This window comes from Lactuca serriola, chromosome 8 (assembly GCF_051521515.1).
Source record: "Lactuca serriola cultivar US96UC23 chromosome 8, Lser_US96UC23_V15, whole genome shotgun sequence".
NCBI classification, from domain to species: domain Eukaryota; kingdom Viridiplantae; phylum Streptophyta; class Magnoliopsida; order Asterales; family Asteraceae; genus Lactuca; species Lactuca serriola.
The window spans coordinates 10,854,625-10,926,713 of record NC_136415.1 but is presented as its reverse complement, the minus strand read 5'-3'; the positions used below and the strand labels follow the sequence as shown (position 1 = coordinate 10,926,713).

General features: G+C 34.4%; 3 protein-coding genes and 1 non-coding gene across 9 annotated transcripts; 2 read left to right on the top strand and 2 right to left on the bottom strand.

The window, feature by feature from the left end:
• Window positions 1–12,219: 12,219 nt before the first annotated feature.
• LOC145071518 (small nucleolar RNA R71) lies at window positions 12,220–12,326 on the bottom strand. Its single transcript, XR_013690529.1, has one exon. It is a non-coding gene; the product is annotated as a small nucleolar RNA R71 (small nucleolar RNA).
• A 29,901-nt stretch (window positions 12,327–42,227) lies between these two features.
• On the top strand, window positions 42,228–51,569 carry TPP2 (tripeptidyl peptidase ii). Of its 4 annotated transcripts, none has more exons than XM_079013544.1 (25): window positions 42,228–42,740; window positions 44,119–44,197; window positions 44,291–44,364; window positions 44,455–44,564; window positions 44,680–44,760; window positions 44,833–44,919; window positions 45,015–45,157; window positions 45,229–45,379; window positions 45,448–46,017; window positions 46,124–46,245; window positions 46,323–46,402; window positions 46,516–46,574; window positions 47,100–47,260; window positions 48,153–48,963; window positions 49,050–49,199; window positions 49,300–49,385; window positions 49,601–49,652; window positions 49,737–49,871; window positions 49,937–50,014; window positions 50,123–50,215; window positions 50,310–50,402; window positions 50,495–50,593; window positions 50,724–50,816; window positions 50,991–51,194; window positions 51,276–51,569. In XM_079013544.1, the coding sequence occupies exons 1-25, from the start codon at window positions 42,407–42,409 to the stop codon at window positions 51,432–51,434; spliced, it is 4,104 nt and encodes a 1,367-aa protein (XP_078869670.1). In that variant the 5' UTR covers window positions 42,228–42,406; the 3' UTR covers window positions 51,435–51,569. The 4 variants fall into 4 exon arrangements, with proteins under 4 accessions (XP_078869670.1, XP_078869668.1, XP_078869669.1 ...); XM_079013542.1 differs by having other exon boundaries at window positions 46,513–46,574; window positions 50,994–51,194; XM_079013543.1 differs by having other exon boundaries at window positions 42,229–42,740; window positions 44,836–44,919; window positions 46,513–46,574.
• A 470-nt stretch (window positions 51,570–52,039) lies between these two features.
• Window positions 52,040–55,445, bottom strand: LOC145066320 (uncharacterized). Of its 3 annotated transcripts, none has more exons than XM_079013545.1 (12): window positions 55,292–55,445; window positions 55,051–55,198; window positions 54,763–54,881; window positions 54,426–54,674; window positions 54,089–54,244; window positions 53,839–53,925; window positions 53,425–53,536; window positions 53,197–53,340; window positions 52,989–53,119; window positions 52,572–52,655; window positions 52,344–52,490; window positions 52,040–52,273 (listed from the first exon to the last, which is right to left on the bottom strand). In XM_079013545.1, the coding sequence occupies exons 1-12, from the start codon at window positions 55,358–55,360 to the stop codon at window positions 52,142–52,144; spliced, it is 1,578 nt and encodes a 525-aa protein (XP_078869671.1). In that variant the 5' UTR covers window positions 55,361–55,445; the 3' UTR covers window positions 52,040–52,141. The 3 variants fall into 3 exon arrangements, with proteins under 3 accessions (XP_078869671.1, XP_078869672.1, XP_078869673.1); XM_079013546.1 differs by having other exon boundaries at window positions 53,860–53,925; XM_079013547.1 differs by lacking the exon at window positions 53,839–53,925.
• Window positions 55,446–57,431: 1,986 nt separating this feature from the next.
• ADF7 (actin depolymerizing factor 7) lies at window positions 57,432–58,703 on the top strand. Its single transcript, XM_079013599.1, has 3 exons — window positions 57,432–57,623; window positions 57,943–58,202; window positions 58,310–58,703. Exons 1-3 carry the CDS (start codon window positions 57,621–57,623, stop codon window positions 58,458–58,460), a joined length of 414 nt encoding a protein of 137 aa, XP_078869725.1. The 5' UTR covers window positions 57,432–57,620; the 3' UTR covers window positions 58,461–58,703.
• Window positions 58,704–72,089: the final 13,386 nt, after the last annotated feature.

Here is a 72,089-nt window from a genome sequence, read left to right as displayed (position 1 = left end):
CGCTAAGTCGAAACTTCGATAAATCATAACTTCCTCATACGAAGTCAGATTTGGGCGTTCTATATATATTTGGAAACCTCGTTTCAACTACTACAACATTATCCAAAGATATCAAGTTTATTTTACACTTAAATTTTGACGCTTATTTTTATTCTTAATTACTCAAATGACATAATTAAGCAATTAAGCACAAAACACACAATACTTAAATAATACAATCTTATTATTTCAAAACGGGTTACAAAGGTTAACCTAGATGATTACATTGCTAAAAATGGCAAGCCCGGAAACACAGGCGTTACAAAAAGACATGCTTGGGAGTGAAAGGGAACAAGGGAAAGCAATTAGAGACCAAAGAATGAAGATTGAGGGACGAAAACTTATCTACTCGGCGAGTACACGAGCCTACTCGGCGAGTCCATCAGAATATTCCAGAAGATAGTCACGACTCCTGATTTAAGACGGATAACTATGAGTCTACTCGGCGAGTTGGGTCTGCTACTCGCCGAGTACACCCTGTTTTGAGATATCTATAAAAACCGAGCCTTTATCCGATGGGACTACTTTTTTCTGGCGGTTTTTGAAGATACAGCTGCGATTAAGAACCCTTGATGGCGCTGAGGAATTCTAATCTTCAACCTTTTGAAGAATTGAAGCAACTAGGTTAATCATTCCACTTAGCTTTAGGAATTGAGTATGTTTAATCTAGCTAAACTTGTTTTTGTGTTTGTTTTTACTGCAACTATGAGTTAAATACGTTTTTGTTTCTGTTTGGGGAATACCAAGGAACTCCTATGGTTTAATTCTTAGCTTTTGATTGATTGTTTATTGGTGATCTATTAAATTAAGTTTGTTAAAGAACCTTATGCATTAATCACAAGTATTTTCTGTTAATTGGAAGACAATTAAGCTGCATGAACATCTCTTAATTGTCAACCTCATATGTCTATGTGAACACTTAACCATATGCTTAGGAATAATGATTATGAAACTAAGATTAATAAGACAATAGGTAGATTAATGTGTGAGCTTGTGTGATACACCATCAACAAGAGGTTAATTGAATCACCAATTTGATTAGCTAATTACAAGTCTTTCTAAACCCGAATCAACAAACTAGGAAATTCATTAATTTAGACAATTGGGCATTGATTTAATTAATATGTTTTCTAAGGATTAACTATAGTGAATGTGAATCTAATCACTTTAGTCGGTAACCAATGAAGAATTAATCCGATATATTTACCATAAAATCATTCATGGGAACAAATGATTCGAACCTAAACAGAAGGCCTTTTTAATCATTGAAATTAGTTGATCTTTGTTTTCTTAGCTATTAGTTGCTTAGTTTGCGTGTTAGGAAAGTATTTAAGTTTCTAGTCTTGCAAAACTAGAGAAAACTCATTTTTTTACTTGTTTTATTTAGATAATATTAGCATTTATTTTAATTGTTTACCGTTCCCTGTGTTCGATACCCTACTTGCTTGAACTATATTACTAATCGATAGGTACACTGCCTTTCGTGTGTTTATTTTGTGTCTAAGTTAGTAGGATTAAAACTAGTTTGTTTCACACACATCAAGTTTTTGGCGCCGTTGCCGGGGAAGATAGTCACAACAAGAAAATTACAAGAAGGTATTAATCCGATAAAAATTAGTAAACTATCAGCAACTATATAAACTCTTTTGTTTTACATGTACCTCTCTTTTTTCACTCAAATCCCTACATGTTTAAGCAGGGGCGCTCAACCTCAACCTTTATTGGCTAACGATAATAATTTTCCTGGATACATTTCAGGTTTAGGCTGCTAAACATATTGCATCCTTGGGTCTAAGCGGGGTCGTGTTTTTGTCCCATGATTTCACTGGAATTAGGAAGCCACAAATGCACTAGAACGTGTTTAGGCTCAACTAAACATTTGGGTTTTCATGCAATCATCAACACAATTCTAACATGGAATCCTAATTTGCTTTTACCAAAATTTTCTAAATTAAGTCCCTAAGTAATATTTTTGGTATGCAACAATTTTTAAAATTAGCCTAAATTAAGATTCTAAGTTTTCTAATATGTGACCAACCCCCTACCCCACACTTATTTTATGCAATGCCCTCATTGCATATTATGCAAATAATAAAAATGCAAATATAAAGAGAGAATTGGAACAAACTCCCATGGGGTAGCAGTCGATAGGTTAATACTCTCTTCTTCTCTTGACTTTAGCCATGAGAACAGCTCATCCATGGCTTGGGTGTCATGCGTCTCGTGTGGTTGACAGCTCGAAAAGTTCACGGAACAAGCTTCTTAGAAAATCTCCAGTGACAATTCCTCACAAAAAGTGGATAAATGTTGCAGTGAAAGTGCTCAAAGCAGTTATGGAAATCGAAAATTGGCAGTCTACTCGGCGAGTAGTGGCGTGGACTCGCCGAGTATCTCTTGACTTGGAACGATATTGTGTAATATCTCAGGTACTCGCCGAGTAGAGTTTGTGCACTCGGCGAGTAGGCGTTGTATTGCCAAAACTGATCCAGCTGATGTTCCTTTCGACTCAGGTTTCGAACTTGGTAATTTCACTGACCCTCACTCTAATTCCTTCAGCAGCAACACTCTCCATTACTCTCGACTCTCACGGACGCAATCCTAAGGACAAGACTCCATACGTTTCTTGAAAACCTCTCATTCCTTACTTGACCCTCACAATTTAGTATGCTTCCTAATCTTCTATCCCTGAAAAATAAACAACTAAAAGTGAAAGTAAAAACCATCCAAACAAAAATAAAAATCATCCAAGTGTTTAACAATTGTTCAAAACATAACAAAACATCATAAACACACAAAACATAAAAGAAAATTCTTCATCCTTAGTCTTCCATGTCAGCTCCTCCCGCGCCACTTCCTCCTTCTCCATCTCTTCTCCTCATTCGCTCGTCCCAACTCATAATGTATGGATATCCGGGCCCGGAACTTGGGGCAATATTCATCTGTTGGAAGAGGTATTCAAAAGATTGGTTATTATAATTCACCCCTCGTCCAATGTCATCCAAGTAGCGTCGGTACTCCAATTGGTTCCATCCATCATTGTCCTCCTCCACCGGAATAACCGGTGGGTCTTCCCGCACCCGCTCACTACGTTGTCGGACCCGCCTTCCCGGCTCCTCAGGAATTGCCGGCTCGTCTTCATGTGGAATGGAGAATGAGTCGCCAAACTTCTCGACTATCCGTGCCCTCCAATATAGTGCAATGTTGAATGGTGGAGGGTGGATAACCGTGAGTGCCCGAGCTTGTGGCAATTCTAGAACCCCAAACGACTTGGCCAGCCGAGTAATAAACATGCCTCCATTGATTTTTGAGTTCACTTTTTCCTTAACCACCCCTTCAGCAAGGAATTTGGCAATGCAGTAGGGGAGATTGCAGAAACCGTCGGGAGTAATGATACTCCATAGATAGAAGATATCAAGGGTTGGGACCTTGTCCCAATCCTTTCGCATGTTGATGGTGCTAGCCACGAAACGGTGGATGAAGCGATGGATTGGCGAGCGAATGTGGCCCTCCTGAGCGGTGGAAGGGATATACACCCGGTTAGCGATCGTGTTCCACCATGTAGAGGCCACCACTGCCTCGGGAAGTTCCTTATGACAGTTCTCCAAAAAGGCTTCAAAGTCTTCAGTCATCATCGTGTGCTGGTCATAAATTCCTATCCTCCAAGAAAACTCAGCAATGCTGCATTGTCGCAGCCCCCCACCCAAAGAAAAAGAAATTGTGTTGGGGTTGTAATACTCACTACCACCTCGAAATGAGATGGTATCGAAAAATTCCCAACACAACTCGGCATATGCAGGCTCTTGTATCTTGAATATTTGTAACCAACCATCACATGTGATGGTGGTATACCCCAAACTGCATTCCTTCACCAAGTAAGGTGTAAGATCCTCCTCCAATCCCACATTTCCCAACCACCCCCAGTCAACTGCGTTTGGTAAATGGATTTCCTTTTGTTTGAGCGCCTCTAATCTGTTTTTGGCCCTTGTTTGTGATGACTTGGAAGTGATTTGTTGAAAAGAAAGCTATGGGATATCACTTTGGCTCCCCCCACGAGAAGGCTGCCCCCTTCTGGCCATGATACCTGCATAAAAACATCAAAAAACACACAAACAAACAATACCCAGTAATTAAAAACGAAGAAATCGAGTCTGAATAGGCATCTACTCGCCGAGTACACGACCTACTCGGCGAGTAGGATGAACATCGGGACTGTTCGGTGCCGGACCTGTATAGAATGTCCAAAAATCCAAATTATTCACAGGGTTTTGTTGTAATGACTTATCTAACCATAAATCCTAAAGAAATTCCTCCTAACATTACCTAATTTATGGCTAAATTGAAACCCTAGAATTTGAGGAAACCCCCAAATCCGAAATCAAGCAAAATCGGGGCAAATCTATGATAAAGATCGAACCTTTGATGAGTTTATAGTGTAAAAATGTTACCTTTTTCTTCGAATGATGAAGATTGAGTGGAAAATCGAAGAGAATCGGACGAAATCGCTCGAAATCGATGGCTGCTTGAGAAATCGCTGTGCACGGCGAGTATGGGGGGTAAATGGGTGAAAACCCTATTTTTTACAGATTTATATTTCATCCGTGTACAGTGGCTACTCGCCGAGTATAAATGTCGTTACGCGTTTTATCGGGCTACTCGGGCAGGTACTCGCCGAGTATACGTGCCTACTCGGCGAGTAAACCATGCGATTGAAAAAAATTGTGATAATTTTGAAAAATTAATGTATTTTCTCATGTTTTTAAGCCATCCACCCCACACTCTAGGCATTGCTTGTCCTCAAGCAGTTATGTTCTTAAAAGTAGATGAAGAAAAGGAAAAAATAATGAAAATAAAGAAAAGGAAAGAAAACGCAAACTTGAAACTCGGGTTGCCTCCCGAGAAGCGCTTCTTTTTAGGGAGTCATTAGCTGGACTCCTCCCCTTCTACGTGGTTACAATCCCTTCCAGCAGCAGCAACTCTTCCATTCCTTCATTCTGGGGGACTCCTTCTTCATACTTTTTGACCCTATGACCATTGACCTTGAAAGGGGTGCCATCTCTTGATAATAGCTCTATAGCACCATGTGGAAACACCGTCTTCACTAGAAAAGGACCATCCCATCTTGACTTGAGTTTTCCCGAGAAAAGCTATAGTCGTGAATTGAAGAGCAACACTTTTTGGCCTTCATGAATTTCTTTATCTTTAATCCTTTTGTCATGCCACATCTTGGTCTTCTCTTTATAAAGCCATGAACTAGAGTATGCATCATACCTCAGCTCCTCAAGAGCATTCATTTGCATTAACCGGTTGCTCTTTAGTTCCTCCATGTTGAAGTTACACCTCTTTAAAGCCCAAAACGCCTTATGCTCTAGCTCCACCGGTAAATGGCATTGCTTTCCATAAACTAACCTATATGTTGTAGTACCAATAGGTGTTTTGAAAACTGTAAGAAAAGCCCATAGTGCATCATCTAGCTTATCCGACCATTCCTTGCGGTTGCTCCCCACCGATTTCTCCAAAATTCGCTTTAAGCTCGATTTGTCACTCCGGTGGAGCTAGAGCATAAGGCGTTTTGGGCTTTAAAGAGGTGTAACTTCAACATGGAGGAACTAAAGAGCAACCGGTTAATGCAAATGAATGCTCTTGAGGAGCTGAGGAATGATGCATACTCTAGTTCATGGCTTTATAAAGAGAAGACCAAGATGTGGCATGACAAAAGGATTAAAGATAAAGAAATTCATGAAGGACAAAAAGTGTTGCTCTTCAATTCGCGACTAAAGCTTTTCTCAGGAAAACTCAAGTCAAGATGGGATGGTCCTTTTCTATTGAAGACGGTTTTTCCACATGGTGCTATAGAGCTATTATCAAGAGATGGCACGCCTTTCAAGGTCAATGGTCATAGGGTCAAAAAGTATGAAGAAGGAGTCCCCCGGAATGAAGGAATGGAAGAGTTGCTGCTGCTGGAAGGGATTGCAACCACGTAGAAGGGGAGGAGTCCAACTAATGACTCCCTAAAAAGAAGCGCTTCTCGGGAGGCAACCCGAGTTTCAAGTTTGCATTTTCTTTCCTTTTCTTTATTTTCATTATTTTTTCCTTTTCTTCATCTACTTTTAAGAACATAACTGCTTGAGGACAAGCAATGCCTAGAGTGTGGGGTGGATGGCTTAAAAACATGAGAAAATGCATTAATTTTTCAAAATTATCACAATTTTTTCAATCTGCAAAGTTTACTCGCCGAGTAGGAACGTATACTCGGCGAGTACCTGCCCGAGTAGCCCGATAAAACGTGTAACGGCATTTATACTCGGCGAGTAGAACCTTTCTACTCGGCGAGTAGCCACTGTACACGGTTGAAATATAAATCTGTAAAAAAGAGGGTTTTCACCCATTTAACCCCCATACTCGCCGTGCACAACGATTTCTCTAGCACACAGCGATTTCGTGCGATTTCGTCCGATTCTCTTCGATTTTCCACTCAACATTCATCATTCAAAGAAAAAGGTAACATTTTTACACTACAAACTCATCAAAGGTTCGATCTTTATCATAGATTTGCCCTGATTTTACTTGATTTCGGATTTGGGGGTTTCCTCAAATTCTAGGGTTTCAATTTAGCCATAAATTAGGTAATGTTAGGAGGAATTTCTTTAGGATTTATGGTTAGATAAGTCATTACAACAAACCTCTGTGAAGAATTTGGATTTTTGGATAGTCTATACAGGTCCGACACCGAACAGTCCCGATGTTCATCCTACTCGCCGAGTTGTACTCGGCGAGTAGATGACTATTCAGACCCGATTTCTTCGTTTTTAATTATTGGGTATTGTTTGTTTGTGTGTTTTTTGATGTTTTTATGCAGGTATCATGGCCAGAAGGGGGCAGTCTTCTCGTGGGGGGAGCCAAAGTGATATCCCATGGCTTTCTTTTCAACAAATCACTTCTAAGTCATCACAAACAAGGGCCAGAAACAGATTGGAGGCGCTCAAACAAAAGGAAATCCATTTACCAAAGGCAGTTGACTGGGGGTGGTTGGGAAATGTGGGATTGGAGGAGGAACTTACACCTTACTTGGTGAAGGAATGCAGTCTGGGGTATACCACCATCACATGTGATGGGTGGTTACAATTATTCAAGATTCAAGAACCTGTGTATGCCAAGTTGTGTTGGGAATTTTTCGCTACCATCTCATTCCGAGGTGGTAGTGAGTATTACAACCCCAACACAATTTCTTTTTCTTTGGGCGGGGAGCTGCGACAATGCAGCATTGCTGAGTTTTCTTGGAGGAAAGGAATTTATGACCAGAGCACGATGATGACTGAAGACTTTGAAGCCTTTTCGGAGAACTGCCATAAGGAACTTCCCGAGGCAATGGTGGCCTCAACATGGTGGAACACGATCGCTAACCGGGTGTATATCCCTTCCACCGCCCAAGGGGGTCACATTCGCTCGCCAATCCATCGCCTCATCCACCGCTTTGTGGCTAGCACCATCAACATGCGAAAGGATTGGGACAAGGTCCCAACCCTTGATATCTTCTATCTATGGAGTATTATTACTCCCGACGCTTTTTGCAACCTCCCCTATTGCATTGCCAAATTCCTTGCTGAAGGGGCGGTTAAGGAAAAAGTCAACTCAAAAATCAATGGAGGCATGTTTGTAACTAGGCTAGCGAAGTCATTTGGGGTCCTAGATTTACAAAAAGCTAGGGCACTCACAGTTATCCTCCCTCCACCATTCAACACTGCACTATACCGGAGGGCACGGATAGTCGAGAAGTTTGGCGACTCATTCTCCATTCCACATGAAGACGAGCCGGCAATTCCCGAGGAGCCGGGAAGGCGGGTCCGACAACGTAGTGAGCGGGTGCGGGAAGACCCACCGGTTATTCCGGTGGAGGAGGACAATGATGGATGGAACCAATTGGAGTACCAACGCTACTTGGACGACATTGGACGAGGGGTGAATTATAATAATCAATCTTTTGAGTACCTCTTCCAACAGATGAACATTGCCCCAAGACCCGTGCCCGGCTATCCATACATTATGAGTTGGGACGAGCGAATGAGGAGAAGAGATGGAGAAGGAGGAAGTGGCGCGGGAGGAGCTGACATGGAAGACTAAGGATGAAGAATTTTCTTTTATGTTTTGTGTGTTTATGATGTTTTGTTATGTTTATAACTATTGTCAAACACTTGGATGATTTTTATTTTTGTTTGGATGGTTTTTACTTTCACTTTTAGTTGTTTATTTTTCAGGGATAGAAGATTAGGAAACATACTAAATTGTGAGGGTCAAGAAAGGAATGAGAGATTTTCAAGAAAAGTATGGAGTCTTGTCCTTAGGATTGAGTCCGTGAGAGTCGAGAGTACTGGAGAGTGTTGTTGCTGAAGGAATTAGAGTGAGGGTCAGTTTGCATTTCCAATTTCAAAACTGGAGTCGAAAGAAACATCAGTTGGATCAGTTTTGGAAATACAACGCCTACTCGTCGAGTGCACAAACTCTACTCGGCGAGTACCTGAGATATTACACGATATCGTTCCAACTCAAGAGATACTCACCGAGTCCACGCCACTACTCGCCGAGTAGACTGCCAATCTTCGATTTCCAGAACTGCTTTGAGCACTTTCACTGCAGCATGTATCCACTTTTTATGAGGAATTGTCACTGGAGATTTTCTAAGAAGCTTGTTCCGTGAAATTTTCGAGCTGTTAACCACACGAGACGCATGACACCCAAGCCATGGATGAGCTATTCCCATGGATAAAGTCAAGAGAAGAAGGAGCTGAAGAAGAGAGTATCAACCTATCGACTGCTACCCCAGGGGAGTTTGTTCCAATTCTCTCTTTATATTTGCATTTTTATTATTTGCATAATATGCAATGAGGGCATTGCATAAAATAACTGTGGGGTAGGGGTTGGTCACATATTAGAAAACTTAGAATCTTAATTTAGGCTAATTTTAAAAATTGTTGCATACCAAAAATATCACTTAGGGACTTAATTTAGAAAATTTTGGTAAAAGCAAATTAAGATTCCATGTTAGAATTGTGTTGATGATTGCATGAAAACCCAAATGTTTAGTTGAGCCTATACACGTTCTAGTGCATTTGTGGCTTCCTTATTCCAGTGAAATCATGGGACAAAAACACGACCCCGCTCAGCCTGAGGGATGCAATATGTTTAGCAGCCTAAACCTAAAATGTATCCAGGAAAATTATTATCGTTAGCCAATAAAGGTTGAGGTTGAGCGCCCCTGCTTAATCATGTAGGGATTTGAGTGAAAAAAGAGAGGTACATGTAAAAAAAAAAAAAAGAGAGAGAGAGAGAGAGAGAGGGAGAATTGCAAGAAAAGTTGAAGAATTTTGGAGCAAATAAAGTGAAGATCAAAAGAACAAAATTCCAAGAAATTCAAAGAGTTGAAGATACCAAAAATCAAACAACAAGGTGGTGAATTAAAAAAAAAATTAAAGATTAAAGTATCAAGGAAGTGAAGAATTCAAAAGAGCTCCATAGTGGTATCGAAAAGTTGTAATTCTAGATTATGTATGCTTGGGTTGCTCAACTAAAAATACCTTGAGGGTAAGAGGTTTTCTGCGGATGGATTCGGAGGGTTGCATAAAATGAGCATAGTTCGGGGTGAGTGGGCGAATGTTTATGAGGATTGTGAGTATTTGGAGTATGGGAGGTCCTTAAGAAAATTTTAGACACAAATGCATGCGTTGCGGTCTTGGCATAATGGTTGGGTTAGATTGGAGTGTCATATGTGATTCTAATATGTTTAAAATTCAGTTTTGCTTGGGGGCAAGCAAAAGTCAAGTGTGGGGTATTTTGATATGTGCATAATTAGTTAATTATTTAGCATATATTTTTATTCATTTTTAACCTATTATGTGAATAATGTGGACAAAAGGTACTTAATAATGTTTAAATTTTGTTTTCAGTCCAAAAGACATGCTTGGGAGTGAAAGGGAACAAGGGAAAGCAATTAGAGACCAAAGAATGAAGATTGAGGGACAAAAGCTTATCTACTCGGTGAGCACACGAGCCTACTCGGCAAGTCCATCTGAATATTCCAGAAGATAGCCACGACTCCTGATTTAAGACGGATAACTACGAGTCTACTCGGTGAGTTGGGTCTGCTACTCCCCGAGTACACCCTGTTTTGAGATATCTATAAAAACCGAGCCTTTATCCGATGGGACGACTTTTTTGGCAATTTTTGAAGATCCATATGCGATTGAGAACCCTGGGAGACACTGAGGAACTCTAATCTTCAATCTTTTGAAGAATTGAAGCAACTAGGTTAATCATTCCACTTAGCTTTAGGAATTGAGTATGTTTAATCTAGCTAAACTTGTTTTTGTGTTTGTTTTTACTGCAACTATGAGCTAAATACGTTTTTGTTTCTGTTTGGGGAATACCAAGGAACTCCTATGGTTTAATTCTTAGCTTTTGATTGATTGTTTATTGATGATCTATTAAATTAAATTTGTTAAAGAACCTTATGCATTAATCACAACTATTTTCTGTTAATTGGAAGACAATTAAGCTGCATGAACATCTCTTAATTGTCAACCTCATATGTCTATGTAAACACTTAACCATATGCTTAGGAATAATGATTATGAAACTAAGATTAATAAGACAATAGGTAGATTAATGTGTGAGCTTGTTTGAGAAACCATCAAACAAGAGGTTAATTGAACTATTAATTTGATTAACCACTACAAATCTTATTTAATCCAAATTATTAATCTAGGGAATTAATTAGTTTAAACACTTGAGCACTGCTTGAATTAATTGATTGTCTAAGGGTTAGGAGTAATGAACATGAACCTAACCACTATAATTGGTAGCCAATACCAATTAATCTATCATAAATACAAAATAACCATATGAGTGAATTGGTTGAACCTAAATAGAAACATCTTTATCAAATTTGGTGAATTAGTTGTTTGTTTTAGTTACTTAGTCATTAAGTATTTTTATTGCATGTTTAAGTTTCTAGTCTTGCAAAACTAGAGAAAAACCTTTTTACTTTTATTATTTGCTTAGTTAAAATTAGGTATTAGTTTAATTTTCCCGTTCCCTGAGATCGACATCCTATTTACCCAACTATACCACTAAAAGACAGGTTCACTGCCTTTGTGTGCTAAATTTATTAATAAAAAGTAGGAATAAAACAAGTGCATTTTACACACATCAAGTTTTTGGCGCCGTTGTCGGGGAACGGTTCTAAATAATTAATCTAATCCCTAATTTTTTCGATCCTTTGTGTGAGTTTACTGGCACAAAGTTAATTTATTGCAATTTAGTAGTTAGAAATTAGGTTTTAGCATCTGTTTTAGTTTTAAAATTAAGTTTAAAATTTCTTCAAAATTACACTGATACTCGCCGAGTGCAGTCGCACCTACTCAGCGAGTACAAGCGTATTTGGCAGCTTAATTTTCGATTTTTTTAGTACATTTTTTTTGTTCTTTTTATGTTTTTATCTTGTTTATTTCACGACTTTCATGACCAGAGGATCAAACACCCCGCTGGTACCCCCGTTTGAAGATCCCGAATCCGCATTGAAAAGGAACAAAGGAAAGGACGTGGAGAGCTCGAGTACACCAAAGAAGTCACCTTTGTCCAATTTGAAGACTATTTTTGGGAAAAAGAAGAGCAGCAAATCAGGAGCATCCAGTGCCTCTTTGACAATCGAAGACCCAATTCAAGAAGATATCGAGTACGACCGAGGAAGAAGAGGATCCTACATACAAGCACGAAACCGATTCCGAGGAAGAGTTAGCTATCACAATGGCTAACATTGATGAAATCCCCATGGGAGAATGGAAGATGAGGATGCGCAACGACACTGGCCCGGGACTTGTGCAACCCGCAATTCCCGCGACTGCTACTTTCGAGCTAAAGGGTCATATCCTAGCTTTACTTAAAGAAATACCTTTTTATGGAAAAGACCATGAAGATGCCTACAAGCATTTGGACGAAGTCAATGATGTAGCTGATTACTTCAATGTTCCAAATGTGCCCCGCGAGACTCAGCTACTTTGTATGCTTCCGGTGACATTCAAAGGTGCTGCAAAAGACTGGCTCAAGTCACTTCCCCCCGAATCAGTCACCACTTGGGCCAAGATAAAAGAAGAATTCATTGATCACTTTTGCCCACCTTCCAAGATAGCCAAGTTGAAGAAGGCCATTGCTAACTTTGAACAACAAGCTGGAGAGTCGTTATATGAAGCATGGGAGAGGTACAAGAGCTTACTAAGAAACTGCCCACACCATGACCTAAACAGCCAGCAAGAAGTATCCATCTTCTATGATGGATTCAATGTCACAACCAGGCAGTTACTAGACTCGCAAGGCCCGCTCACAAAGAAGCCGCCCCCGGTGATCAAAGAATTGATTGAAGAATTCTCTAAACACTCTAGAGAATACCACAACCCTAGACATGATGTCACTAGGGGAGCCGCTTATGCAGCTACTGAAGACTTATCCGCGGTCATGGCTATGCTAAAAACCATGGATAGGAGGATGGATAAGATGGATCAAACGATCCATGCTATTCGGGTGGGTTGTGAAAACTGCAATGGGCCTCACCTAACTAGAGACTATGATTTAGATGAGAATGGCAACAAGAAGGTGCAAGTGTGTTACTCAAGTGGAGACCGATATGATGAAGACTGAAGCAAACAAAAGAAAGAGTGGCTCCCTTATGAAGAGTACAAGAAAGCCAATGAGGAAAGGTTTAGGCAAAAAGGGAGAGGGTTCTACCAAAAGGAGGAGTCGGTGCAAGAGAGGAAGCCAAGCTTGGAAGAAATGCTCACCAAATTTGTAGCTGCCTCAGAAAAAAGACATAGTGATCATGATGCTGCAATTCAAGAAACAAGGACCATGCTTAGGAACCAGCAAGCATCTATCCACAATATAGAAACGCAGCTTGGGCAACTTGCTCAACAAATCAACCAAAGGTCACCGGGCGAACTTCCTAGCAAAACTGAAAATAACCCTTGCAGGCCAATTGTCGACTAAAGGTGCTGCTGGAGCGTGGGAAGCAAGGGAATCAACCCTACATTCAATTTTAAGGAGAATCAAGTCAAAATCAAGTTTAATCTTACCTAATCTCTTGTTTGAACTATGTTTTTACCAATTGGTTTCATTTTTGTGCGTGTTTCTGCTGTAATCATGAGCTAAAAACTCATAACTTCTATTTAGGTAGATGAATTTGTGAACATGGATTGATTATTTGATTAGGATTAATTTTAATTGGTGATTATGTTTTATTAAGCTTGTTAAAGAACCTTATGTGTTAACAATAACTATTCTTCTGTTAATAAATCAGTAATTAAGTTGTATGAACATCTCTTAGTTGCTAATTTCATATGATTTACGTGACCACATAGTTGTATGTCTAGGAATAACGAATGTGAAACTAGAATTAACTTGAAGATAGGTAAGTTAATGTGTGAGCTTGTGTGATACACCATCAACAAGAGGTTAATTGAATCACCAATTTGATTAACTATTACAAGTCTTATTTAACCCGAATCAATAACTAGGAAATTCGTTGATTTAGACAACTGGCAACTGCTTGAGTTAATTTGTTTCCTAAGGATTAGTAATAGCGAACGTGGAACTAATCATATTAGTCGGTAGCCAATGAAGAATTAATCTGATACATCGAAATCATCCATGGGAACAAATGAGTCGAACCTAAACAGAAGTCCTCTTTATTATTGAATTTAGTTGATTTTTATTTGCTTAGCTCTTAGTTTCTTAGTTTAAGTTCTAGTTAATTGTTTAAGTTTCTAGTCTTGCAAAACTAGAGAAAACCCCCTTTCTATTACTTGTTTTATTTAGATAATATTAGCATCTATTTTAATTGTTACCGTTCCCTGTGTTCGATACCCTACTTACCTGAACTAAACTGCTAATCGATAGGTACACTGTCTTTCGTGTGTTTGTCTTTGTGTTTAAGTTAGTAGGATTAAAACTAGTTGGTTTTACACACATCATGCTCCCTCATCTCATCCTCTGGCTCCCAAGTCCATTTCGAGCCCTTGCGATGCTGTCATTTCACTTTCACCAACTTTACCCTCTTGTTCCTCAGATCCTTCGTCTTCCTGTCGAGGATGGCTACCGGTCGCTCGATGTAGTTCAGGTTGTCATCCACCTGAATATCCTCTAAAGGCACCACTACGGAGTCATCTACGAAGCACTTTCGTAGCTGGGAGACATGAAAGGTGTTGTTGATCTGACTAAGCTCGGCTGGCAGATCCAGTCGATACGCAACCCGGCCCACCCAAACCAATACCCTGAATGGACCAATGTATATAAGGCCCAATTTGCCCCGCTTCCTGAACCGGATGACACCTTTTCAAGGTGACACCTTCAGGAGGACCATATCTCCTACCTGAAACTTCATGTTTGATCATCGTCTGTCGGCGTAGCTCTTCTGCCGACTCTGGGTCGTCTGGAGATTGCTCCGGACCTGCTTGATCTTCTCTGTCGTCTTGAGTACCACTTCGGTACTCCCCATGACCCTTTGTCCAACATCACCCCAACATATTGGGGTCCTGTACTTCCTCCCATAGAGTATCTCGAAGGGAGGTCGGTCGATACTAGCGTGGTAACTATTATTATAGGAAAACTCTATAAAGGGAAGGTAGGTATCCCAATTACCATCGAAGTCTAAGATACACGCCCACGTCATATCTTCCAAACTCTGGATGGTCTGCTCACTCTGACCATCCATCTGCGGGTGAAAAGTCGTGCTAAAGTGCAGACGAGTACCCAACTCGTCATGAAATTTCTTCCAGAATGTGGAAGTGAACCGTACATCACGGTCAGATATCACGGAAATTGGCACCCCGTGTCGAGCCACTACCTCTCTAATGTAGATATCAGCCAACTTCTCGGTCGAAATGCTCTCCTAGATTGTAGTGAAATGGGTACTCTTGGTCAACCGATCCATGGTGACCCAAATCAAATCCACTCTTTGTGCGGTCCTGGGAATCTTTGTGATGAAATCTATAGTAATATTCTCCCATTTCCACATAGGGATATCCAACGGTTGCGTCTTGCCGTGAGGTCTCTGGTGCTCGGCCTTGACCTTCCTGCAAGTCAGGCATCTCTCAGCATACCAGGCTACATCCCGCTTCATGCAGGGCCACCAGTAATCAGGGCGAAAATGTCATTTTAAGGGTAAAGTTTACCCGTTTATAGCCATCCTTAATGGGTTTCGCTCAAACTGTAACTCTTTAGGACCTAGATCTTGGTCTACAAAGCATCAATGCTCCAAAATAATGCTTACAAACTGAGATCTGGGCCTTTGACACTACATGAATACGTAAAGCTTCCACCTTTCTCTCCATGCATGGCCTTTTGGAGCTTAAAAGGCCAAAATGACATCCTATAGCTTGCATGGGGCATCAATGGCCATAAAGTTTGCACCTTTATGCCATGAACTCCCTCCATGGTTCCAGATCTAATGATATACTCACTTGCGACGTCCATTTCATCAAAGGTCATGCTTCTTGGACAAAAAATCCCATAAAATGATAATAAAGAGATCTAAGAATTTACTAAGCAAGTTTGAGACTTGCTTACAAGAAAATGATGAGAATGAAATGGTGTATTTGGATCTACTAGCTTCTTCTTGAATCCCCAAGCTTCTCCTTCCTTCACAAGCTTCAAACACACAAGATTCATTCAAAAATATCTCATAAGCTCATACAAAGCATTAGGGTTTCATGGCTAGGTTTTGGGATGACGGAGGCTGTAAATGAGGCCAACCTTTAGAGGTTAAGGTGTTTAAATAGGGTGCTAAACCCTGAAAATTAGGGTTTCATTCTAGCAGCCCTACTTGTCGAGTTGAGGCTCTCAACTCGTCGAGTAGGCTTTCCAACCCGCGTCCTAATCCGTTCGTACTCAGCGACTTTGGGTCCTCCAACTCGTCGAGTTTCAATATAAAAATGAATAAATTCTTGAATTTAATACATACCAGGAATCGAGCGCTACACATCCAGAACTTAGTTATGAATGTCACCAAACTTTGGTGACCAGATCATGTTCATGAAATAACACGATTCGTCGTCCTTAAGTTCAAACTATTTATCCATTCCTCTCAAAGCTTCGACTATAACATGTTCTTATTTTATTTCTTCTAACTGAGCTTCTCTTATTTGTACATTAATATTGGAATGGATAGTCAGAGTCAATGCTTTCACCCTTCATGGTTTTACATTTTCCTTGTGACTTAATGCGTCTGCTATGACATTTTCCTTGTCGGGATGATAACGTACTTCACATTCATAATCATTTAGCAGTTCCACCTATCTTCGTTGTCTCATGTTCAACTCTTTTTGATTGAAAATATGTTGAAGACTTTTACGGTCGGTAAAAATAGTACATTTGGTACCATACAAATAATGTCTCTAGATTTTCAAGGCCAAGACTACTGCTCCTAACTCAAGGTCGTGAGTCGTATAATTCACATCGTGAACATTAAAGAAATCACCTTTTCTCTTTGCATTAAAACACAACCCAATCCTTGGTGAGATGCATCGTACTATACGACGAAGTCTTTTGTCCCTTCTGGGAGGGATAGGATAGGGTGTTGCACAACATGTTTTTCAATCTCTGGAATGCAACTTCCTGTTTATCTTCCCAATTGAACTTTGCTTCCTTCTGCGTAAATGTAGTGAGAGGCTTAGCTATCTTGGAGAAGTTCTCAATGATAGCCAACAAGGCCTAAAAATTGGCGTACTTCTGTCGGTGTTTTAGGTGTTTCCCAGTTCTTGATTGCTTCGATCTTTGCGGGGTCCACGTGTATTCCCTTATTACTCACCACATGCCATAAGAATTGTACTTCCCTGATCCAAAAATCGCATTTGGAAAATTTTGCGTATAATTTCTCTTTTCTTAGCACTTCCACTATTAGTTGTAGGTGTTGGACGTGCTCTTCTTTAGTTCTTGAGAATATCAGAATATTGTCAATGAATACGATCACAAACTTATCTAGATATGGTTTACACACACAGCTCATGAGATCCTTGAATAATGTTGGGGCATTGGTTAATCCAAAGGGCATAACTAGGAATTCGTAGTGACCGTACCTAGTGCTAAATGCGGTCTTCAGAAAATCTTCCTCCGGTACTTTGAGTTGGTAATACCCCGATCTCAGATCTATCTTTGAGTAGTATTTGGATCCCAGGAGTTCATCAAACATATCATCAATTCTCGGGAGCGGATAACGATTTTTTATTGTTAATTTGTCCAGTTCTCGATAATCAATACACATCCTGAAAGATCCATCATTCTTCTTGACAAATAAGATTGGTATTCCCCATTGTGAGAAGCTTGTTCTAATGAAGCATTTATCAAGAAGTTCATGTAGTTGACATTAAATCTCTTGTATTTCAGAGGGTGCCAATATGTAGGGGGATTTAGCCAACGGTGCTACTCCTGGAATTAGGTCAATTCGAAATTCGACTTGACGAGTTGGTGGTAATCTGGGTTGATCTTCGGGAAATACGTCAGGATAATTACATCCATGAGGTATATATTTGATCTCCTTTGTTTATTTATTCTTATTCACAATGTGTGCTAAGAAAGCATAATACTTTTTGTATAAGTACTCCTGGGCTTTAGTACAACAAAATAAGTTTCAAATTTTGCCCTGGCTTATCACCATAAACAGTCATGGTCTCTCCGTTAGTAGGTTCAGTCATACTGCTTTCTCATAACATAATATTTTCTCATGATGAGGCGACAACCAATCCATACCTATAATAATATCAAAACTTTCTATTGGAATTGGCATGAGATCTATTGGGAATGATCTATCGTTCAGACTTATACGATAATTCTTAAATATTTTAATAGTGCTTTCTATCTCACCGTTCGCTACTTCTACTTCATAAGCTACATCTAACTTATTAGACTCGTGAATTAATAGTCATTTAAAAGATGGAGTTACAAAACTTCTATCAGCACTATAGTCAAAGAGTACTGTAGCATATAAGCTTCTTAAATTTTGGACAATTATTCCTGTAGTGCCCCGTTTCTCTGCATTTGAAACATGCCCTTCCTCCTCTTGAGTTTGTTCCAGTATTCTTTTTCTGAATTGTGTTTACAATTGACGGGTTTTTGCAATAAACTATGATGTAGACTTTCTTGTTGCATTTTGAACAACGGAAACATTCCCCAAAGTAATGTCGATTGCATTTGTTTCACATTGGTTTGTTTCCATAATACACCTTTTGTTGGGCCATGACGGGAGTTGGGGCTATTGCATACGCCTTTTCTGTTTGTTGTCGTCGGTTCCCATTATTAAACCTTCGCTTGTTGTTGTGATTATTGACCTTTGGGGTTTCCACCTTGGCTACCATTTTTCATTGTTCCACTTTGTTCTTTTTCAATTGAAGTGTGGGGTGTTCTGCACTATGGTAAGTAGTAGGTCTTGATGAGAGGACCATTCCTTTTATCTGAGGTGCCAAACCCCAAAAGTAGCATTTTACCTTCTTGCTCTCCGGGCTCATCATGATTGGATATAGAAGTGCAAGGTCTTTGAACCTAGTGGTGTATGATTTGATATCTGAACCTTTCATTTTTAGGCTTCACAACTCATTCTCTAAAATTTGCACTTCGTCCCTTGGACAATATTCTTCTATTAGCACTGCTTTTATGTCTTCCCATGGTATTGATTTTGCAACCGATACACCCAAGGTTTTAACGTGATTGTTCTACCATTTTAAAGCCTCGTCCACAAAGGTACATGCCACAAATCGTACTTTGCTATTTTCAATGCAATAACAAACTTTAAACATAGCTTTGACCTTCTCGATCCATCGGGTTAAACCTACAACCCCTTCGTTTCCATATAGATTTCTTGGCTTGCAGCCCATGAATTCTTTGTAGGTGCAAGGTTTCTGGGGTAATTCGGGGTCTGGATTGGAACCACTACTCTGACCAATGCCATCCATGACACATTTTGCAACCAATTGCTTTAATTCTGCCGAGCTTTTAGGTATGTCCCCCTCAGGTGAGGGTGATCTTGGTTCCTCTAGTTCTGAGGTTTCAACTACTGGAGTTTCCACTGGATGTGTTTTCTTGGATTGGCCGGTATATTTTAGCTTAGAATTTTTGTCCCCTTAGGATTCAATCTGGGACTCTTCCTTGGCGGCATTATTTGATTCCTATTATGGTTAGTAGAAGAAGGTAAGTTTATGTCGTTGTGTTAGTCATTTATAGCACTATTATTTAAACGGTTGTTTTAACAAAAACAACAACAAAAGAATAATGGTTTATAAGTCTATAAAATACTTTTAATTGAATACACCATACTTTTCTTTTTATCAAGTCATAACAAGTTAATACGAGCATCATATTTCATACATAAAATATGATACATCATTCATTACCGTCAAAATTTTAATAAAAACACACCATACATATATCTTACAATGTCCTAAATTTCATAAATAAAGCTAGGTAATCCTAATTCATATTTGATTTTGAAATTCTACCCAAAATTGACTAGACTACATAACTCTTGTCCAAGGTTCTAAATAACGTAAGGCGTGACTTGGCGGCAATGTCAAGCCTCAAGCTTTTCCGAGCCTTGGCGAGTCACTATGTTTGTAAGGCGTGACTTAAGGCGGCAATTTTCTATATAATTAATATTTTTATATGTATTTTCAACTATTATTCATTTTTATACAAATATATGAGTTAAGGCGGCGTTTTGGCAAAGCTTGGCGGCATGTGCAAGCCTTGGAGTTGTGGCGTGCCATGGCGGAGCCATGGCGAGCTTTTTAGAACCTTGCTCTTGTCCGCTTCATCACCCTTTCGTTACCATCATAGTACATCACATTGCTTACTGCGACCCCCAGCCGAGTTCTTGGCTCGAAACATCTACTCAACCTTTTCCTCCAAAAGTCGGTTGCTTTCTTCCACTCTATGGGCCACTGAGAGGGCGATCTGGTTCTGCCTTTCCGCTTCTGTAACCCTCATATCTAGATGCATCACTCGACTGCGATAGTAGTCCATGCGTTGGCGGAGGTTCAATTGGGGAGAAGACCAACTCTACTAAGTAAACCTCCACAAAACAATGGACTACTATCGCAGTCGAGTGATGCATCTAGATGTGAGGGTTACAGAAGCGGAAAGGAAGAACTAGATCACCCTTTTACTGACCCATATAGTGGAAAAGAGCAACCGACTTCTAGAGGAAAAGGTTAAGCAGATGTTTTGAGCCAGGAACTCATATGGGGGGTCGCAGTAAGCAAGGTGATGTACTATGATGGTAACGGAAGGGTGATGAAGCGGACAAGAGTTATGTAGTCTTGTCAATTTTGGGTAGAATTTCAAAATTGGATATGAATTAAGATTATCTAGCTTTATTTATGAACTTTAGGACGTTGTAAGATATATGTATGGTGTATTTTTATTAAAACTTTGACGGTAACGAATGATGTAACATATTTTATATATGAAATATGATGCAAGTATTAACTTATTATGACTTGATAAAAAGAAAAGTATGGTGTATTCAAATAAAAGTATTTTATATTCTTATAAATCATTATTCTTTTGTTGTTGTTTTTGTTAAAACAGTCGTTTAAATAATAGTGCTATAAATGACTAAAACAACGACATAAACTTACCGTCTTCTACTAACCATAACAGGAATCAGAAATTGTCGCCAAAGAAGAGTCTCAGATTAAATTCTAAGGGGACCAAAAATTCTAAGCCAAAAACTACTGGCTAATCCAAGAAAACACGTCCAGCTGAAACTCTAGTAGTTGAAACCTCATAACCAAAGGAACCAAGATCACCCGCACCTGAGGAGGAGCTACCTAAAATCTCGGCAGAATTAGAGCAATTGGTTGTAGAACGCATCATGGATGACATTATTAAACACAACAACTACACCAAAAAAGACTACGAAGAAGGGTAATAGTGGATTCGGTATTGGTCAGAGTAGTTGTTCCAATCCAGACCCTGAAGGACCCCAAAACCTTGCACCTACAAAGAATTCATGGGCTGCAAGCCAAGAAATCTATATGGAAACGGAGGGGTTGTGGGTCTAACCTTGTGGATCAAAAAGGTCGAAGTTGTGTTTGAAATTTGTTATTGCACTAAAAATAACAAAGTATGATTTGTGGCATGTACCTTTGTGGATGGGAATTTAACATGGTGGAATAATCACGTTAAAACCTTAGGTGTATCGGTTGCAAACTCAATATCATGTGAAGACATGAAAGCACTGCTAATAAAAGAATATTATCCAAGGGACGAAGTGCAAATTTTAGAGAATGAGTTGTGGAACATAAAAATGAGAGGTTTATATATCAAATCATACACCACTAGGTTCAAAGACTTTGCGCTTCTTTTTCCAACCATAGTGAGCCCAAAGAGCAGGAAGGTGAAACGCTGCATTTGGGGTTTGGCACCTCAGATAAAATGAATGGTCCTCTCATTAATACCTACTACTTACCATAGTGTAAAACACCTCACGCTTCAATTTACAAAGAACGAAGTGGAACAAGGAACAATAGTAGCCAAGGTGGAAACCCCGAAGGTCAATAATCACAACAACAAGTGAAAGTTTAATAATAGGAACCAATGACAACAAAAGAAACAACAAACAAAAAAGGTGTATGCAATAGCCCCAACTCCCGTCATGCCCCAACAAAAGGTATATTCTGGAAACAAACTGATGTGTAACAAATTCAAACGACATCACTTTGGGGAATGTTTTCATTGTTCAAAATTCAAAAAGAAAGGCCACACCGCATGTTATTGCAAAAACCCGTCAATGGTGAACACAATTCAGAACAAGAAAATCGGAACAAGCTCAGGAGGAGGAAGGGCATGTTACAAATAACCTAATTAGAGATTGATCGTATATGAGGGGAGTATTTCAACAACACACCTGAGCTTGTTCTAGTATTCTTGTTCTGAATTGTTTTTACCATACCTTAGGTTATATATATATATATATATATATATATATATATATATATATACTTTTGTGATCAGGTTATTATGTTTTTTTAACTAATAATTATATAATTTCATTAACATGGTTTTTCCACCATTTATGTCAATGTACTTTCCTTTTACGCTTAAATATGTTGAATATCATTTTTTATCATATTACGCTTAAATATGTTGAATATCATTTTTTATCATATAATATCCTTTTATATATATTAAACAAGCTCAAACTTATATATGACAAATACCATAATCTTTATAAATCATTAAATAGATTTGCACCATTATAGCATTCTACTTATAATCTTGTAAATGCTCTTAATATTCATATTAATATTGCACAACAAAGTATAAGTATATTATTGTTTAGCAATCTACTTTAACTTGTATGGTTTATTAATGATGTATTACATTTTAGATTGTTATTTCATAAGCTTTTGACCAGTAACAAGTATGACGCATTTTAACGTATAAAAACTTAAAAATCATTACAACTTCGATAGAAACGCATGTATTTTCCCCAAAATATAAAAACTGTAAAAGAGGGGCTGTATAAACTCACATTCGATGCGTGATCTCGATCTAGGTTCGTTTTGGTGAAGCTTCACTTGAGAAACCGCATCTTGACGTCTTTTTGAGTTAAAATAAACTATAAGGACTGTCTTGTAATATTTTCAAACTAAATGGTCTATTTTGCAGTAAATTAAAATGACAGGGTTGTTGTGTTCAATTTTTAGAAACACTAGGGGACATTTTGGTAATAATCTAAATTAAAAGGGTTGTTTTACATCCACAATATAACTTAAAGGGACAATTTTTGTCCAAAATTAAATCAAAATGGACAATTTTGATCTTTTAAAACAATGTAGGACCATTTTTGTAATGACTTAATCAAATGAGACTTTATTTAATTAAACTTATACATTTAAGGGGTTGTTTTGGGCCTTGTAATAAAATATAAGGATTGATCCGATCAATTAGACCAACATAATTGAAAAAAAGGGGGGGGGGGGTATTTCTTCGTTTCTCGTTTGATCAAAGAAGGAAAGTGAATGCAGGCAGGAACAAGGTGTTCGATTAAGAACAGAAGGGAGGAAACCGAAGGCAGCAAGTTGCTCTGGTGGTCCCTTGGTTGTCTTTCTTCCATCCGACAAAAAACGCGAATAAGGGAGGAGGGGAATGGAGTGAAGACAATCGACGGCGGTGAAGTGTTTGGATGTTTCTGATCGACTGGAACAAAATAGAGAAAGAGGGAGTTGGTTTTTCCGACGCGACTCACTCGACAGCAAAACCCCATCGGAGGTTGTTAGTATCGACCAGAGGTAGCAGTTAGGCAGGGGAAGTGTGAGGTAGCAGTTAGGCAGGGGAAGTGCTGGTGGTGGCCAATCACAAAGGATGGGAGGCAAAGGCGACAGTTGGTGCTTGTAGTTGTTGTATGCGGTGGCGAGGAAGGCTGCTCCGATGGCCTCCTTGGTTATGATCGACTCCGATTCGACAACAAAACTTGACAATAAAAAGGGGTGAACGAAATCAGAAGCAGGTGGGTTTGTTGTGGTGTTGACGGGAAGCGAGGGAGAAAACGGGTGAGAGTTGTTTCTTTGGACGACAATAGTCGCCGGTTCTCCTCCTTCTTTGGTCAGTGATCAAGAAAAACGGGAAGAATGGTGTTTGACATTCCATTGAAGAAGATGGAAGAAACAAGAATGAAACTAAAAAAAATGTAGGGAGAGATGAGGGTACAGAGGGAAATGTTAATGAAAAAAAATGTGTACCTTCACCTTTACGCTTGATTGAATTTGGAAGTCAAGTCGACTTTAGTTGAGATATTTTAGACAATAGAGTATTTAATGTATATTTAGACTTTAGTGAATAAATAATCATTTGTTTTCTCGGTTTTGGTGTTTATCAATCTCGGCATGTAAATTTTTTTTATAAACATACCTCCTTATTGTCCCTGTCGTGATTCCAAAATTAAGGCGAAATTAAATTTCGATATACGGAACTCCGAGAAATAGCGTTTAATGTATCGCAATTAATTGCTCCAGATTCGACAGATTTTACAAATCTTCGTGAACCCTAAACTTAAGCATCTACTATGTCATGAACCCAGTAGATTGAAGAAACCTATAGAGTAGAGACAACTAATGAGCTATCATGGATCTACTCGCGAAACTTTAATAAGTTTCATCCTAACACATAACAAATCACGTTTTTCTTGTCAATCTCGTGTGTATGTCCACCGAAAGTCCAATATTATTGTTTATATGAAATGATTTTGTCTGTATCACGCCACGTCATTGTATGACCCCCTTTCACTAACAAAATAACCGTGAACGATCAATCTTTTCTCATTGATTTATTGCCAATTCCGAGCAGGAGATTTGACATTATCATAGGTATGAATCGACTATCTCATCATTACGTCTAGATTTGTACTATGAGAAAAATGTATGACTAGACCTACCCAACGAGAAAACCATGGTCATATACGATGACAGGACAGGGAAAAACCTAAAGTTTCCTTCCTGTTCTAAAAATCAAATGATGGACTGTTGTGAACTTCTCTACTCATCGTGACTTAATCAAATGCGAAGGATTTGATAAAATGTGTATAACTTAATTAGATATGAAGGATTTGATTAAATGTGGAAGATTAAGTGAAGACTTCTTCCCAAGAAATGCACATTGAAATTTTAACAACAAAAGAATTTATGTTGGCTACTATCGGAGATCCATCAGGAACTTCTCGAAGATACTACAACCCCTACCTGTATTGACACCAAAAAGAAAACAAGGTCCAACTGGGAAGATAAACAAGAAATTGCATTCCAAAAGTTGGAATGATTATTGTGTAACGCACCAATCATATCCTTCCATAAAGATCAAATGTGGCCGCCGACTGTCTTCACTCCGTTCCTCCCCTCCCTTCTTCGTGTTTTCTACCGGACGAAAGAAAGATAACCAAAGGACCGCCAAAACAACTTTGATGCCTTCGATTTCCTCCCTTTTGTTCTTAATCGAACACCACCGAGCCACTACCATCGTTCCTGCTTGCATTCACTTTCCTTTTTTATCAGACGAGAAACGAAGGAATATCCCCCCCCCCCTTCCCTTTCAATTGTGTTGGTCTAATTTACTAGATTAGTTCGTATATTTTTTTACAAGGACCAAAACAACCCCCAAATGTATCAGTTTAATCAGATAAAGACTCATTTGATCAAGTCATTACAAAAATGGTCCCTATATTGTTTTAAAATATCAAAAATGTCAAGTTTGATTTAATTTGGAACAAAAACTGTCCCATTAACTTATATTTTGGATGTAATACAACCCTTTTAATTTAAATTATTACCAAAACATCCCCTAGTGTTTCTAAAAATTGAACACAACAACCCTATCATTTTAATTTACTGCAAAATAGCCTATTTGGTTTGAAAATATTACAAGCCAGTCCTTATAGTTTATTTTAACTCAAAAAGACGTCAAGATGTGGTTTCTCACATGAAGTTTCACCAAAATGAACCTACATCGAGATCACATACGACCCCTCTTTTACAATTCTTCATATTTGGGGGAGAATACATGTGTGTCTATCGAAGTTTTAATGATTTTCAATTTTATACATTAAAATGCATCATACTTGTTATTGGTCAAAAACTTATGAAATAGCAATCTAAAATGTAATAAATCATTAAGAATCAATACAAGTTAAAGTAGATTGCTAAAAAATAATGTACTTATACTTTGTTGCGAAATACTAATATGAATATTAAGAAAAATTACAAGATTACAAGTAGAATGCTATAATTGTGCAAATCTATTTAATGATTTATAAAGATTATGATGTTTATCATATATATAAGTGTAAGCTTGTTAAAAATATAGAAAAAGATATTATATGATAAAAAATGATATTCAACATATTTACGCATAAAAGGAAAGTACATTGACATAAATAGTGGAAAAACCAAGTTTATGAAATTATATAATTATTAGTTAAAATTATCAAATTTAACTTTTAATATATAAAGTTGTGTAAAAATAAATGCAAATATTTATTAATATCTTTTTATACTAGCTATAAAAATATAACTCATTTTTACTAAAGTACAAATGTTTGTTGCATAAAATAACATGCTTAACTTCAAGATTTAAGAATCGTTAATTATGATATATTGTATCGTATCAGTAATGTGACTTATTAATTCTATGGAAGTTGTTGGTTCCACGTTGGATGGAACCTAGGAACTATTATGAAAGGAGTCGTTATGCTTCCCGAATTTTATCGTAACAAGCAATAAAAATTTGAAAATCCTTTAAGTCTTCCGAATCTCAAATACTAAAAGACTTAAATCAAAATCATTCATAAGCATCAAAGAGTTATATAAGTATTCAAGAGTCTTATATCGGAAAGTTTAAGATTATGATGCCTATACGCATCGTTAGGATCCAACACGCACGGGACTTCCTATATGAGATATGTTTGTTTTTAACAGCCATAAGAGCTTAGATCATTTCCTAAGCTATGGATTTTAAGAATAGAAATGGTAAAACATTTCTTGTTTTAAATATTTATTTCATTTTATGCTTCATAACACGAACACTTGATGTATAAATACTCATATATCATTATTTTTGAAACATCATAACCATGTTCCATAAATTATAAAATGAGTCTTTTTAACATAAAAACACATATATATACCTCTAGAAATCATTTTATTTAGAATTTTACCATAATATTATTTATAGGTATATTTAGTGACTATATTTCAAAATTGATATATAGGTATGTAATATGTCATAATAAAGCTTTAAATGACATACCTTACATATTATAACATAAAGTGTACATATAACTTAGAATGATATTTATTTATATAAAAATAATATTTATATAAATAAAGCTTCTAAATACACATGATTGTGTAATCATGACATAAAACATAAATAAAGATCAAATTGCATATATGACATTATTTAAAACTTATAGATGACTTACATAAGTAAAAATAAAATGACAAATAAATTTATAAACGACAAACATACCAGTACATAATTTTTGTCATATAGATGTCATATATGTTTGTGTGTATTCTCCCCATAAATAGTTTCAAAATGTAAAAGGGGTCATGGAGACTCACCTTTAAAGGGTAAATTCGATTTGTTCGGAGCTGGTTCTTTTTAGAGAAGCTTCATTAGAGACACCGCAAAATAACCATTCTTGAACTTTGAAACATTTTCGGATCTGTTTTGTAATATTTTAAACTAAAGGGACTATTTTTGTAATGATTTAAATCAAAATGCTGATTTTAAATCTTGAAAAATAACCATTCTTGAACTTTGAAACATTTTCGGATCTGTTTTGTAATATTTTAAACTAAAGGGACTATTTTTGTAATGATTTAAATCAAAATGCTGATTTTAAATCTTGAAAAATAGGCGTAAGGCTGATTTGGTTAAAATATACAAATGGAGGGAGGGTTGTTTTGGTTAAATTAATACAACTATGGGGCTGATTTGGTCTTATAAAACAATGAAGGACTGATTTGTCGCATTAAAACAAAAGAAGGGGGTGTTTTTGGTCAAATAAATAAATAAAAGAGGGGTTAGGGCTTTGAGTCCTTTTGTCTTCGTCTGATTGGAGAGAAAGGGAACGAACGAAAGCAGCAACAATTTGTCCCATGATTGCAGATCAATCGCAAGGGGAAGGGAGCACCTCCGGTGCTTGAATGGACAGGAGAAGGAAGCAGGACGGAAGCAGCGAAGCTGCTCTTCCTCTACTCCGACAGTGAGATGCGAGGGGAAGAGATGACTGTTCCGAGTGAAGCAATCAAGCAGCAATCAGCAACTCCGGTGAGGATTTTGGCAGCGACATTCGACAGAAAGGAGGATGGGCGAGGGGGCTGCTCCGGCAACCTCCTAAGTTTTTTTTTTTTTTTTTTTTCGATCTGGTAGCACACACGCAGGGGAGGGGAGGGCAGCAGAAGAAGTAACGATCCATGGGTGTTTAGTTGCTTCGATTGACATAAAACAAAGAGCAAAAACGGGGTTGATTTCCTTCCAAATTGGCAGCAAAAGGGGAGGGTTTTATGTGATTTACCTCACTCGAAAACAGCCTCTCTTTTGGTGTTGTTATACTCTTCGATGGCAGCAGCAAAACCAAAGGGAAGAGGGGCGTTTGAGGCCTATTTATATCACCAAAAGAAAAAGGAAAGGAGCTGGAAACAAAGGGACAAACAACCTCCTTTTTGGCTTCTCGGCTTAGGCTTCAAAGAGAAGAAATGGAAAGAGTTCTCTAGAGTTTGAGTGGGGAAGAAAGTGAGTGAGCTTGCTATGATTGAATGCAATAAGTGCAGGGTACTTAATCATGATCTCATGAAATGATTGTGAACCAAAAAGAGATATGGAAGGACGATTGTAATATTTCTATGTGTGTTTTGGTGTTTTTTTGTGAGTGAATTGGAGAATTTATGGATAAGCACATCACGTGGTTATGAACTTACGACGGAAGAAATGTGAGCGATATAAGTATACCATAAAATCTTAGGCCGTGGCTGCGAACATATTATTTATTTTATGTTATTATAACATTTATTATTTATTTTATGTTATTACAACATCAAATAATATGTTATAACATTTTTTATTTTTTATTACTTTTATTTTATTTTTTGATTTTTTTAAATAATTATAAAAAACAAATAAATTAATATAGCATGATATTTTAATAAATAGTAAATTAAACATAATATTTAAAATAAAAATTACAACAAATGAAAAAAACATTTAAAAACTTAAAAGAAAAATTACAATTTTTTCTCTAGTTTATTCATTTTCGTGACCATTATAGATGTAATCCGTCAAGTCTTCAAGAAGTCATCTGTGTTTTTGTGGGTCTTGAATATCAACCACTCTATGTAAATATTTCATTATCCCTAGTTGAAATTGCATGTGTCTTGGTTCCGTAGGCGAATATACTGCAATATTGTGTCCTTTATTTTTTACCATCATGTTATGCATTATGATACATGCATACATGATATCTCGTAAAGTATCTAACTCATAAGGTCGTGTCACATGTTCAACTATATGTCATTTTGATTTCAAAACTCCAAAAGCACGTTCAACATCCTTACATGTTCCTTCTTGTCGTCTCATGAAAAATTTGTCTCTTGGGTTTATTGGGTGTCGAAATGCCTTCACAGATGTGGAATATGGTGGATATATTTCATTTGTAAGGTAATACCCAAGCTTATATTCATTTTCATTCACTATGAAAGGAGCATTCAGTGTCTTTCCTGACAAAAGATCCTCGAATATTGGCGACTGATCGAGAACGTTGATGTCGTTGTTGGAACCCGCAACCCCGAAATAAGCATGTCAAATCCATAAATCTTGGGAAACAATAGCCTATAATACCAACGAAGGCGCTCCATGATGACCGCTTGCATACTGGCCTTTCCACGCCACGAGACAATTTCTCCAGTTCTAGTGTGTGCAATCAATGCTTCCAAGCATACACGGAAAACCATGTCTTTCTTCATGCGCTGCATATCGTTGTTGCATATCATGCAACAAAGGTTTGCGCAAGTATTTGTCACCGAAGGTTTCGACAACACCTCTTGCTAATCTATACAAACTTTCTTGTGTGGTTCTCTCATACATTCTCATATAATCGTCAACAGAATCAGGCGGCTCCCCCCATAGCCATAAGCTTAACTACAACAACACATTTCTGCAATCCTGTGAATCCTTGTTTACCTCTAGCATCATATCTTATTTGGAAAAAATTTTACCTAAATATATATCAAACAGTTAAAAATTGTGTTTGTTTTATCTAAAAGCGACATCTATAAATTAAAAAACTAGAAAGAAATGATACCTTTCTTCCAAGGCGTTGGCTATCCTTTCAAACACATTTTTTCAAAAACGAAACCTTCTTTTGAAATCGTTTGGCTGGTAGACACAATTATCCACAAAATAATTGTTAACTAGACGTCTATGCCCTTCCTCACAGTCTCTATTAACGTCACACGTCGTGTGAGTAATGAAGCTGGATCTGGTTGTAGTACCATGTTCATATAATACAGGTATAAGCCGTGTTAACGGCGTAGTTTGGGTTCCACGTCGGAATAACGCGCCTGGGTGTTACCTATACCTACTCGTATAAGGAGATTTAGGGAACACATAGATAATTTTTTATTTAAGATCATTCACATGTTTATGTATGCGTGTGTGTGTAATAGGCATCGAAATAGGAGGTAAAGGTAGGTATCATCAAATCAATTTTTCTATCCTAGGTGGACTTGAAAGGCTTCCATATATTATTGGTACTAATTCCTACATATATACACAAATATATAAGTTTTTGACATTTGAATTCAAATATATATACATATAATGTATAAGTATTATTTTATGGATTATATATATGTATATGAATGTATCTCGTGTATGACAAGCGTGAGAGTAAAAAATTTATCATTTATGTCAAATTTTTGGACTTAGAATATATATATATATATATATATATATATATATATATATATATATATAGAGAGAGAGAGAGAGTTAAGTTCAAATAAGAACACTATTTAATGTGAAAACATAAGAACACTACTTTATGTTACTATTCTACTATGAGTTTAATATGTATACTATTGTACTAATTATAATATGAATATATTCAATTTTATATTTGCTATTTTACTATATATATATATATATATATATATATATATATATATATATATATATATATATATGTGTGTGTGTGTGTGTGTGTAGTGATTTAATAAATTCTAATGTGAATGTTAAATATGTGAGTGTTCATATATTCGGTGATGAATAATGTCATAAAGTTATACATACAAAATTTTAATGTGAATATTAATGTATGATTATTCGTATATTTGTTAATGAATAATGTCATATCGTTGTATATACAAAATTCATAGTAGAATAGTAACATAAAGTAATGTTCTCACGTTCTCACATTAAATACTGTTATCATTTGAACTTAACCCTATATATATATATATATATATATATATATATATATATATATATATATATATAGGAGTAGGATCGATTGAGAACACTTAAAAGGTTGAGAACGCGAGAACACTTATCAGTCAATCATTTTATTAGGGTGTTTAAGTAAATTTGTATTTAATATAATTTTTAATTAATATAATACAATTAATAATCAATATATTATCCATTATTATTTACCTATAATTAAGGGATATTCCATAGTTATCATTGAATTGAAGATACGGTTTTCAATATATGATTCGTGATTTAGTCAATCGACAATTGTATCTGTAACATCGATTGTAGTTGAAGATAACAATGTAGGAATTTGTTAACCCAAATTTTCGATGTCAGACTGTTTTGATTACAATAGCGATGATACCTAACATGATGATCATTATGGCGACGAAACATTTGACAATAATCAATATCATGAAGATGATTTCTATCATTCGGATGATCAATACAGCGGAAGAATTCAATTATCTGATAATGCTAGTGAAGGTAACAATATCAACATCTTTTAAATACAGTTCGTGTATTACAATCAGCATTGAATTTATGTATATGATGAATAAGACGTGTCATTTATTCAGTACATATTTGTATACGATTAATCATATATGTTTTATGTATTAATTAGTTAATGCTGGTGTATATCACAAATTGTTGTACATTGTTTCGTAAGTTTAAAACAATGTTTCTTAAGTTTGATAAGCATTGGTGATTATGCGTAACAATCATATATGATAATTATTTAAATCTTTTGACATAGTTCTGTGTATTTTAAAATGAGTAAACACTTCAATTTTGATTACCGTTTCACACATGTTGATTATGATTAGAAAATTGTTTAGTTTATGAATACGTAATTGATCTAAATTTATATTATGTCTCTCATGTCGCATTATTGTTTTTTTTTGTCTAAAAAAATAGGTACAAATCGAACTGATTCTGGAGAGGAATCATTCAATAGTAATGTTGTTGACTCGCTTGGTGGGAAAACCAAGTTGTGGAAACCTATTGTTCCTAAAGAATTTATGCCAGATGTAGATGCTACTTATCAATCATTAGAGGAGGCGGTTGAAATGTATAAATTATATGCATATAAAGCAGGTTTTGGTGTCAGGTTAAATACAGTAACGAGGTTTGGTGACAAAACCATTAAAAAAGGTATGTAGTGTGCAACAAAATGGGTAAAATACCTAACAGATCAACTGAAACTTTGGATCTTGAAGGAACTGGAAGGAATAAACGAAACTCAAACTTCAGAATCACGAACAGCAAGGCATTGATAAAGTCTGAAAGGTTACATATGCGAACTAGTGCTTGTAAAATATATGAGTTTGAAGAGATGCACAACCCCCCCCCCCCCCCCCCCCCCCCAGAAACTAAAGAAGAAAGACGGTATTCCAAATGTGCACGACGACTTAGTTATAAAGACAAGGAGTTTATAGTGCGTTCTTCAACATCTAACATTGGCGCAACAAAGGCACATAAGTTACAGGCTAGTTTGCAAGGAGGATCTGAAAACGTTGGCCCTGAAGCAATTGATTATAAAAAATTTAGAAGGAAGATGGAAAACATTATATGTGACAAGGATGCACAGCTGGTTGTTGACAAAATGAACATGAGGAAAGATGAGTTACCTAACTACACATTTGAGTATAAATGTGTTGATAGTGTGTTAAACGCAATGTTTTGGGCGGATGAAACCGATAAGTTATATTACAAGGAGTTTGGAGATGTGATCTCATTTGATGCTACATTCCGAACAAATAAGTATGGTCTTATAGTTTTCTATTTTTTTTCTTTAAATATGAGTATTGATGTTTTTTGAGTTTATAATAACTGTTGAATTTGTTTTTAATTAACTTTTTAATACATATATGGAATGATTTTTGTGACGTTTACAACCATTGATAACCACAAACGTTCAATAAACATTGGAGCAGGTTTGTTAAGCAACGAGTCAATAGAATCTTATCGTTGGTTGCTTGAAGCTTTTTTTTAAAGCACATGGAAAACACCCTCAATTAGTTTTAACAGACCAAGATCCAGCAATTCTACAGGCCGTTGAAGCAATATTACCTAATTCTAATCACCGCTTATGTATGTGGCACATTATGAAAAAACTACAAGCTAATTAAGGTGTGTATATTTTATTCATAGTTAACATAGAACATGTTTTATTCAACAATGATTAAAACAATTTACGTATTTTTAAAAATGATTAGCATAGATATTGTTTATTCATAGATAATCTTATAAAATTCTAATGTTTTTTTTAGGTTTCAGCGGATTTTCTGAAAAACACTGATTTTCAAAAGCGTTTTACTAAGCTTGTTTGGAATATCTACATCGAGCCTAAAGTCTTTGAATCAAGGTGGAAACTGCTTATGAGAAAATTCATACAAAACAAAAGATGGTTCAAAGACATGTATAAGGATCGAAAGCTTTGGATTCCAACCTATTTTAAAGACATCCCACTACATGGTCTGATGAAAACTACTTCAAGGTCTGAAAGTGTCAACTCATTTTTTAATAAATACTCTAACTCTGGTAATTTGCTTATCTATTTCATGATGAACTACGACACCACAATTGGAAAGCAACGAAATGGTCAATAGAAACTAGAACATGATACAAAAAATGCAAAGCATGAAATGACGCTTCGAAGTGGATTACTAGAACATGCAGTTGCGGTTTACACTAAAACCGTTTTCTATGAGGTCAAAAAGGAAATATTTAAAACAGTCTGGTACTGTTCTATTTAGCGTTGTTCAATATTCGGATAAAACCGAATTATCCAATTGGACAATTTGGATTGGACTATTTGGTTCGGATATTCGGATTTTTGGATTGGTTTTCAACAAAACCGAATTATTATTTTGGATTTCGGATTGGTTTTGTTTATAAAATAAGAACCGAATAGTCCAAAAAACCGTATAAACATTTATTATTTATCTATTTATAATATATATCTATAATTATTTATTAATTTTGTAATTTATTTTTTCAAAAAGGTTCAAAACGTTTCACCCGATAAAAAAAATATTAATATGCATTTTCTCTCGAAATTTTGTATCTATAAAATATTTAACTATAATATATCTTCTTATTAGTTGTTTATAAATTTCAAATCACAACTAAATTATTTGTTTTTGTTTCTTGTGTAAAGTTGGGTAATATTATAATTAAATGTCATTTTAAAATGTTTCGGTTTTTGAAAACCGAATTATAAAAACCGATCCAACCGAATTGGAATTGGATCGGATCGGATCGGATTTGAATTTAGTTTGGACAATTCGGATTCATGGTTTGAATACCGAAATCAATTTGGATTTACTTGATTGGATCAGATCAAACTGATCCATCCAAACAAACACCCCTAAATCTATTGACAACATTGAAATGATTGATGGGTGGCAAGTTGTTATGATTACACAAACGAATAAGAGCAAACAGTTGAAGATACAATGCAAGGTTATATTCATTTATATCATTATTTTTAAATTACATATACTTGTTTCAATATCATGCAATAACCACCAACTAATATGTTAATTCAACCAGTTACTAACATACATTATTTTTATTATACAATGTAGGTTGAACTAAAGCTGCCTGAAAAAGAAGTTAAATGTTCATGCAATCACTTTATACATACTGACATTTTGTGTCGTCATATTTTTGTTGTATTGAAAAACAACCATGTTGAAGAGATTCCAGAGCAATATATTCTCAGAAGATGGAGAAGGGATGCAATTTCCAACCATTTGCTTGCCATGAATGCCACAACTAAGAATTCTGATACTTTATAAACACTTAACAAAGATAATATTGTAGTTAAAACTTAAAAACATGTATGGTGTTTATTCAATGACAACAAAATTCCATCAAATACTCTATACAAACATTCAAATAGTCAGCAAAAGGTTGGAAACCCTAAAAATCCCGGTTTAAGTCCATTTTGGACTAGGGTTTTCTTATTGGGCCTAATGGACCAATAAGCTTCCAATTTGACTATTTTGGGCTTAGAACTCTTATATGGGCTCTAATTGGACCCATTTGCATGAAACTTAACATTTTAGGCCTCATAAGCCTAAAATGGACTAGTTTATCTTTAATGGGCCTTATTGGGCCATAACAAATCTAATTAGCCCTAATTGGCCATAAAACTCATACTTTGATGAATATTGGGCTGTGAATTACTCTAAAAGGGCCTAATGGGCCGAAAACCATCAAATTGGGCCCATATTATGGACTCAAGCACAAAACAGCCCAAACCATTCTTTTCCTTTACCCTCTTTCGGCCCAAGTCGAAAGAAAATAAAAGGGAGAAATTAAGGGATTAAGGAGGGTTAGCCACCTCCTTATTATATATTGGACTTCCATGCAAATCTCACATATCTCCATGCATCCATCCCTTCACCTCTCTCTTTTCTCCTTCTTCTACTCTCGGCCGAGAGTATCAACACACACACACACACACACACACACACTTATTTCACTTCTAAATCCTCTCAAGAACACCATCATTTCTCCTTCAAATTTTTTGAGATTTAGGGCATTTCAAAGAGGTTATATTATAAGAATCATCATCATTGGTAAGTTATTGTTTAGATCCATAACCTAGTCTTTTTATTTCATCAAAACTTCTTCCTAAATCACACAATTTTCGTGATCTACTCCTTAGAAGCTTCTTAAGTTCGAAATCAACCCAAGAAAGCTTGTTAGGGCCAAAAAATAACATCAAACTCTTCCCTTTCTTATTCAAATCGAAAACAACAAGCAAAGGTGAGTTCATACCCCTCTATTTTCGGTTTTCACAAGTTTTATGGGGGAGAATACAAGTAAAATGTGTATATCTATGTGTATGTGTATGTTTTGTGTGATTTCATGTGTTTATGTGGTAAATAAGTGACAAAAAGGAAAGAAATCTCGAGATCTATGGATCAAGTAGGAAAATAAACATGATCTAGGTTATATTACATTAAACAATTCAAGAAAAATTACCCTCTAAGGTTATAATAAATATATTACAACATAAAACTCATTTTCGGGCTATATTTGTCAAATAAACAAAAGTTGGGTTAAAGGTTGTCATTCACGGTTTTCTTAAGGAACAAAAGAGTCAAAATAGTTAAAATAAATGTTTTTATGAATATTATGCTCTTCAAAGGACTAGAAATGTAATTTGTAGCCTAATGGGCCAATTTTTGGGCTTTTCGGCCCATAGGCCCAAAAATTGCGAAAAGTATAGTTTTCAAGATATTGAAATGGTAAATTTCTCAAAACAGTGAGTAAGATGGTAAATAAATCTATTTCAAGGGTTAAAATGACCTTTTTGCCAAAAAGGGATAAAAAATGCAAAGTTTTTGGATTTTGGGCCAAAACTGTAAAAGTTGCGAAAAGTTTGGACTTTAAATGAAAAATCTTTAATAAAGGGGCTGAAACTGCCAAAGATTAAATTTTGAGTTAAAAAGACATTATTTAAGCAAGTCTATGGGTCAAAAATGCCAAGAAAATGGTTTAAGGGCCTAAAATGTCTTTTTTTTTAAGGGACTAAGATTGTCATTTTTTTTAAAGAAGGGCTGAATAGGTCAAACCAATATTTCGAGTCAATTATTTTATTATTAAGATATTTGGGTCAAAAATACTAAATTATAACTTATGAAAATAGAATGAAGAAGATACATATATTTTCAAATATCGTTATAAACAATCGACAAGCTTCGTGCCGTTGCGATTTAACAGTTGTTCAATCAAACTTCCGACAATTATATTATACCTAAAACAAGTAAATATTCAATTGTTGGGCTTGAAAGATTCAAATCATGCTTATTGGGCCTTCGTGACCCATTGACATGAGTTTTGGGCCTAACAATAATAACACATGTCTATTGGGCTTCCTATGACCCAATTACATGCTTTAAGAGACCTTCAATGGCTTTTATGTGATATTGGGCCTCAATGGCCCATTAGCATTGCTAGTAAGGTCCAAATAAGTCACATGCAAAATGGGCCAACGCGTCATTCGTATACCCAACAGCCTTAATTAACATACAAAATCAGCAAGACCTCATAATCCTCTTCTCCTCGTTTGTTAGGCTTACCTTCAATTCAAGTAAACAAATACAGGTCGTTAATCAATGGTAATCAAATTCGTTTGGATTAAGTGGGTAATAACGAGCTACACCTTTAAGGGTTGTTTGTAGTCCGTAGTTATAATCAAAGTCTCCTGGAGGGAGAGCGAGAGTTTGTGTATAGATCTATACTGGGGTGACTCCCCCACACCTCAGCTGTTCGCTACAGTTAGACTCGGCCAGTCTAGGGTGACAAAATCTTAAGAACAATTCCAATTTTTCGCTGGAATGCTAAGACAGACGAACTAGTCATTATCATGCATGGTTATAACGACTCACATAAATAAATCTAGTACTATCTGAGTAATCAAAGGAATTCAAAATCGTTTGTTATGACGGTATAATAATTCGAAACAATCATATTATGTTATCGGAAAACATCGGGTTTTTCGAGGAAGTCAACACCATTCACTTGTACTTTTCAATAACTATAATGCAACACTTCTCATTTATACATGCTTTGAAATCATTCACGCACAAACCTACGGATCTTCACACTTTAGTATAAGCAATTGTTTTATTTCAGAAAATATCGGATTTTCTGGGTTTTGTAAATTGCACAAAACATTTTCATAAAAACCCTTTTTATGAACTCAACAACATTCCGTATGTTGACGTTTTCAAAATAACTTGTATTCTCATGTAACAGGTAAGCTGAAGAGTAATACCAAGTATGTTAGGGTGTTATGCTTTGAAAACTTTCAAACAATTTATGCTATGGATATGTAATATTTAAACAATGTACTTGATGTGAACAATGTCAGTTGTAATGTATTAATACCTGGTGAAGTTTATGTTATGTTTCATGTATATTCATTGTGATGATATTCAATTTGAGTCACGCGAGCCCTCGGACGTTTCCGCCGTGTGGTTAGGGGGTGTGTCAATGAAACATGTTGCCATGGAAACCGAAGATGACACCTTTAAACTTCTAACAGAGGCATACAACAATATTGAATGCTGCTTGGATCATTTCAAAAGAAGCAAGGAGAAATTGTTGGAATTTGTTGAAAAAACACGTATCTTGAAGCAGACAACAATGGAGTTTGGCAGTTCAAACCAATCATCATCTGATAATGATGAAGAAGAAACTATTCGGATGCTTGGAATACGCAACATTCTTGATGAAATAAATATCCATCCACCTTCATCTATACGTACCAAAAGGGGTGAAACTAAGAAAAGAATGGTTAGTGCTACTGAGAAAGTTGTTGCAGCTGCAAAGAAAAAAAACTAGAATTTGCACAGGTTGCAATCAATATGTTAACCATAATTGGAGGATTTGCAAAGCCAGCCTTACACGAGAGTCAAAACAACCTTAAAATGGCCCATTCATCTTCCCAATATGTCAAAGTGTAAATCTGATTGTTTAAAAAGGTAATTAGTATGGCGTGAGATTAGTTTGCCAAAACCATTTCAAAGGAAAAAAAAAATGGACTGAAAATTTTCAAAAGAATTAGAGTTTTACTTTGTTTCTTTAGTTTCGTAAGTGGTCATTTATCCCCTCCATATGGTTTAAAAAAATTGAAAGAGCTATTTGTTATTCATGTACCATCTTATTTTTTATTCTAGATTTGTATAGTTTTCATGAACTATACAAAAAATATTTATGGGATTTACAATTGTTTTTCTTTTATCTTAGATACAGTTAATTACAAATTCAAGGACCCCAAGATTTGAACATGGCAATAACTGGTTCATTTTCTATTAATCATCTATTCTCTCTGTCTCAAATTAATTGTCCACTTTTAACTTTAAAGTTTTTTTCTTTAATTTTGACCTTAAATATTTATATTTATCAAGGTTCTAAAAGGCGTGAGGCGTGACGTGGCGGCAAGGCCAAGCCTCAAGCTTAACGAGTTATGGCGAGCCATGACGTTTTTCAAGGCGGCGATTTTGTATTAATTTATAATTATATTACCACATAAATATAAATTTATATCAAATATACCTAATTTTTAGAAGTGTTATATCAATAACTAATAACAGAAAGTTAATAAAAAACACAATACTTTTCTGTCCGATTAGAAAATGTATAAAAAAGAGCAAAAAAACGTGTCTCAAACGAAAAAACACGCGCCATAATACGCCATAACGCGCCATGGCACGCCATATCACGTCTTGCCACGCGCCACGCCTAACAGCAATGTTATGAAGCTTTTCGTAACGGTGACGCCGCGCCTCACGCCATGGCGCGCATTGGCGTCCGCCATGGCGCGTCTTTTAGAACACTGATATTTATGTTATATATTACTTGATAAAACTTATAACAATGAAAAGACATTTAAAATATAATCCATTCATATATTTTGCATAAAGTATTATCTATAAAAAACAAAAATATTTAAGGTCAAAGTCAAAGTTAAAGAATAAAAACTTCAAAAGTCAAATGTGGACAATTAATTTGGGATGGAGTGAGTATTACATTTATATTTTTAAATTACTAATTTGTTCATACTCATTTAGAGTGACCAGTTAATTTGCACATCAGCACAAAGCTCATATAATGAAGTTTGGGTTGATTTTAAGACCGCTAGAAGCATGTTGAGATGATTTGATAATGCTCACTTCAAATAGAACAAAAGAGATATCCAACACCAAGATAGGATGTCCACTTCCACACTCACATATGTGAAAAATAAAATATAATAGGGTAGCGTGCTATTAATAAGATCAAAAGAATATGGATGAGTTAAAGGAAAATTTGGTACTTATACCATTTTTTCAAGATGTGGATCGTGAAGAAAAAGAAGTAGAAAATTAGGGATTACAAATAGAAAGATGTAATGTATTGGAGTTGCCCGTTGTGTTGATTAATTGAGAATTGAAAATTAAAGAAAAATGAATGACTATAAATTATATAATTTGAATATTATGTTTCGATTCTTATCTTTTCTATTGTTACCGATTTAGTTTTAATGGAGTAAACTTTTATGGGTTTAGTTGCTTTTAATTTAATTAATAGTAGTTAAATGGTAATGATGTATGTTCAATTATGAGTTAAAGATAATGTTTTCGCTAGAATAGCCGTTACTATTATATTTTCAATGTTCTTCTTCATACAAACATGCTTTTAATTGTATTATTACTCAATCTTTTGTTTTTATTTTTTTTACATCAAAAAAATAAAAAACTTATATTATTACTTTTTACATAAACTCATATGAAAGTCCCATGCTTTTATACTTATCTGTTTACAACCTATATTATTATTTGGAACTTTTGTATTTTCTATTTAACTTATGTATAACCAAAGATGCATGAATTTAACTTCAAAATTCTTTAATTTTGTAATTCACATATAGCACTTTGCTTAACTGTATGTTGTGTCGGACAACTGTAAAAGTCTAAAAGATAACATTAACAAAATATTTTTTTTGCCAAGAAACGTATAAATAATGCTTGAAAAAATCAATCTAAAATAAAGAAAATAAAAAAACAACATGTCTTGATTTCAATTTAGAATAATAAAAATAACAATTAGATATATATTAAATAAGAAAATAAAAAAACAACGGGATACAGTTCACCACCAATATAGGTAATCGGCGTTTACCAAAAAAAAAAATATTCGCCGTTCGATAAATCGGGACTACTCAAATTTATCACCAAATATAGAGCATGTTAAATGTAAAACATCAACATAATTTTATTTTGAATCCAAAACAATAAAAAAGATTACTTTTAACGAAACAATAATATAGTTTTATATTATTTTACCATAACCAACAAAATACTGTTTTTTAAGACAAAAAAATAATGTATAATATTTAATGATATAGTGTATGATATTTACAGAACGATTGTATGATTAATAATATAAAATTAACCACATGTTCGTATATATTTGTAAACAATCATAACTATTCATTTTTTTAATCTTATTGACTTTATATTTTTAGAATGACTATTATTAATAACTGTTTAGATGTGGTGAACTATTTGCATAAAAAAAACTAATCATCTCTAGAAACTCATTTCTGAAAGAAATTATTCGCATTCGCCGCTTAACGCGGGTAAACGGCTAGTGTGTGTGTATATATATATATATATATATATATATATATATATATATATATATATATAGGGAAAAGTTATATGGAAAATGAATGATTAGGGCAACACATTTTAAACCAATGAAAACATGACAACATATCACTTTCACAATACATTACTTGTGAAGAAAGAAATGGACACGTGTCATTTGATTATTAGTTCCGGTAGATGTTGCCCTAGTTATTTGTTTTCCATAGAACTCATTCTTATATATATATATATATATATATATATATATATATATATATATATATATATATAATGATTAATTTATATTTATAAAATCAGTTTATTACAATAGCATGTAGATTTTGAAAAACAAATAAACTTTTTATTACAAGTTGCAACTGTTTGATCTACTTCTACTGTTGCAGAAGGTTTGCAAATGTAGTCCATAAATTTTAGACGGTTTTTTTGTTGATTAAAAAAACAGACATCTAAATTAGTAATTTAGAGACACTTTATTGCTTATATATGAAAAATCATTTTTAAAACCATAGGACCTATATGCATTAATGAGCTTCCCAACATCCATACACAATAGATTTTCGTAGACATAAACATAAGCAACTGTGTCTTAATCCTTGATTACATATTTTGATTAGTACTTGTAACCTCTTAGCATTGATAATGCACTCAACAACTACTCATAGCGTGTGATAATAGTCCCGCTACTATTGTTTGAACGCCAATTAGAAAAAAGAAAAAAGAAAAAAAGACATACTTGCGGATTTTGCTTTTCTTGTTAAAATAGCTTATTTGTTTATTGTTACATTTCAAAAGACAAATGATATTGTATTGAATTTGATAATATAAATGTATTTGGTACATATGAACAATTAAAAAAAATCAGAACTTATATCATTTGATACCTTTGATATAGTTGAAATATTATCGGATTAAATTATCTTTTGTTTAGAGGTCGAGGTAACGTGGACCCAATGTAGCAAGAGATTGGATGCCACACGGAAACTTGAATCGTATTGAACTGGTAATTTAACGATATCCAAAGCCACCGCAACGAACCCACCAATCCCGGCGAGCGGTGGTTCGTCGCCTTCCGCCACCGGCATCCTTCGTCATCACACGCTAAATTACAAAAACACCCTTCTAATAAAGTAATGCAAACGGCATGCTTATTTAAAGGACCATACGTGTCAAAATACCAATCATTTTCTCCGCCGTTTCTCTCTCCTCCTCATCGTGGAGTACTCATCACGCCCAAAAGTAGACCCAGAAACACTACCACCAGTGGGAAGAGTTTTGTAATTAGGGCAATGCCTGATTCTTCTTCTTCTTCGCCTGAAATCGATAACAATGGCGCTTTGCGTAAGTTCAAACTGAACGAGTCATCGTTTTTGGCTTCTCTCATGCCGAAGAAAGAAATCGGAGCCGACCGATTCATCGAAGCACATCCGGAGTTCGACGGCCGTGGTGTTGTTATTGCTATATTTGGTACTCCTATAACCATCTCCAATTTTTTTGTTAGTTTTCGTTGTCTCTGACTGCCGAAATGAAAACTGAATCTGTAATTTGTAATTTGATTAGTAATATCATAGCGAGTTCGGATATTCGAGAGAATAATTGAATCCACATGATGGCTTTTCACGATTCTGAGAAGATATTTAGTTACTGATTATGTGTATGCATGTGAAAAATAAGATTAGATTGATGCAGTGCAAAATCAGAACAAATTATCATAAACAAATTTAGATCATCACATTTCTCATAGCAAATCGACTTCTCATATATACTGAGAGAACTATCTAAACTGAAGATCTTACTTTCTAAACATATGTAAAACTGAAAATATAATCGACTGAACAAAATTACCTACTATAGCTTTTGAATGAGATTAAAAGACATTTTACCCTTCTGTCTCTAAGTGATGTTGAGTAAAAATGACTGTTTATTTGCGAACCGTTGTAAATGTAAAGTCTAAAAGACAAAATCTAAAAGAGAGTCGAAATGCTTATAAGGGTAAATGTGTGAAAAGTGATGTCTGAATACATAAGCCCACCAAATTTTATATTCCAGATTAAGGGAATGTTTCTTCTTTACCACCAAATTTTATATTCCAAAAAGATCTTTTGGCCTCTAAAAAGCTAAGCCAAACACCCCCATATAAAATCCTGTATGGGCAGAATGGATAATGATGTCTGTTTGGATAAAGTGCTGTATACCTAAGTTCTGTTTCAGTGTTTCTTTTGTAACCAAATAAACTGTCTAAACGATACTAAATGACATTTTATCTTTACATTCTAATTTTTTTTTCACAATATTCATCTATCTTAAACAATAGTTGGGATGAAAAAAGAAGGACAAATAGGTAAAGGGTTAGTGTCTTAATACATTAAGCCAGGTTTTTGGCTTAACTCATTAAGTCAATCTGTCTAGATTAAGTGAAAAAGAAACAACCATGTATTGCTATCGAGATTAAGTGCTTAATCCATAAAGCTCATTTAATAAAAACGAAACAACCCCTAAGTTTTTTTTTGTACAAGTAAAAAAGAAACACTCCTATATATCTGTCTGGATTAAGCCCATTAAGTAAAAAAAGAATCAAGTACCAATTCTTTCTTGGTTGACTTGAACCATAGGAGTTGTAGTGGCAAATGGCAATTGATGTTTTTATGGATAGATCCTATAGTTAAGAAATATAAATCAGCGAATGCAATTAATAGACTTTATTTGTTCACCTGTCTTGAATTGAATGGGTCTTTTTTCTCTTCATGGTATAAGATTTTGTTTCGTCATAATTCTTATGTTCTTTTCTATAAAAACTTATTGCAATAATTAATGTATTCCACTTATTCAATTTTTCTGCTTTCAGATTCTGGTGTTGATCCAGCTGCTGCTGGATTACAGGTTACCTCAGATGGGAAGCCAAAAGTTATAGATGTTATTGATTGGTATCCATCAAAATCAAATCAAATTGCTTAATTTCTTCTTGTGATAATATTATATATACATATTTTTTTTAAATACTTATTTTTTTCCCTCAGTACTGGGAGTGGTGATATTGATACATCAACCGTTGTCAAGGCCGATGCAAATAATTGCATTCGTGGAGCATCAGGTTTGTAGTCTTATATTTATCTAGATGACCAATCACTAATTGCTTGTTGAATATTTCTTTCTTAATTTTTTACTTATGATTTCATATTAGGGGCATCTCTCATTATAAATCCTTCTTGGAGTAATCCTTCTGGAGACTGGCATGTGGGATATAAACTAGTGTATGAGCTTCTTACAGACACCCTCATTACTCGTTTGAAGGTGGGCCCTACTTTGTGTGTCATTTGAAAAGCAACATTTCATATGCTCATTTGGAAGTTATGAAACTGGTTTCTTATATTTTTTTTTATGTATGTGAATTTGTAATCTGAAACAGAAAGAAAGAAAGAAAAAATGGGATGAAAAGAATCAAGAAACAATAGCCGTAGCTGTGAAGCAACTTGAAGAGTTTGAAAAGGTTGTCCAAGTTTATTCTCATATTTACCAATCTACCCTTTTCCAAAATCTAACAAGTTTCCCCTATCTTTAGAAGCAAACAAAAGTTGATGAGTTGATTTCAAAAAGGACTCGTGAAGACCTACAAGATAGAGTTGATTATTTAAAGAAACAATCAGATGTGAGTGCTATATCTCTTCTCTTCGATTAAAGTTATTCTTTTTATTTTTATTTGTTTGTAGTTGTACTTATTTACTTGTTCTTTACATGTGTTAGAGCTATGAAGACAAGGGCCCTGTTATTGATGCTGTTGTATGGCATGATGGAAAAGTCTGGAGGGTTGCCCTTGACACACAAAGTCTCGAGGATGATCCAAAATGTGGAAAACTTGCTGATTTTGTCCCCCTAACCAATTTTAAGTATACATTCCTTCTTCACATATTTGATTTTAATTTCTATTTTATAGATATACTCATAATTTATTTTTCAGGATTGAACGAAAGTACGGTGTATTTAGCAAATTAGACGCGTGTACTTTCGTGACCAATGTTTACAATGAAGGTAATATTTTGAGTATAGTTACTGATAGCTCGCCACATGGCACTCATGTAGCTGGCATTGCAACCGCTTTCCATCCACAGGTATTTTCTGTCACAACAACTTTTTTTTTTCTTTTTCAGATTTTGACATGTGTGAATTTTCATTACAGGAGCCATTGTTGAATGGAGTTGCCCCTGGAGCACAAGTAGTTTCATGTAAAATTGGAGACTCAAGATTAGGTTCAATGGAAACTGGAACTGGATTAACACGTGCACTAATTGCTGTTGTGGAACATAAATGTGATCTTATCAACATGAGTTATGGAGAGTCAACAATGTTCCCAAATTACGGGAGGTTTGTTGAGCTTGTTGATGAGGTGGTGAATAAGTACCGTGTAGTGTTTGTTAGCAGTGCTGGCAACAACGGGCCCGCACTGACAACCGTAGGTGCCCCTGGTGGGACCTCTACCAGTATTATAGGAGTTGGTGCTTATGTGTCTCCTGCAATGGCTGCTGGTGCGCATGCTTTAGTTGAAGCTCCTCCTGAAGGGCTTGAGTACACATGGTCTAGTCGTGGGCCCACTGCTGACGGGGATTTAGGTGTGTATGTGAGTGCTCCTGGTGGGGCTGTGGCCCCTGTGCCTACGTGGACTCTTCAAAGGCGTATGCTTATGAATGGTACTTCCATGTCTTCTCCTTGTGCGTGTGGTGGAGTTGCTCTTGTCATCAGTGCCATGAAGGTATCAATGAATCTAATCTATCATTTGTCTTATTATTTGGAATATTGGATTATGATTTTGTTGTGATGTTATATATAATGGTAAAAAAAAAAAAAACTATGTGTAGGCTGAAGGGATTTGTGTGAGTCCATATAGTGTGAGGAAGGCTCTTGAGAATACTTGTGCTCCGATTGGTTGTTTGCCAGAAGATAAACTATCAAATGGAGAAGGCCTTATTCAAATTGACAAGTTAGATTTTTGGCCTTCTTATTGAATTATTTTATTGTTTATATGATGATGATCTTTTACAAGTGATGTCTTTTTAGGGCTTTTGAGTATGCTAAAAAAGCAGCCGACTTGCCATGTGTTTGGTATAAGATAACCATTACTCAGGCAGGAAAAACAAGTGGGTTCACTATTTTTCTTTTTATACTTTGAGGCCGACAATGCAATGCATTTTTTGGTATAGGATAATAAGATATTGATTTTTGATGATTCACTATTTGCATTTTGCAGCAGCATCAACATTGCGAGGCATATACCTAAGAGAGGCTAGCTATTGCCATCAGTCTACTGAGGTGAGACCTTAAAAAGTATTTACAATTTGCAATGCCAATTGAGAAAATGTTCATATTTGATCCTATGTTTCACTTTACTGTCTTTTTTTTTTCAATGAACTGTGATATATATTTTCCTCAAATGAGATGGTTGCTCATGTCATTCTAATTGTTGTATTAACCTTCACGAATAAATGCCAAAAAGGTGCATGTTGTAGTTCTAGTGAAATAGCAATATCTGGATTGTAGAATAGTATAATGAAGAGACACACATTAGGTTTATCAGAAGTGTCTAATGATTAATTAATAGAGAGAATTACAAATCTGAGATAGTTGTGTTACAGAGCGAATGAGCAAAAGTAGTAAACATTTATGTAACAGATAGTTAATGGGAGGTTTTTTCAAAGATTAATAATCTTCAAAACATAACAGGATCACTTTGTTATCTAGCAGTGTCCTGTTTGTAAGATAAGTTCACATCATTGTGTTGTAGAACTAAATATCTTCATAATTGTTTGTTGTATTGACAAAATTGTATCCAAACAGTGGACAGTGCAAGTTGAACCACAATTCCATGAAGGTGCAAGTAATTTGGAACAATTGGTTCCATTTGAAGAGTGCATTGAGTTACATTCTACTGGAAAGGACAAGGATGTGGTGAAGGCTCCAGAGTTTCTTCTTCTCACTTATAATGGTCGCAGCTTCAAGTAAGGGCTTCTTTCTTCTTTTTTCTCTTTTGACATAATGGGCTTAATAGGTTAAGCACTTAATCTGGAAAGCTATACATCATACATGGCTGTTTCTTTTCTTTTCTTTTTTGACTTAATCTGGACAGCATGACTTAATGGTTAAGCCAAAAACTTGGCTTAACGTATTAAGACACTGACCACTTACCTATTTGCCATTCTTTATTTCTCCTTACAATTCCTTTCATGTTAAATTGATGAATATTTTGAATTTTTTTTTTTTTTTTTTTTTTTTTTTTTTTTTTTTTTGGAATGTTAGGATAAAATGTTCATTTATTCTCATTCAGATGGTTTATTTTGTCCAGAGAGAGAAACAAAAGAGAGCTTATGTATACAACACTTTATCCAGAGAGGCGTCATTACCCCATTCAACCACTTTACTCATATAGGACATAATGGGGAAAATAAGAAACACCCCCAAGTCCTGCATGGGTAAAGGTTAAAGTGACTGAATGTGTAATGATTTTTTTTTTTTTTTTACTTTCTAGACTAAATAAACTGTTGGAATGAAACTAAATGACCATTTTACCCTTACATTGATTCCGACAAACAATTTTCATAACATTTATCAGTTCTTAAAATATTCATCAATTTTAACGTGAGAGGAAAAAAGAAGAGGAGATAGTGTAGTGTCTTAATTCATTTAGGCCAGATTTTTGGCTTAACACATTAGATCGTTCTCAGTCCATATTAAATTATCAAGTAAGTAAAAAAGAAACAGACGATACATAGCTGTCCAGATTAAGTAGTCAACCCATTAATCCATAAGACAGTCTGCCTCTCTTCATCATACAATTACAAATACAATAATAATAAACATTTGCTAATTCCTTAATTTCTTTCTTGTTACCAGTGTGGTTGTAGACCCTACAAAGCTTAGTGATGGTTTACATTATTTTGAAGTGTACGGGATAGACTGTAAAGCCCCATGGCGGGGTCCACTTTTCCGTATTCCAATCACCATCACAAAGCCAAAAATTGTAACAGCTCGGCCTCCATTAATTACATTTCCTGGATTATCTTTCCAGCCAGGCCATATTGTGCGCAAATACATCGAGGTCCCATATGGCGCCACCTGGGTGGAAGCAACCATGCGTACATCAGGGTTTGACACTTCTAGAAGATTCTACATAGACGTTGTGCAGCTCTCTCCACTAAGAAGGCCTATAAAATGGGAAAGTGTTGCAATATTCTCATCTCCATCCACAAAGAGTTTCACCTTTTCTGTAGAAGCTGGTCGGACAATGGAGTTAGCAATTGCTCAGTTCTGGTCAAGCGGAATCGGAAGTCAAGAAACTGCTGTTGTGGAAGTTGAGATTGCATTCCATGGTATAAATCTTAGCAGAAGTGAAGTAGTTCTTGATGGAAGTGAAGCGCCTGTTAGAATCGAAGCACAAGCTCTGTTATCATCTGAGAAACTTATTCCAATCGCAAAGCTAAACAAGATTAGGGTTCCTTATCGGCCTGTTGATGCAAAAATGAGTGCTCTTTCAGCAGATAGAGATAGATTACCCAATGGGAAACAGATACTTGCATTGACTTTGACTTATAAGTTCAAGTTGGAAGAAGGAGCTGATGTGAAACCACAGATACCTTTACTTAACAACCGTATCTATGATAACAAGTTTGAATCACAGTTTTATATGATTTCAGATTCTAACAAGGTATTTTTTTTTTAATCAAGTCATGTCCTTAATTGCTATAGATGTCATATTTTGTAATTTTTTTTTATTTTAAATTATTATTACAGCGTGTGTACGCCATGGGTGATGTGTACCCGGAGTCGGCAAAACTGCCCAAGGGTGAATACAGTTTGCAATTGCACTTGAGGCATGAGAATGTGCAGTACTTGGAGAAATTGAAGCAATTAGTGTTGTTCATTGAGAGAAAATTGGACAAGGTAATAATTAATTTGACATTTTGACTAACTAATTTCTATTGTTTCTTCATACAAAACTAAAATTTCTTTTTATTTATATTTAAATTTACTATTGTGGCAGGAGGCTGTGCAATTGAGCTTTTATACACAACCAGATGGTCCAGTCACGGGTAGTGGCAGCTTCAAGTCGTCGACTTTAGACCCTGGGTTTGTTTGTTTGTTAACCCATGACTCTATGTTTTCCTTTCCTTCTCTACAAATTTCCCATGTTTATATATATATATATATATATATATATATATATATATATATATATATATATATATATATATATATATATATATATATATATATATATATATATATATATATATATATATATATATATATATATATATATATATATGGGGTTTATGTTGTAGGTCAAAAGAAGCATTTTATGTAGGGCCTCCGACTAAGGACAAGATTCCAAAGGTAGGTTAATGTTGTTGGGTGATTTTTGCAATTTGGGTGTAATTTTGTGTTTGAGTTTGACATTATGTGATTGGTTGGTTATAGAACTCTGGGGAAGGATCTGTACTGGTTGGTGCAATTTCATATGGAAAGCCTTCAGCTGAGGTTACAGACCAAGGAAATGACCCTGAAAAGAATCCTGTATCATATCAGATATCTTATCAAGTTCCCCCAACTAAGGTTTGTTGGTTTCTTTTAATAACTTTATATAGTTAATTTATTTATTTTGTTGATTTGTTTGACAGGTTGATGAGGATAAGGGAAAGAGTTCTAATTCTAGCAAGGCATCAACAAAAAGTGTCTCGGACCGTTTAGAGGAAGAGGTATGTATTAATGAAGGAAATTTCAAAGTTCAAACTTAGTTTTGGTTCCTATCCTCTCCTAAAAATATATATTTGGTTTTTTTTTTTTTTGTCTATCCATTTGTAAAGGTGCGTGACACGAAGATAAAGGTTCTTGGAAGTCTGAAACAAGGTACAGAAGATGAACGGGCAGAATGGAAAAAGTTATCCGTGTCACTCAAGGTATGTAGCAGTGTAGTCATTTGATTTGGAGTGTGATATGGTTGGTATATGAATATTTGATGTAATTCATATTTGTTGTTTTGATGATGGAAAGGCGGAGTATCCAAAATATACTCCATTACTGGCGAAAATATTGGAGGGATTGGTTTCCCAAGAAGTGGAAGATAAAATACATCATTATGAAGAGGTAATTAATGCAATGATTTAGCAGCAGCTTTTATTTGAAAGAAAAGAAATATAATAGTGATAGTGATAGTGATATGGTATTTGTTTTGTCAGATAATTGGTGCAGCGAATGAAGTAGTTGAGAGTATTGACAGAGATGAATTGGCACGATTGCTTTCCATGAAAGGTGACCCTGAAGAGGAAGAATTTGAGGTAGGTACCTGATTGATTGTTTATTAGTATTAGTATTAGTATTATGTTTGTGGTTTTTTTTTTTTTTTTTTTTTTTTTTTTTGCAAAGAGAATAGAAGAGAGTGATTGTTGGTTATTATTATGTGTGTAGAAAACGAGGAAGAAGATGGAGAGTCGAGTTGAACAGCTGGTTGAAGCACTGTACCAGAAAGGTTTAGCTTTAGTGGAACTTGCATCCCTCAAGGTACTCTACTCTTACTTACAATAACATATTTTATATATATATATATATATATATATATATATATATATATATATATATATATATATATATATATATATATATATATATCAGTAAAAGCTTTATATATTTGTATAATATGTATATATGTATGTATTAATTATGAAGACACTACAGCAGGGTGAGATGGCGGCTTTGGCTGCAAACTTAGGTGCAGAAGTCGTGGACAAGCCTACTACTACTACTACGACTACTGATGGAGATCTGTTTGAAGAGACTTTTAAAGAGTTGCAGAAATGGGCGGACAAAAAATCACCTAAATATAAAACCCTTGTCATAATACGGGAAAGGCATAGTGGAAGGCTTGGCACTGCACTCAAGGTTTAATATTAATAATAATAATAGTATTTTATAATTGTATCTTTTTACTTATTGGAATGGGTGGTGTTGGGTGGGGTGTAGGTGATTGGTGATATGATGGAAGAAGAAGGTGATCCCCCGCAAAAGAAGGTTTATGAAGAAAGAATATGTTTGCTTGATGAGATTGGGTGGGGCCATCTCGTGACATACGAGAAACAATGGATGCTCGTTCGCTTCCCACCAAACTTACCCCTTTTCTAATTCTACCCTCCTCTCTCCTCTCTCCACTACTACTACTACTATTAGTAGATGATGATGATGATGATATATGTGCTTGCCAACTTTCTTTCATACGAATTTGACAATTTAATAAATAAATGCATGCGCATATGTATATGTATGTATGTCTTCATCATTGATTAATTAAATGTGTGTTATTTGTAAAAACTAAAAAATGTAAAGAAAAATAACTAAATCTGTGGTCACTGGCTGTCTATTTAAATCTTGAAAGATTAAAAAAAAAGGTGGTATGGACAAGTGGAATTTTTTATGGTTGTCTTAATTTATATAAAACAAGTTAATATAATGATCCATTATAATTTAGTCCCCTCAAAGGTTTTCTTTTGCAATTTTAGTCTTTATTTTTAGATTCTTATGCTGTTTTTGGTTCATGTCCAAGTAAAGGGACTATTTATGATCCTTGAGTATATAGGCAATTTTTACAATTGTAGTCCAAGTCGATTTTACTTGCAACAAAGATCCAAAACGTTAGGACAAAAATAGCAAAAAGAAAACCCTTTGGGACAAAAATCAAAAAGCACATGTATCCAAGCTAAGAAATTTATAAGGGGGACTTATAGTATCGATGATAAAATTCTTCAACTAAATACCAGAAAGCACATGTATCCAAGTTTCTTATTCAAGATGGTTTAAAAAAATTAAGAATAATAATACTAGAGTAGCCTGCTTTAGAAGTCATGAAATAGCATAATAGCATCATCAAGAATCATGAGAGAAGAATCTAGAACCTCCCATTTTTCTCCAACCTTCTTCCGTTTTGCCAACACTTGGTCTCCTACACTCTTTCCTTTACGAAGGATCTGTAACAAAATAATAATCACAAAATAATAATCACAAATTAATATATATACAGAAAAAAGTGTATCATACTTCTTTTGCTTGTTCAAGCTCATGAACAAGGCGAAGCTTTAAGTTGAGTGCAGCATGATACATGTCATCTAAAACTTGTTCCCAAACAGAAACCTTATTCAACTTCCAACACAAACTTTCCAACTTCTGTCCTTCATTTGCAACTCTCTGTACCATACATCATCATCATCATCATCATCATGGTAAACATTAATTCTCAACAACCCTAAAAACAGAAACAAAAAGTACCTCCATATGCAACAAATCATCTTTCCATAGCTGAAACAGAATCTTCAACGCATCTTTCTTATCAACAAATGTAGCCATCCATATCTACAGAAACCCATACATAAGGGAAAAATGAAAGAAACGAAATAGCAACCTACTTTACTCTTTCTTAACCCATAATAGCAACTTAATTACGTTTTTTTTTTGCTGTACATTTCTTTTCCAATGATAGCAATATGTAACAAATAATTCAATAAAGTACATTGCCCATATTGGTATATAGAGGAAAGTAGGTTGCTATTCTCTGCAATTTGCCCTATATATATATATATATATATATATATATATATATATATATATATATATATATATATATATATATATATATGAACAGTAGTTAAGTTGTTGAAGAATAAAAAAAGAAGAAGATTTGAGTACCTGATCAGTTTCACATAGCCTTTTGGATTGTAATAATAATCTAAATATCCTATAAGCCTCCCTGCCATATTTTTTCAGCACAACAGATTCAACCTCCTGAGCTTGAGCCTCATCAATGATCTTCTTCAAATCTGTGAGACAATAAATAACAATTTAATAACCCGAGTTTTAATGGGTCATAAATAAATAAGTTATAAACTTGACTTACCAATACTACATGTTTCATCTAACCCAATTATGGGGACTTCACAGCCTAATTGGACAAGGGAATCCCTAACACGCTCTAAACTCAAACTTCGACCTTCTTCCCTTTTTATTGCTTCCTCATAGATTCTATCCATGGGAAGAGGAACTATCAACCCAAATTGTTAAAAATGTTGTTAGAATCCCAAATATAACAAGAAAAAAGTTTTAAAAGATGCAATCAGTATCATACCTGTTTTTTCCATTTTCACTTTAGTTTCATCTCTTCTAGTTGCCTCAAAAATTGCACTTAGAACAATGCCGGCTACATTATCCATACGTGTGGTCATGTGGGTAATACAACACTATAAACCACAATATATAATACTATATATAATTATGATATTATCAAATCAATTTAAGCTAAATATGATTTTAGGGGGTGTTTGGCTTAGCTTTTCAAACCCCAAAAGTCCTTTTTGGAAAAGTTACAAAAAGTACGGATTTCCTGACTTTTCCAAAAAGTTCATTTTCCTTGTGTAAAAAACTTCAAAAGTGACTTTTAAAACTAGCTTGCCAAACATCTTTTGCTTTTTTTTCTTTTCCAAAAAGGACTTTTGGCTGTGAAAAGCTAAGCCAAACACCCCTTAGTGTAAGAAAAAAAAACCTTGTGGCGAAAGTGTCGTACAAATTCCTCAAAATTGACGCGCCAAAGGATTTCTTTATTTTCAGGTTCCAAGAAAATTTTCTTGCGCTGTGAAGAACAGTATATCCATATGAGATATGTCACAACATTTGTAACAATTTCTTTTTGACATTTCAAGACACCATTTTCAAGTTGTAAAATTGAAACCTTAGCAACCACTGATATACTTATTACACAAATAAGAGAAAGAGAACATAAAACCAAAACGGACCTTTTCTCCGACGATTTCTGTAGTAGATGTTTTTTTGGTATTTTCATCAGGGGCACCATTGGTAAATGTATCTGTTTCAACTAAAAATCTTATTGATTCCATGGGAGTTGCAGCAGCTAATGCACGTGCTTCAAGGGTTTGTGATGGATCATTCGTCTGAAAACAGATTATATTTAGTATCAGTTTCTTGAGGGAAAATCAATGGAAGTTGGTTTAAGAATAAGATCAGAATCACCATAGTTATTATCCATTAGCTCTTTTTCTTTTTCAGTATTTCTATTCATTGTGAGGATTAAGGCAAGAATTATGTGATAATGGTTGTAGAAATAGTTTTTACCTTAGACTTGGCAGTTTTTTTCTTTCCAGCAGTATCATCTTCTTTTTCTGATTCAAGATATGGTTCACGAGCAGGGCATCTTTCAATATAGTGTGCCTGAGCAAGTTTATTGAAGTTTTCATGTGCCACATTAGCAGCAGTGCTATTTTCTTCACTTGTATGTGACTTATGCTTATCTTTATACCTGTCCACGATCTGATTCATTGATAACCTACCATGTTGAAGTAATCCTTCAAAAATCTCCATGCACTATCAGAAACAAACAAGTGATCGGATCCTGTTAAGAAGAAAGTTGTACAATGATGATAGTTACATAGAAGGAGCCCATCCAATTTACCTCTTGTCCAAATTCATCTGATATGATTGCCAAAAACTTACTGAACCTCATAAGGTGGATGATGTTGTCATGTAAGGCCATATAATGAGTCACCATCTTTGGTTGTTCCATAAATCCACCTGTATGGTCATATCTAAATTTACTATTGAAACAGCACAAATATTCGTAAGTTAAAACAAATTGAGCACTCAATTAACACTATCAATTGCAAAAGCACTGTGACATTGAAGTTGATGTATAACATAAGAAACAATGAAAGAAAAAAATTGATGAGAAAGGAAAGAGTACCTTGTTGTTCAATGCTGAAGGCTTGAACGCAATTATGCTGAATCAACACAAGTAAAGCGTTGGTAGCATTTTCTTTATTGAGTTCTGTGAATCGTAGCACTTGCTGTAGTGATAGTGTTCCATTACGTAGAAGACATTCGCATACTTTCTGCAATCGTATGTGATTGTAAACAACTCGGAGATAATTTCGACGGAAAAACACTGATGGAAAGTAGGAGATATTAGGTTAACAGGAACTTACAGAAACGATATCGCCGAAGTAAGCGGAGATGAGATGCACCGCCAGTTTGATTCCGTGCGGCGACACCATGATCGGCGTTTCTGTTAAACCGGAGCAGAGGGGGAGGGGCGGGAAGATGAAAGCAACAAAGGTAACAGAATAAGGTAAATAAATCTAATTTTAGGGTACGTTTTTGTAATTGTTATGCGGCTCAGTTGTAAATTACATGAGTTGGGATGGGAATAAAACGGTTACAGGTTCGAACCCTTTTTCCTACAAAAGGTATGTTTTTCCAACAAGTATTTATTAAAATTGGTTCTTATGTATTTTTATATGTACAAGTATATAATATATGTATATGACTTCACAAAATCTGATTTGGGATACCAAAAAAACAACAACATACTCTTCGAACTTTTCTTTTCGTAGGTTAGATATTTAAAGCAAAAAATGTAGAACAACTTTAACACTTTGTGGAGGGTAGTATGGTACCTATGTTGGGTAGTTTCACTCTTCCAGAGAAGTTATCTTTTTATGTATACATTTACGTTGATTATCAAGACTAAATGTTTAGGGCTAAGCAAAACCGAAACAAAAAACCGATAAAACTGAAACCGAACACAACAATATAGGGACATACCATATAATAGGTTATCTGAATACCTTTTTGTATGTTCATCATCCGACCATTTTGGATCAAAGTTTCTTTTTTTAGGTCGGTTACATCTAAACTAACATCTACCAGATCCCCGTAACATGGTAGATTGACATAGCTCATAAGTGGAACTTCTTATTGGTATAAAGTATCATCATGTTTACTGACATGATTAAGTAGAACTTCTTGTCGGTATTCAGTATTATCATCTATACTGACATCATGAAGATATGTACCGACATCATCTTCATCAACATACTTCAAATTTCCAGGATCCACAAAGTAAATCGATGATTATACTAAGTTTTCGAGAATAGTACCATATTCATGAAACACTATAATACTGAGGTAAAGTGTGAGAGATAAAATTACTTGTTGGGTTGTTGCTCCTATTTATGCTAGATATGTTTTTCACAAGAGCCTTTTCGTCTCCCATTGTATTGGTTATCACCATCACCTTCAACTAGGTCACATCCATATCGTTATGTCCAACCTCTTTGAATTACATTGATCAACGGACTAACATCACTATCATCAATTATGCATACAAGCAAACTTAAAAAATCAAAGATTCACAATATATTATATATGATAACTGATATCTATTAGTATTATCTAAAAATATATTTATTTTTATCAACCACCTTCTATGAATTTATTTTTATTTTTATAAGTTATCTGATGAAATAATAAAATAAACAATAATTTTTTGATTTCTTTTGGAGTTAATTAATTATTTAAATATTTTTGTTCAATTACGTATATACATATTATGTGGGCCTGCTTATGTCATGAGTTTTATACGGTTGCCCATGTGACACATCTTTAGACTATTAGGAGTGGGCAACACCCACTCCTATTATTATAGCGTGGCACCCTAAAACGCCTAAAAACGTAGGATAACGGCTAGAACACCGCCCTATCTTTGTGCTATTAGATGTGGTAACAGAAACGAGAGATAACACCCAATCAAATCATTTTTTTTTCTCTTTCTCTTTCTATCTCTCTCATCTTAACACAATGTTATAACATTTAATAACATGGGAACACCACCTCCATTTCATGTTATAACATGTCATAACATGGAAACACCGTTGCCCACACCCAATAGTCTTATAGACACCCGTAATTACAAATTTATGATTATTAAACATCAAATGGTTTGAAAAGATATGGAGTGAAGGTTTAATTAGTCATGGACATAATATGCTTGCGCGCACGATGTAAGTTGTTTTAGTGCGCAAGTTAATCATTCATAAACTATTTATGACTTTCCATTGAAGAAAATAACAATATAAAACATAAAAAACAGTTAAAATATTCCGATATCTATAAATTACATTTTTGTTTGACAACCAAACATGTTTATTCTTGTGTTATTAGTTAAAAGTATTGTAAATATTTAACTATATATATATTAATTAATTAAGGAGATGAGATGTTATTAGAAAAATATTATCCATAGAATGAAATAATGGGAATAGGAGTGGATGAGTGGTCAGGCAAAAGAGGCTGAAAGACGAATTTCTCAACCTTCAATTTTCTCCCTTAAGATCTCTACTTTCCCCGCAAATTTCTTTCATCTAATTCCTTCACTAAAACTTCTCCAGTTTTCAAGCATCTCTCCTCATACTTTCTTTTCTTTCTTTCTTGCAATTTTGTTGTCAATCTGATTCCTCCATTACTCCAACAACCATGGTACGTATGCATCTCTTTCCTCCCTCTATCATATCAATTCATCTCATTTACATGAAAAGCGCAGAAAAAAAAAAAACCCTCAAAGATTTGGATTTGTTTAACGTTAACGTGTGCATGATCCTTTCCCATGGTACTCGTTCTTGATTAATATGCCACAAATTCATGTCTGTTGTATCAAGAAACAGAGGATTTTGTTTGTTTTCATGTTAATCATGATTAACTTTTACGTTATTTTCTGCATGATCCATGCAAATTGTAATGATCGATGAACATTATATTTTTTGTTTGTTGTGATGATGATATAATGTTTGTGCGTTAGGCGAACGCGGCATCTGGCATGGCTGTGGATGACGAATGTAAGTTGAAGTTTTTGGAGCTAAAATCAAAGAGGAACTACCGATTCATTACTTTCAAGATCGAACAGCAACAGGTGATTGTGGATAAGATCGGAAGCCCAGATGAGAACTACGAGGATTTCACAAACTCTCTCCCTCGTGATGAATGTCGCTATGCTGTCTTTGACTTTGACTTTATCACTGATGAGAATTGCCAGAAAAGCAAGATCTTCTTTATTGCTTGGTTGCTAACCAATTCTTTTTTCTTCTTCTTCTTCCAATAATTAACTCGGTTTTTGTTTACGTTCCATCTGAAACTTTGAATCTATATGTTTATAAATAAAAAAACAGGGCACCAGATACAGCCAAGGTGAGAGCAAAGATGGTGTATGCAAGCTCTAAGGACAGATTCAAGAGAGAATTGGATGGAATCCAAGTCGAGTTGCAAGCCACGGACCCAAGTGAGATGAGCTTCGACATTGTAAAATCACGAGCACTCTAATCATTTACGAGAAAAAGCTTCATCTGATCATGAGCTTTTCCTTATTGTTAATTTGTCTTCATGATGCATACGCATGCATGAACGTTGTTATTAATTATGTCTGATTTTTTTTTTCTTCTCTTTTGCTCTTTTCGCCAATAAATATACATCCATCGTTGTAGTTTAATGTAACATTACCATGCCCTCGTATTGTAATCTTGAAGAAATTTGATTTCGTTTATCTAAAAAGATTCTTTATTTGTACCAAGGGCCATACGTGTATTTATGTACACATTGTTTTATTAAATAACTTATGTACACGTTTTATTACAGGGAAAATGACTAGGTTGTTTTCAAACCGTTCAAAAAAACCTCAATCATGTTTTGTTTATTAAGAAAAACCTAACGAACTTAAAATTTTGTCTAAAAAAACACAACTAACTTGCACTTTTGTTCAATTCTCATTAGAACCAACCGTCTAATAGAACTCAACGAAGAGAAATAGAAGGCATGACTTATTACGTGGAATTAAATATTGGGGAAATGACTTGTAAGATCAACAAAGTTTCTAAACCTTTCACAAAACCTCAATTGTGTTATGTTTGTTAAAAAAATCCAACGAACGTGACCTTTTGTCTAAAAAACTTAAAAACCCCAATAAACTTACACTTTTGTTCAATTCTTATTAGAAGCAAGTCGACAACCAGATTCGTTAGGTATACAATTATATTTATTGACATGAAATAAACAGATTAAAATTGTTATTTATATATTGATTTAGGGCTTAGAGAAGAGAAAAACAAACAACGTCTATGCTCGATCTCTTGTAGTGATACTGAGAAGGAATTTATGGATTCACAGATTCCTTCTCAATTATGCCAATTCCTTATTTATCTTCACTTTGTAAACATTAAAATCATTTCATAAAATTGATATCTTCACTTTAATTGAGTCGGATCCTTTATCTTCATCACCTCATTGCCAAAAAAGACATTTCTTTTTAGTTCCTTCAAAAACAAGAACTTATTAAGATAATCTGTCACACCCCCGGCTAAGGCGGCAGAATACGTTGGCCTGTGCGACTTAGTTCATGGATCGCAAGCAAATTGAATATACATCACAAGTTACAACAATAACATCACAATAGTTATATCTCCCTTTAAGGTTCAAATACATGGTTCATACAATAATAATAACATTTTCATAGATTGCCTTAACAGATAGGCCGATAAAACAAAAGCTAGATAAAACTAGGTTGCCCGAAATTCATGAACATTTCTTCAGCTAAAAACTAGTTCAATGATCTCCTGAGAATACATGTAATTTGAGAGTCAATACAAAGGTTTGTGAGAGTTACATGTTTTCTGCTAACCGTAGTAATGATGCATTAAAAGTCTAAAGAGTATTCCTTTTGTAGTTAAAACCATGTTTAATAAAGAGATAAAACATAAGTAAATCCATACTTGAAATGTTTGTTAGAGAGATAAACCATAAGTAAATCCATACTTAAAATGTTTGATAAATAGATAAACCATAAGTAAATTCATACTTAAAATGCTTAAGAAAGAGATAAACCATATGTAAATCCATACATAAAATGTTTGTTAAGCAGAGAAATCATAAGTAAATCCATACTTAAATGTTTGATAACAGAGAAATCATAAGTAAATTCATACTCAAAATGTTTGATAAAAAGAGAAATCATGAGTAAATCCATACTCAAAACATTTAATAAACAGAGAAACCGAATCTATGGTTTCTAGAGAAATCGTGAGTAAATCCTTACTCAAAATGTTTGATAAACATAGAAACCGAATCCGGTTTCTAGAGAAATCATGAGTAAATCATTACTTAAAATGTTTGATAAACAGATAAACCGAATTTGTGGCTAGATAAATCGTGAGTAAATCCTTACTCAAAATGTTTGATAAACAAAGAAACCGAATTCGTGGTTACTAGAGAAATCATGAGTAAATCCTTACTCAAAATGTTTAATAAATAGAGAAACTGAATCCATGGTTTTTAGATAAAGAGTCTGATTAATGCTCATAGTGAGTTCTATAACTGAGCTATGTGACTAGATATAACCCCTTACGACGCTTCATTGGACGTCGTGGATAAACTAAAGATAATTATCACCCACTTCAATTGATCCATTGAGGTTGTAGTTAGTAACCGCAGATGGGGGTGTCAACCCGTATAGATCTATACATCTGTATCTCGCTCTGAGGATTAACGGTTATAACCGAATGGGAACACTAAGTGGTTAAACTTAGGTAATGAATAATGTATCACTATAAAGGCCATTAACTATGATATACGATAAGGTTCCGAATATAAGTCGAGTAAGTTCAATGTATCCGTAGAAGCATCTTTTACTCGCTTAAATAGATGGTAAGTGATTTTGTCATATTTGTACACATTTTTAGGCAATATTTGGATACATTTTTATACATATTTTGGTTATTTGCAAAGATAAATTGTACTTATAAGGTTTAATTATATTTTGCAGCCAAAAGGAACCATCTTGAAGAAAAATGACCAAGAGCGACAATGATCAGAACTTTGGAGGTTTAAAACTTTAAAAATGAAGAATTCAGCAAAAAAGACAACCTCACGACATGAGGAATCATATCTAACAACGTGAGTGTTAAGATTCTAGAAGATAAGCATCCGGAGGCCAGAGTACGTGTTTGATACGGATTAGGACTGGTCTCACGACGTAAGAAGCCTTTTCTCACGACGTAAGAAGTCTTTTCTCACGACGTAAGAAGGGTAACATTCAAGGCAGAGAATTTGTATTAACATTCAAGGAAGGAGTAGGAGTTGAAGATCATAACTTTACTCTTAATTTGGTACATTTACTATGTTCTTATTAGTTGAGATTGTGTGTTTGATTTTAGCCATAAGTAGCTGAATCTAGTTGCTTCTGTTTAGCTAGATGAAACTTGAACTCATGGATTAGTTATTTGATTACGGATTTTACTAGTTGGTTATATGCTTGTGTTGATTGTTTATATCTAGCATGCTAAAATTTGATACTTAGATTGCTTGAATTCATGTTCTGTGTAGTTTAGTGAATATTGAATTGTATGAACTTGATACCTAATAATTTAGTGACTATTAGATTATTAGAGCTAAGATGAAACCAATCTTAGATAAATAATTAAAGTATTTGAATTTGGCTGTGCTGTAGCACATATATTGTGAATATAATTGTGTTTGTTAAATCAATTTTACATAGCTTCATCATAATTCATAATTGATTATGTGTTAAATTATGTGTGACCATGCATAGTGCTATATAAATTAGTTAAACATTAGTATATTTGGGAGAGAGCTTCGAGTAGAGGAGTAATCTAGGAGAGATACCTAGATGAGCATTGGAGGAGCCTACTGAAAGAGTAGTCAGATACCGCGTGGGGTAGAGTTGCTTGAGTTCGCTGATACCTTTTGAGTGTGAATAGAGCGATTAGAGTTGTAAACTAGAGTGGTTGTACGTGTGGAGATGATTCGATGCCTGAATGCTGCTTGCTTCGTGCTTTGTGGAACTCCTGATGATGGGGGTTAGCCACTAAGTGAATATGACGATATTCAGGAGGTAGATGACTGGCATCATAAGGAGTTCTTCAGCAACTGATGGCAGAAAAGTGTGAGGACCTAGGATGAGCCTAGGGAGTGACCTTAGTCAGATGAGTACATTGATAAAGGAGAGTATTCGTTGGGGAGCGACCAGGGTTATCAGGATTAGTGATCGAGAAGGTTGAGTAGTTACTTAGGAAATCTGGGATGATCTGTGTGGAAAGTATGAGTAGATGTGGCAGGTAGTATGGGCCCGTACTACTGAAAGTAGAGGACCCATACTCGAAACAGGGAAAATCCCAGAGGTTCTAAGTTGCAAACTGAGAGGCGATCACATGGTTCGAGTACCATGATTTGTAGCAAATTGAGAAGGGATCAAGTGGTTCGGGTACCATGATTTGTGGCGGTTAGTGCTACTGGTTTTACCAGTTATCCTTTTGTGATTGACTAGATTGAGATCAGATGTGATAGAGTGTGGGGCCAGAGGGCCATGACGGTTCAGGCCGGTTCCGGGCGGTTCGGTCCTTTTGCTCATCCCTAAAGACAGATATAAGATTAGAATCGCAAATAACACCATAAGATAGTTTTCTAACGAGTGAATAAAATGATTGTAATTTTAAATTTTGTATATTTTAAAAATAAACAAATAAACTTATTTGAAATTGAACTCAAGAAGTAAAAAACTAAAGAAGTAAAGAAGCCGAATTCGGGCCAGCCGGGCGAAACAAGTCTTGGATTTACGTTGTACCGTATACTAGTTATATAAATAAAATGTCTTATTATAGACACATCAATTGATTATACTATATTTCATTTTAGATCTACTTTTTTCATCTACTAGGTATAAAACCCATGCATTACACAAGTTGATTAAAAAAGTTAAATATTAAGTATTTTTTTAAATAAAATTTTGAAATAAGGAAATAAAAACGAATTAATTACAATGACGATCATATTTATTACATTTAATACTTTGCATATATAAGTATTATGTGATTTTTTAATTTAAAAAATTAGAAAAACCTAGAAATTGATATGTAAATATTATTTAATTTCAAAAATATGATAAAATGACAAGTATCAAAACTCATTAGAGATATAGATATTTATTTATTATAGTTGATTTTCCTAATAATGAGTAAAAAACAACTTTTAGTCAAATGTCATTATTAATTAAGTAATGATTACACTTTACTTTTAATTAATAATATAATATAAATAAATAATTATTTTAAAAAAAATTCTAATTACATTTTTTTAAAACTATTATATAACCAGATGTGAAACCCGTATATTATACGGGTTTAGAAAAAAAAAGTTTAATATAAAGTTATAAGCGTTATATATTTTTTAAAATAATAAGTTTATATAAATACATAGAATATAATAAATAAAGTAAGGAATTTAATATATAATGTAAGATATTTGAAAGATTGTAGAACATTTATTATGAAATTTAAAAAAAATGATCTACTTTATATATATAAATCTCACTAAAATACGGATTTTAAATTTAAAAAAAAAATGAAAAGTACAAGAAAATGATAAGTGGAAAAAAAATAATTCAAAATTTTTTAGAAAATGACATATGACAAAATCAATGAGAACATGATATTTGGCAAAAATGATTTCATTTATTAGGTTAGATAAATATGACCTAAATAAAATCTTAATCATGTCCTTTAGAGTATGATATGGCAGGAAATTTTATAAATATTTAAATTTGATTAAAATTTTATTTTTATATGTTTCAATTTAAAAGATAAACAAAATAAAAAGAAATGTAGATATATAATAAGGTAAAAATAATGTTATTTTACAAAAAAAAAAAAAAAAAAAAAAAAAAAAAAAAAAAAAAACCCGGATAGCAGTAATGGAAATTAGGATGTCTATTTGTATTAATTGGTTCGATAGGATTAATTGTATTTAAAATCGTACTGTATGTATGACATAATTATTTTATAAATTTATTGTTATTTAGCTTATTAAAAAAGTTTAAAATGAAACGTTTATATAATAATAAGGTTAATATAATATGATTCAAAGAACCGCTAATAAATATGATATGTTTAATGTCTGTCTAGACTGGTGTGTAGAGAAATTAGAATGAGGTGTAGAAAAAAACTCATAAATAAAATATTTTTTTAAATGATAAATTCAAGGGTACCTTGATTTTAAACTTCAAGGCACAAAATCAAAACTTTAAAATTATTTCCATTGATGATCTTTTTTCTAATTATAGTAATATATGTCATTGATGTAGATTTTCAATTGCTTTTATTTTTTTTTTTCTTTTCTTAAATAAGCTTATAAATATTTAATTAGGCTTTATTTCTTTAAAAGTAAAAATAAAACATAAAAAAAAGTTTCTAATTTTTTCTCTACAGATAAAGACTAATATTCTACATTTTTGTAGAGTTTTAATTATTTTATAATAAAAAAAAACTTGAATTGGTTCGGATTGTTAAAGGAATCGATAAAAATTATTTGTTTTGATTATGTATATAGATGAAATAGAAAATATATCTTAATGAATGGTTGGGTTGAACCGTTGAACGTAACACCAATGAATTCAAAAATGAAAAAATCCTACATTTTATTCAAAATATGAGTAATAAAACAACATTTAAAAAGTATTATACATTGATATAAAAGTATTTTATAATACATAGTTGAATGAAAGGTCATATATTTTATAGGCCCAAATTAATTAGGACATTTTATTTTCTTCAGGTGTTATACTTGTTAATTGCTAGGTCCACATCGTATCTATTTCTTGGTGAAAAGTGAAAACTTTGTGTATCATGTCGCATATTATCATGTAAAATTAAATAATCGAGACTTTTCTATTAAAAAAATAAAAATTGGGACTAAAGGAAAACTTTTTCTAAAATATTGAGACTTTTCTGATAATTTTTTTTTACCAAGTATTGAACAGTCAGGAAAAATTCTTTCAAATATTTTGCTAATAAAACTTAAAATACCCAATATAATAACCAATATAATAAATATAAAATTACAAATTACAAACTACAGATAAACAATTAAGTTAAAGTTTTTTTAAACAAAATATTATAAAGATAAATAATAAATTTTTAGTGTAATGATTTAAGTTTTAAAAAGATGGAATCACAAAATTTAATGGAGTTGACTTTAATAAAAAGAAATATGTACACGCTATTTAGCAACACCTATTAATGGAAATAATTAGATATAAATGTTTAGAATAGCTTATTTAGGTACCGTTTGATAGTTTATGTCTGGAAAAAAAACTGTCTGGTAAGTGTTGTCTGGGAAAGTTTTCTGACTGGGAAAGAAAATCATGTTGTTTGATTGTAGATCTGATTGAATGTGTTGAATGATGAAAAATGACTCGGTTTATGTCCGATAGTGGTGGGATGGATGAGATTTTTTTTTAGAAAAAACATCATAAATGGTCCCTGTGGTTACCCAAAATCTGAAGTTTATTCCTCGTGGTTTAAAAACCTCATAGATGGTCCTTGTGGTTTCAAAACTTTTAACAAATGGTCTTTTTTGGTAATTCCGTTAGCATTTAACCGTTAAGTGAAAGGCATTTCTGTCATTTCACAACCACATGGACCGATTATGATGATTGGCCTTATTTAAAAAAAAATAAAAAATAAAAAATAATTATTTAATATTAAATGGCCGGCCCCACCCTCTCTCTCTCTCTCAATCTCCTTCTCTCTCTCTCTACCCCCACTTCTCTATTCCCTTCCCGTTTTTCTTCACCACCGGCTAAGAAGAGGCTGCCTCCATCCCGACGATGTAGTAGCCTACCTGATCCCCAGCTCTTCCCTTTGTGATTACGACCAACCTCGACCTCCCATACCACCCTTCGAGCTCACCAACGTCGCGTAGCACCCTCCCTTAGTCATTGTTGTCTTCCCTTTGTTCCCACAGTCCCATTGTTGGGTTAAATACCAAGGAAGAAACAAACTCGTCGGAAAAACGGGATCGTCGGTCTCGGCAACAGATCTTCCACACTAAACCTTTTCTGCTTCTTCCCTTCTCGAATTGATGAAGACGATGGCCCCATCCCCTATTAGTTGTACCCTGTGAATACAACCTTGTAAAGGTAATCATATCATCAGATTTCTAATCAAGAAAAAGAAACGATTGATTGAATGATCGGTTGCTTCATCAAGTGTAGATTCACAGAGTGGAATGATCAATCAAAGTGGAAGGAATACAATAAGATATAGGGATCAAATTAACCAGATCTTCCAAATTGAGTGAATTACTCACGAATTCCACAACATGAAATCTCAATTTTTGAGACTAGGATTGAATCGATGATGAATAGTAGTAGTAGAAGATTGATAATGATAGTTGAAATTTTGATTGAAGACTCGCAAATTCCGCATCATGAATCTAGATTAGGAGGTGGAATCGAGAAGTCGAGGAAGGAGGTGACACCGTCTGGAGGCGATGCGACCATGGGAGGAAGGAATGAGAGATCTTAGTCACCATTATTTCTTGTGTGGAAGACGGAGGCGGCTAAGGAATTCTGGGTGGTGGTGCTTTTAGGATCTGATCGACGGTTTAGAGAGAGAGAGAGAGAAGGAGAATGAGAGAGAGAGAGGGTGGGAAAATTTAATATTAAATAATTGTATTTTTTTTTCTTTTTTTTTAAATAAGGCAAAACATCATAAATGGTCCATGTGGTTGTGAAATGACAGAAATGCCCTTCACTTAACGGTTAAATGTTAACGGAGTTAGCGAAAATGACCATTTGTTAAAAGTTTTGAAACCACAGGGATCATCTATGAGGTTTTTAAACCACGGGGACTAAACTTCATATTTTGGGTAACCACAGGGACTATTTATGATGTTTTTTTTAGATAAATTAGGATGGTGGTGGTGGTGTAAAAAAAAGAATTAATCCAATAAAAATAAATTAACAAAAATTAACTAAAAGAAATTAATAATCCAATAAAGTAGTATTTATTAATATATAAATATTACATATTATAAATAATATTTATGAATATAAAATAATCCAATAAAAAGAATTAATCCATAAAAATGAAATGTAAAAAAAGAATTATTTAAAAGAAATTAATAATCCAATAAAATAATATTTATTAATACATAAATATTATATATTAAAATAATATTTCTTAATATAAAATAATACATTAAAAAGTAATAATTCAATAAAAACTAAATTTAAAAAAATCAATAATCCAAGAAAGAAAGAAAGATGTGCGGTTTGGTGCATAATTGTCTTTCCAACCCATTCAGCTATAAATATATGATTTTGGGGCTTACCAAGAAAGACCCTTTATTTGTGCAAATCAAACAGTCTTTCCAGTCCATTCAGTTAGAAAGATTTGTTTGAACCTGCGAAATATCTGTTTGAACCTGGATAGATGCGTATCAAACGGGGCCTTAGATTAGGGTTTATTGAGTAAATAACAACACCCTTTAAAATTACCCTTTTCTATTAAGTTGTATGAGATAGTTTTTTGTTACAACCGTCCAATCACGTGTTTGTCATTTACCTCTGTCTTAAGCGTGCGTGCCTTGTAACAGACTACAGACTACTATCATACGCTCTGTACTATAAATAGATATTTGGTAGTAGTGATACAGACTACTCTTTTACCTCCCATGGCTCAGAGTTACACCATCTACATTCTGTATCAACGCAAGGTGAACATGGAAGTGCTAGCTCCTGAGAGCTTCAAACTCGAGCTAAAATGTCGCTGTAATGGATTGGTGAGCTTCAGTGTGAATGAAGATAAAGGAGAATACGTTGATGATGTAAGTTCGATCATGTAGATTTATGTTTCTAATATTCAAGCAAGCTTCGATTTCAATATATATTACGAGAAAGGAAGTGAGACATGAATCATTGAATTGATTAGAATGAGTTCATTAGCTATTGGTAATCTCCTCTGTATGTTTGATATGTGATTTTCAATATTTATCGCAGTGCTCTTCGTGCGAACAAACCTGTAAGATGGATGTTAACTTCAAAGAGGATCCTGTGTCCGGATCTGTTGGGGGAGATACTGATTAACGATGAATTTGAGTTGACAGAAAGAACTCTACTGGATTCTACAATTCAGTGGAGGTGCAAAGCTTATCAGACTGCTGGTCCAGTTTCACTCAAAACAACCGCAACAGGATGTTGGAATATTCAGTTTAACAAGATCATCAAAGATAAGGAAGCAACTGATAAGCCCTACGTCGATCCAGAGTATTGGAAGTATGCAGGTTTTAAGCCTTACTATGTACCAGAAGAACCAAATGAAGTGTTCCTCGTTGAGGAGGGATAAGAAATTGAGGAGTCATGGATTACCGGATTGCACCTGTACTTCTTCTGAGCTTTCATTCAAAGGAGAAGGAGGTCTAGTACTATGTGTTGAACACGACTCTTTATATGGGAAATAACAACAATTTTAATAAGACACTTAAGAAGAACTTGACTCTTTGAGAGACTACTACACATTTTGCTTTCTTTGAAGCTTTTCTTGGATGGTTTGGAGCAAATGAGCTCCATACCTATTTATAGGCCTCTTAGGAAGGTTCTAGATACTAGTATACACTTACTACATACTAGATAACTCTAGAACTATCTAAAACATTCTATATGCTTCCATATGTTTCTAGAATATTCTACCATGTTTTGGAGAGGTCTAGGATGCTCTAGTATCTTCTAGAATGATCCATAACCTTCCAGGGTCTTCCATGCTGTTCTAGAGTATTCTAGATTCTTCCGGTATATTCTAGAATCTTCCATAATGTTCTAGAATCTTCTAGAGCATTGAACAAGCTAAAGTCTTCTAGATAATATTTGTTCTATTGGGCTAGTGATGATCTTTAACACTATGCTACCTAAATAATCTGCATTCTATTTCCTCTGTTGTAAAAGAAGGTATTCTCTCCTTTATCCTTTTAATTTTGAGAACTTTTGATGATATGATTGATGATAGATAATTCTCAAAACTTGATTGATGAATGATTGATAATAGGAAATATGATTGATTTTAATTTGACCGATGATAAAATCGCAAAGTAGTCTTGTGTTCTTCCTAATTCTTCCAAACGTCAATTCAATTTCAATAGGCACGATTATTAAATTATCTAAAAACATTTCCACTTCTTATCCACCTGCGCTTTTGGTCCCATGAGAGATGATAAATTGAGGTGATGGTGACTAGGGCTAGAGCTTGAATAAAATGTGCACAATACCTTAACAAAATAAAGCATTATATGATATGATGTCGCTAAAATGAGGGAAATACGACATCCTTTAGCAACTTAATTAGTTTGTTTTGACTATATATGCAGCGAAAGATGGTTGCTAGTTACATTTTAGAATATATGTAATAATATCAGGCTTCTTGAGGTGTGAAATGACCGTATTTTTATTTTTTCAATAAATTTGTATTTCTAACCATTCACCTTTAAAGAGAAGTACCATCACCATGCCTCCTACATCCCGGGTATGTTGGTTTCTTTTTGCAATTAACAAAAAACATTACTTTTCTCTTATATATATATATATATATATATATATATATATATGTGTGTGTGTGTGTGTGTGTGTGTGTGTATGTGTGTTAAACTATATAATTTTTTATAATAAGTTTCTTTCAGTGAGAATTTTATTTGAATACAGAGCGACTAATTTGGTAAATCGTCATTTCAATTTAAAAAAAAATACAATATTATCTAAATTAACTTTAAATATTATAATATTAAAATAATAATAAGATCATTAATATTTATATTGGTTGTTAAATAGTAAATACTAGGTATGATAAAGAGTTAAGCATGGCCCACCAAGGGTTATTTGGGTATTTCACGTATATGTAAGAGAAATAGATCTTTTATTTATTGTATCAAAAGTCTGAATACTTAGCTATTTTTTAGTGGGAAAAACTGAAAATACAATGCTATAATTTGATGGATTGTTCACGGTACAATGCATTGGTAAAAAAGAAAAGAGGTATAGATTATAGAATGCTATAATATACAAACAAATGCTACTTCTAGCTAGGCAACATCTTCGTTTGTAATTCCTTTAAAACACATTTATAGGTAGCTACATAAAACATGAAACCAAACGTCAAATTGTGGAAAATAGCAACATATATATATATATATATATACTTTATTCTCGTTACCAATATGTGCAATTGGATATGTTGCAGTCATCATTGTGAAATCCTTATTTGATCCCTAAATTAGTGAAACTGGTAAAAAAGGTAAAACAGAAAAAGATAAAATTAAGAAGGTGCATGAATTTCAAAGAAGCCAAAAGAAAGGATGATGAAATTAGAACGAACAATGAGAAAGAAAGTCTTGGGACCATAGTCACTTTGATTTTTGACTTTTGAACCACTCGTGAATGATTTTGATTTGAAGGAGTTGTTTGGAATTTGTTTGCATTTCTTATTTTATTCTTCAAAATCTGGTTCAGTAGTCATATCTTTCTTCACTTTTAGTATCTTCAGATTTCTCCTTTTTAGACTTGTGCGGATCACCGTTTGCTTTTTCATGTTGTTAGTTATCTTTTTCATCTTCAGTCATTCTCAATTCTTCTTATCATCTTCTTCGGAAGAACTTCTGTTTTTCTGCTTCTGCATAAACAAACAACAAACTAAGGGTTTATTTGGTTGGATAGAATGGAATAGGCAAGCAAGGTAATGGAATGAGCCATAACATTCCATTATCATTTTGGTTCATCGTTAGGAAAGAAATAAACTTTCATACAAATTTTAACTTTATTCTATATGTTATTTTTTAAAATAGCTAACAAACTTTTACCTAAAAAATGTCAAATGAAATGAAAACCTAAATATTTTCCTCCGTGTCCTACAATTTTAACTCCATGAAAAGCCATCTTAGAATTTTAAATCCAAGACTTTTCTGGATAGTTAACGAATCTCAAATGGTTTTCATGGATAGTTAACAATTCTTTGATGGCTTTTATGGAAAGTTAACAAACCTAAGATATTTTTCATGAAAATATTACAAGGTAAAAGATTGTAAGATGGCTTTTACAAAAAGTTATGCATATCTTCTTAATAATGGCTTTTCCTAGAAGAGGGAGAAAATATGGTAGCATTTTCCGTACAAAAAATAAAAATTAAACACAATTAGACCTCTCATCACACCAAGTGATATGTCCAACAGCATGTTGTAGAACAAGAACCCATTTAAAAAAAACACAAAAAATAAGCATCCGGTGTATTAGAAACTAAAGCCACAATAATAACGCATCCATCATTTGTATCAAAAGTCAAAACAAACTAACTCACTGGATTAGCATGAACACGTTGCTCTCCAATAGCCTTAATAGCATCGCTATCTAGAAAATCCATGACATAAAAGTGTTAAACTAAAATTTATGATTGATGATGAATTACCCTTAATTATAATAGAGTCCGCACTACTGAACCTTGCAAGTCAAAAGAAAGTCCCAGATGTCCTTGTCATATAAATTTGTGGAAATTAGTGACATTCAATTAATTTTGCCAAGTTGAATTTGTCCCCTTGATAACAAGTACGCAAACATACATGGTCCATAAAAAAATTGGATTTTTTCTAATTTTTGGCCAATCCAATATTAGATTCTGCAGCTAAGCTTCGAGAGAATTGTTTACCATTCTTTTGTTAATAAATCAATAAAAAACAGATGGTATATGACAATTAGGATCTCAGTGTTATAAAATCCTTAAATAAAATTAACTTAGTTCACCGTTACAACCCCTTTTGGGCATTGGGCTTAAATCCTGCAATCTTGAGAGACCTGAAAATAAATGAAGATATATGAAACAAAGGCAACACCCATTAATTTAGCTTCAACTGCAACATCATATGTGCAAGAGACACAACACCATATAACACTCACTCCCTTATTAAAACAAAAAATCCCCAAATATGATCAGAAGCCAAACTCGGACCCTTGGTGATTTTGAGACAAAATAATTGATGTTGAAATGAACCCTAAAGTAGCCAAAGAAACGTATAAATTGAACTTTAAACGATAGGGAAAAAGCAAACCCTTGAACTCATATCCAGTTCATT

Excerpts from the sequence above, each read along its gene's own strand:
- TPP2 (XM_079013541.1), top strand. The coding sequence starts at position 42,407 with ATGCAAACGGCATGCTTATTTAAAGGACCATACGTGTCAAAATACCAA. Across the intron at positions 44,565-44,679 it reads CCCTCATTACTCGTTTGAAG|AAAGAAAGAAAGAAAAAATG; the intron begins GTGGGCCCTACT and ends AATCTGAAACAG. Across the intron at positions 49,200-49,299 it reads TTGAGAGAAAATTGGACAAG|GAGGCTGTGCAATTGAGCTT; the intron begins GTAATAATTAAT and ends CTATTGTGGCAG.
- LOC145066320 (XM_079013545.1), bottom strand. The coding sequence starts at position 55,360 with ATGGTGTCGCCGCACGGAATCAAACTGGCGGTGCATCTCATCTCCGCT. Across the intron at positions 53,341-53,424 it reads AGTGAAAATGGAAAAAACAG|TTCCTCTTCCCATGGATAGA; the intron begins GTATGATACTGA and ends TTGGGTTGATAG. Across the intron at positions 52,656-52,988 it reads GGCTATGTGAAACTGATCAG|ATATGGATGGCTACATTTGT; the intron begins GTACTCAAATCT and ends GGGTTTCTGTAG.
- ADF7 (XM_079013599.1), top strand. Across the intron at positions 58,203-58,309 it reads AAGATCTTCTTTATTGCTTG|GGCACCAGATACAGCCAAGG; the intron begins GTTGCTAACCAA and ends ATAAAAAAACAG.